This window comes from Pipra filicauda, unplaced genomic scaffold (genome assembly GCF_003945595.2).
Source record: "Pipra filicauda isolate LSUMZ 115617 unplaced genomic scaffold, ASM394559v2 scaffold145_size1923396_pilon, whole genome shotgun sequence".
In the NCBI taxonomy this organism is placed as follows: domain Eukaryota; kingdom Metazoa; phylum Chordata; class Aves; order Passeriformes; family Pipridae; genus Pipra; species Pipra filicauda.
Genome location: NW_024103940.1, coordinates 361950 through 425968, shown reverse-complemented (window position 1 = coordinate 425968; position 64019 = coordinate 361950). Strand labels below are relative to the sequence as shown.

Here is a 64019-nt window from a genome sequence, read left to right as displayed (position 1 = left end):
CGCCTTTAATTTGAAGACTTAAGGAGGGTGGCTAGTTAAAAATCAAGACAATAAAGTTTTTTCAGCCACTGGCCAGCCAATCTGGAAATGCTCCAAGAAGAGGAGCTACCCATGAGTGTGGTCCCTGCACAGCAAGGCTTCCTCAGGGCCCCAACACCCACGAGATGTATTTCAGTGGCACACATCCTGTCACCTGTGATGTGAACTTGAGTGACACAGGACAGAGCTGGGTGCTGTGCCGTGGGTTCAAAGATGTTTGCCGACCACAGGGATAGAGGACTGTCACCACCCCATTCCACCACAGGTCCTGAAGGCTGTTGGCCAAACCTCTGCTTGCACCTCTGTATATTTGGCCCCTGCCCTTTGCAGGCTCCACTCATTCCTCTGGGAGCATGAGTCTCCCAGCTCATTGCTCCAGCCTTTTTTCCAGTAATTGATGTCACCTACTCACTCCCAGTGTAGCCCTAGGCTCAATCACCCTCTTACCCTTTTCTCTCACCTCAACTCATTCACCTTGTCCAACCAGTCCCATTTTTCCCTTGCTCTCCCCATGCAATAATCAGCAGCTTCCACCATGCTTTCCCCTCATCTTATCTTTCATTAGACACTCAAATGGGCTTCTTCCTCCTTCTGGACACATTCTCTGTCACCAGAGCCTGACCTCCATCCCTTCACCTCCCAGCCACCTTCAAGGCACTGTTCCTCATATAAAGCGATCCCTTTCTCCAGCTCCTCCCTCAGGACGGGATGATGACTAAGACGCCAGGCAAGGGCTAATGCTTGCTATCTACAGCCTACACTGTGTACCCTCTATGTTGTCGTTGCATATATCTGCATAGTTGACATTAAGAAAGGATGACTTGGCTAAAGGAAAAGGTCCTGTGGAGATAGGATGGTCCCAGTTTGACTGGCAAATGGAACAGAAGAGAAGTAAGTTGTATGACCAGAACTTTGAAGGGCGCCACGGCCAGAAAAGAAATGTTGGCCTGGATTAAAGGTCATTTAAATATTAAAATGCATATACCTGTATATGCTAATAAGTTTAATGAAGTACATGCTACCACAGGAATGACTGTATTACGCAACTCTCCACTTAGATCATGCTATATGTAACACAGCAGGACCATAGCATAGACTGGAGGAGGGCAGACATTTCACCTGTTAGGAGAAAGACCCTGGAGACAGCCAACAGGCTATTCTGCTTTCCCTCCTCTCAACTGGGGATGCTGCCTTGATAAGCACAAATATTATTATTACCTAGATTAACACAATATTATTAGAGATCTTTTATGGCTACTGCATTTATCAGTGGCAATTCCTACTCTGTATTTTTGTTGCTTCAATAAACTGCACTATTCATGAATTTGTGGTTGTGGAAGTTCCTGTTGAACACGGCCAGACATATAATGACAAATTGGTTATAGTCAGAATAAGCCCAGCTGCACCCAGCCCCTCTGATCTCTGGGGACAAGATGGAATGCAAGAGGGTTTATTTTGTGCCACACTTCTTGCTCTTAACACTCAGGACCCTTCCCCTCTCTCCTGCACTTCACCTAGGAAGACTGACCAACCCTCACTATGCCCATGGGGACGTGAAAGCACATTCTCACACCTCACTTCATTAAATTTTAATAGCTAGAATTAAATTTTAGTGCTGTGACACATGATAGGTTTAATAATTTTGTCATAAATTTTGGAAGGGAAGCTTCTGTCCAGATGCAGTCTTGCACATCTTTAGGGCAGGTGGATGTTCATTGCATTCCAGTAAATCTATGAGGAGCATATGAGTACTTCCTTCAGTAATGTAATTCAATTCCGTTTATGCAGGTTTTCACAAGGTTAGCTAGCAAAGCCACAGCACTGAAAAAGGTTGTCTCTTCCCCTTCATTCATCAAATTTTCACATTTCTGCTGGGGTACAAGACTTTTTAAAATAAATTCTTAGAATGTTTTCATGATTATGTCATGATTATCTGCCTTTCTTCTTGGAAACAATGAATCATTATAGAAAAAATTAAGAGGAAAAAAAATAGCCTGAGGTAGACATCTGGTCTAGAATATTTCATCCCAAACCGTTAAAATTTTGCCAAGTCACAAAAAATGGGAACAATTGGGCAGCTTTAACAATGCATAAGGTTGCCCGACCCACCCATTGCTACACAGTGTAATACACAGGAGAAGTTTCCCAGGTGCTGGGCTGTGTGCCCCACACCACGTGCTTAGGAAGTATAAACCCATAATTTCTGTTAAAGGAAATTTTACTTGCGTTTCTTAATTACTTACTGCATCACATCTTCTAATTGGCCATTCTTGCTGTGTCTCTGTGTGGGAGAGAAGATGAATCTGTGCCCTAGAAACTTTTATGTCTTGTCTTTAACACAGGGAAACTATTTATACAAATTGATAGATAAGCATAGCCAACTGCACCAGAGGAAACTCCAGTGGTCAGTTACAGTGCCCCAGGTTACATTTGACTGAGCAAAAGGAGATCTCTCTTGCTGTTAGATAAACACTACACAGCTTTGGTCATGCATTTCCCACAAAAAACATGAGACAGAAAGACCTTGCCACTAAAGACAGGTTCCAGGAGTGGTAAGGAATAGAGAACAGCATCACAACAGTGATACAATTTAATACTCGGCTTTGGTTAGATACTAATGAACATTATTTAAGTGTGACTGAAAGATAAACACACACGTGGAACAAGCTTTCAATTTCAGAAGGAAAATTGAGGGCTATAGAAACTGTTCATTAGCATAAGTCCCTCCTGAAGTGGTCTATAACAAAAAGTCTGTACTGGAAGGTCAGGGAGTAAAGTGAAAGTCACCAAAACTCCATTTATATATCTGGGTGCGTGGTAGTGTTACAGAGCAATTCAAATTTAGTGGTAGAATGGCTAAGGCTTAGTAGGAGAGTAGGCCTAGAAAGCAACACTCCAAAGTAGTAAGTTAGCAACCTTGTTTGTGAGCATAATCAAAGGATTTAGTCAAGCATGTATATAATGATTTGTTACCTAGGATGTAGTAATTTGTTACCTAGGATGTAGTAAGGGTCTGTTAAACAGTTTCTAGGAGTAAGACAACCTAAGCAGATTTATGATTAGAGTAGATGATTATTAATTGTTATCAGTATGAAGTATGAGCTTGTTTGTAACTGTACCTGGTTTGCTGTGGAAACTGTAACTGTTTTGCTGTGGAAACTGCACGTAAACTTGTTTGTGTATAAAAGCTGAACTGAGAATGAGGGTCTTTGGAATCCTGACTTGGGACGCTAGTCCTCAGGTTCCCGGGCCCCGAATAAAGCACCGCATAAACCGGCACTCAGTTGGTTTGTGTTTTTGTTACGGGCAACAGTAGCAAGCTGCAGACTACTGTAACATTTTTCTTTGCCTGGGGATTACTCACCTAGTCAATAAGCTTGTATGTATGAATTTATTTGGGGTTTCTTTATTAAGATCCCAAAACTTACCGGAGGCTACATCTTGTGGCAGTCCTGTTCAGTAGTTACTACAAGAAGTGACCAAAGAAAGCACATTTTCTTCTTTGGTTACCACTGCTCTCCCGACAACCCCCAGCTTCCTCCCTCTGGCAAGTTCCACCAAGGACACCCAGGGGCTGAGGGGTGTTCGCCGGGTCTGGCCTCACTTCGTATTTGCAGTTTAACTAGCAAAAGACTAAGGCTGCTTGCCCTCCACATGCTATTATTCACTAAAGCAATAGTCAGTGGAAATATTTTCATAGTTTTCACAGGAACTTGTATCCCGTGTCAGCTCTACATTAAATCCATTCTGAATTTTGTGGTTACCTTTCCCTTTTGCAAATCTTTGTCAAGGTCTATTAAAAAAAATCTGCACAGTAACTAGTCGTATTTGCTGCGTATCTCTGTATTATAGGTATAACTGGAAGCTTATCCTGGGGGAGGTCAGGCTGGGCATTAGGAAAAGATTCTTCACCCAGAGAGTGGTTGGTCACTGGAACAGGCTCCCCAGGGAAGTGGTCATGGCACCAAGCCTCCCAGAGTTTAGTCACAGTTTAGTTTCAGGTAGTCCTGTGAGGAGCAGGGAATTGGTCTCGGTAATCCTCATGGGTCCCTTCCAACTCGATATATTCCTGGTGGGCGAACCACCGGCCCCCAGAATCGCCCCCCCCCGGCTCCTCCTCCTCCCGCCGCCGCGGGGGCGGTGCCGGGGCCGCGCTCCGGCACCACTTGCAGGGGGGCAGCGCGGCGGTGCTGTCCGCGATGGCCGCCGCCCGCCCCCGCCGGGGCAGCTGACATGGCCCGGGCCAGCGGCGCGCAGCAGATGCCGGCGGAGACTGCCGGGGAGCCGCCGGAGAGCTACCAGCTGCGGCAGGAGAACGAGCTCCAGGTGCTGGAGTCGATTTACGGGCAGGACTTCCAGGATCTGCGGCAGAGCCAGGCCTGGAAGGTAGTGAGCGGGGCCCGCAGGGCGCGGATGCTGCGGGGGGTGGAGCGGAGCGGGTCGCTGTGCGGAGCGGGACTGGGGACGCGGCTGGCGCTGCCCCGGTGGTACCGGTCCACGTCTTCCTTGAGGGGCGCGTCTCGCCTCCCCCCCAGCCCTGCAGCGGATCGCCCTTGCGATTAATCCTCAAGATAGAAGTGCTCGCACTATATGCAGTGCTGTGTTTATAAGTTGCATTTTAATGAATTGTCAGGCTTTAAAAAAATTACCTCTTAATTCATTGCTTAACCGGCTAATTACGTACCTGCTTAATAAATTATTCGCATCGGTATATATGATGATTTTGCGTGGTTATTATGTGCTGTGGTTTTCTCAAACTGTGGCTGTTTCCATGATAACTTCATACTTCAGCTTTCATTTTTATAGGTTTGGGGTTTTTTAGTTACAACTAGTTAGTGTTCAGGTCTAGTACTCGCTACTCTCTTGCATTTAACTTTCGTGTCCACAACATCTAATTGATATTTTTTTTCCAACTACGCTTTTGGCACTGTTTTCCTGTACCTGGAGATACTGGTTACGCTGTTCTGTTCTCAAAGTTCACTTCTACTGTTGTTTCTTTTTACGTTCTTTTGTGTTTAATTTCTACAAAATGTATCATAGCCTCCACTGTGGTTTTTTTCTGCCATAGATCTGAACTTAACATTTTTGCAGCAGCTTTGTAACTTTTTTCTTTTTTCATGGAGTTTGGTGAGAACACTCTTAATTATTTCTTGGGTTTTCAGAAGTATTGCAAACCTCACTCCTTATTAAAAGTCCCACCTGACGTCCTCTTGACTTGACCTGTTCTCTTCCTTGCTGGAAATGCAAATGGAAAATAGAGGGCATAGTTACCATGTGTTTCCTTATTTGTTTTTCCACGTAGTCTTGCTTCCCTATCAGTTTTTCGTGTTACTAAGGCCTGGGTTGTTTTGTTGGTTTTTTTGGTGTTTGTTTGGGTTCTTTTTGTTTTGTGGTGGGTTTTTTTTAAATTCTAATTGAAAAGAAAAGGGTTAGAATGTTTATATGGCCATATTTTACTTTACTCTGATTTCGAGTAGGTGATTTGAACAGGCTGGAGAGGGGGAAGACAATACTTGTTAGAATTCTGGTTTATGTCTAACCCAAAAATATAACTAGAAAAAAAAATACTGTCCATTTCTTTGGCCACATAAAGTGTATATCAGTGTGACATTATGGTCTGTTGCCGTGTCAGAAAATAATGATTGGTGTTAGTGATCCAAACCAGAAAGAAACAATATTGGTTTTATAATAAATTTAATATGTGAGATTCCATAAATAGCCTGTGTTTATTTAATTTTTTCTTCCTGCTGGTCTGCAGTAAGCACAATACAAGAGTTTTGTTGTAGAACCTCATTTTTGCTCCGTCTGAATAATCTTTCTAATAACTGTAACTACGTTTATCTGAAGAAGTTGCAAAAATATTCTGGATAAACTGTGGCAATCAGTGGCCCAGTTCACTGTCATTGAGTAATATCACTGCATTAACGTATTTTTTTAGTTATTTGGATGGTCTAACCCATATCCTACTGTAATATATGCTTAGAGTTGAATGTTTTCATTAAAACAAAACCTTTTCAATCTGAAGTTTTTGTTTTGCGTTTTAGGTGCGACAGCCTCCTGAAATTAATTTAGTTCTGCGTCCTCAGGGATTGACTGGTGCTAATGAAGTGTATGCCAAAGTTGACCTGTGGGTCAAGTGTCCACATACTTACCCTGATACGTGAGTGAACATTAAAATATAACCTCTTGTCTCTATTTTCCATAGTAAAGTGTAAGTTGAAAAAATATATAGTTTTAGTCTTCAGTGTTACTCTGGCTTTCTGCATGTCAGTATTGATTAAACGTGTGGTACTTTATAATATGCAGCTCTAAACTTTGGCACCTGAATTGGATGTAGTCTTTTGTGCAATGGAGAATAATAGGGTCAGTGCAAGACTGCAGCCCCAATTTGTAGCTTGCAAATACACGAACACATGTTCCTATGCTAGTATCTTAGTGCCCTTCTTATACTTCAGCTTGTGACTCTTTCAGCTGACACGAACTGAATCTCCTGTTTTAAAGCCATCTGCTGTCTTAGTTGTGTCTGCTGTCCTGTTTTCTGCTGGATTAGTCTTTTGGAAGAGTCCTCCATAGAGAATGTGGAAGGAGTTGCAGGTGACAGCTTCCCCCAGGATTTTGGGTTGGCAAGTGATTTCTGGGTTAAAAGTGTTGCTCTGTGCCCAGTTTTCTTCCGTCCGTATGCCACTGATAGTGTCCAAAGCATAACTCCCTTCAGTCCATCCATTTATGCTGTGGCATGTGTGGTGTACAAGGGAAGTGCTATTCCTTACTAAGTGATAGCTCAGTTATACCTATAACAAAGACATAACAGCTGAGATAGCATATCTACAGACACTTTGCTTGTTCACTTTATTTTAAATATTTTTTAAGTTTAGCTGATATTTATTTATTGCATATGTTTTTGGAGGTTTGTGTAAGCTGTATAGTGGTGATAAATAAATTTTAAACATGTGTTATGCTAGTAATATTTCAAAAGGCTTGTTAAGTAAATTACTAGTGAAGAGCTGAATTATAAGATTCTGCAGGGTTTCTTTGGTAGTTCTACTGTTAAGTGTAACCGACAGGTAATCTGCAGCCAGAAAATTTGATGGTAGAGAATATGAAACGGTATTTCTGGCTTTATGTTGTATATGTAATATTTATATTCTGTTTATTTGAGCATTGACTAATTGCCAAGTGACTACAAACAACATTTCTTTTCCCTCACACACTGTTTTTATCAATATTCTGTTGCTTTTTCCACTCAGTTTTTCTAATGAGGACTTTTATATGTTTGTTGCTGTCCTTCAGAGTTCCTGAAATACAATTAAAAAATTCAAAAGGCTTGTCAAATGAGAAAATAAATGAACTAAAATCCAGATTATCTGAACTGGCAAAACAGTGCCGTGGAGAGGTAAGAGCTTTTCACTTCCTTCCGGACCAAATAGTTCTAAAAATTTTTGGTATAATGTAGTGGAATACATCCACATTGGAAGTATAAGTTGCATTGCTCTTAAGGAAAGAGGGACTGTCCTTCTTAAGAATGTTTCTAATTAATGAAAGTTCAGACTGTGGATGCTCTTAAAATCCAGTGCCTATGTAAACAGTGCAAGCTTTATCCATGTTCAAAGGTTCATGTTATTAGGTTTAGAGGTTCTGAGTTATTTCACAGTATGAAAAGCAATACTAACTCTTAAGAGCTTTCTGCACTTTTCAGATTAATTTGAATATTGTAAGAGGCCATACCTATTTAAGCAAACAGCAATTCCCTGGGGAGTTTTTTGAATGGGATCTTGTTCATCTAGCGCTGAACTGAAGGGCTGGAGACCTTTCTTCTAACACGAACTCAACACTTGATTTCTGTGGCTGTAGCGCAATCACTCCGTGCCATTGTGCCTTTTTTTCTACTGTGTTTAGGAATAGCAATACTTGAGTTTCTCCTGAATTGGATAAAAAGAGAGAAACATGAAGCATAGAACTTTTATCTATTTTAAGAAATTTTGTAAGTCCTCAGATATGTTTAGTATTTAAAATACATTTCCATTCTTGTTGAGGCTGAAATGATTCAAAGAATTACTAGCAAGCAAAGAATTCTTGGTGAAAACAGTGTTTATGGTATGTTTCTTATTGCTGTTTGGAAATGTTGCAGGTGAACACATTTGAATAGCTCCATTTGACTTTTTAAAAGTGAGAAATACACAGCAGTGGATGTTATATGCTGAAATGGGATACTATTTTGCTTTCAATTTCCTAAGGCTGTCAACTTTAGAGGTTTGGCAAGGGCTGCCTGTCATTCAGTCTTGCCACATCAAGTCTTTTTTCCATTTGAATACTACTATTTTCATTGCCAATTTTTCTGGAGATACTTCAAAAAGAACTGTTTTAGCCAGGTACTGTTTTGTTCATTCTGTTCAATAACCAAAAATTTCCTCAAATTTTTCAGTATCTTTGGAAATTGCTGCTGTGTTGCTTTTTTGAGTGAGTGTCATTTGGCCATGTGATGTGCTTCTTTCAGGTGATGATATTTGAACTTGCCGACCATGTACAGTCATTTCTCAGTGAATATAATAAACCACCTTCCAAGTCTTTTCATGAAGAAATGCTAAAAAATCATCAAAAAGAACAAGAAAGATTAGCTCAGGAGGAATTGCGTAGGGCACAAGAAGTTAAGAGAAGAGAGGAGCAGGAGGTAAGAGAAGTCAAAGTATGAATAACCCTGTATTCTTAACATAATCATGATTTGAAAATCATTTTGCATAGCGGTGCATTTTAGTGCATTATTAATTTGTCAGACCTGTCAGTATGACTTGACCAATATGCATTATATGAACTATCTATTGCTCTAATTGTAATATTTTAATGATGTGCTTTTAACCCTGAGAAATCTTTATGCCTGAAACAAACCTAAATGTTGATTCCTGATGCTGTGAAAATTGCTTATCAAGAGGACCTTATACATTTGCTTACACTTGTGTATATAGTAAGTGCATTCCATCTTAAACTAGGAAGTATTAGCCATCCAGACAGGTAATCATACCTTCTTTCACCTGTTGGGTGACTGGAATGTTCACTATGACAGACATCTCTAGAGAGCAACAAATTTAATCTAAAGAGACCTGAGACCACCTACATCCTTCACTAGAAATGAGGTCTCACAGAGGATAGTAGTGTGGAGTCTCCATACGGTGAGGAACATGAATAGAATAGGTCTGGTTTTGTTTTAGTTTATCCCTCTGTCTTTTTTGTGTGTGAAACTTTATTGTTGGGTCTGGCAGAAGTCATTTGCCTATAATTCCATTCTCCTATATGCTGTTAACTTCCTTAGGAGAGCTATTTTGACTTCTCTTTTTTATTCTTGTGACATCCACAAATCCTCTTTAATACTTTTGAAAAATCATTATAGCTCTTTTTTTTAAGCCAGGGTAAGATTTTAACAGTTGCATTGCATGTATTGTTCCATCTCTTAACAACACCAAAATTCATTTCAGCAACGTGAAATCCTTAACGAGATTCAGAGAAGGGAGGAAGAGAAAAGAGAAGAAAGAAAAAAGAAGGAGATTGCCAAACAGGTATTCTTTCTAAGCAGGCGTGCAAAAAAACATTGCAATAAGTTCTTCCCAGAACTCTAATATATGATTGTAAAAATTTGAGAGACTTACATGACTAAATTTTCCTGGACATCTTTTCTCATCCAGTGCTCCTAATAGATCTAGGTTAAAATAGGTTCTTGAGGATACAGGTTTTATTTCTAGAATATACTAGCATCTTAAGTGCACCAAGATATTTTCAAACACACATAGAAAAAAGTTGATATGTTAATGTTTCCAGTTTCTTTAGATTCTTGCTCATGGGCAGTGCTGAAAGGTACTGAAATCTCAGCACTTTTTTCCTTGCCCTCACGTATACATTTATTATGAAAACATTACTTTAGTGATCTGGGTGCCTTCACAGAATAATAATTAAGTACTCACATATTTTGAAGATAGGAGTGGATTCTGTACTTATTTGGTGTCTGTCCTGATTTATAGGAACGTTTGGAAATAGCTGCTCTGACAAATCAAGAAAATTCTCACAGTAGAGACACTGCAGGATATAAAGTTGCTTCACGCTTAAATGGGAGCTGTTTGGAACATGGGGTGAACAGTAAACACCGACCAAATTCAACTGGACGCTCAAAGTATGTCAGTTTGCATGTAGATTTTTTAGATTTCAAAGTGAAATTTGAAGGCAAGGGAATAGTGTGTCATGTTCATCTGTTCATTTTGGTCTCTTCCTCCCCTGCCCTTTCATTTGACATGGTTTAACTAATTCATGTGCTCTGGATAACTTTGGACTTTTCCAATTTTTAAGGTCTGTATTCAACTCCTGGCTTTAAATACTGAGACCCAGTGCAGCATGAGGTTGCTGCTAAAATACTGGATTTCTAATCAGACACGTATTTTTGCACTAATCCATCTTTGAAATTAATGGATATTATCATTGGATGAAAAAGTCTCTGAAAGCTAATCCTCTTGCAGAATTAATATATTTAGGGACTAGGACATGTGGCAATACTCTCTTTTTGAGTTGGAGAAAAATGTTCTGTTCACATTGCAGACGAGAACGACAGCTTTCTGTTAGTAATAATGAAGAACCACCTGGAAATTATGAAGTTTTGAACTTCAGCACAAGTGGTGCTGGACAACTTACTGTCCATAAAGGAAAATGTCTAGGTAAGCAAAATTACAATTGTAGTTTGAAATACTGTTTTTGAGACTGCCTGTTTTGGGTTTTTTGGGTGGTTCCTGTTAATGAAACTTCCCTGTCCGACCATCCAGGAGGCACTCTGGCAGTCGCTCTAGCACCACCTGGGCTGGGACTGAAGTGCCTTTGCAGCTACACGCCATACACTCACACAGTCAGACCAGGTTTCCTTAACGGCTCCACCCCAGGTTTCCCATGGCAGAGTCTCAGATGTCCAGATCATCAGAATAATTTAATCATGGTGCAATAACTAAATAACAAGATTGACAGCTAGAGCCTGTGCCTCCAAGGGGGGATCCTGAACAAAGGAACCCCTGGCCTTTTATACCCTCACAGTCTAAGCGTGGGGAAGTCTGGGGGTCTCCTGCTGTCTCTGAGTGTGGGTCCATGGCTGGGCCACGGATCCCTGTGCCCTTTGTCATGCAAAGGTTGGCAGGTCACAGGCTCTTGCCTCAGGCTCAGGCTCCTGCCCCCCAGAGCTCAACCTGCAGCTCCACTGCAGCTGCACACCCAGCTACCTGCATTGAATGTATTCTTTAACAGTTTGCTTTGTTTGTTAACTTAAACAATATTAACAGGTACAAGCAGGAAGGATAGAGAGAGTGCTATAGTGGATTGTGATATGTCACAATAAGAATGGGAGAGAGTAATAGGAAAAGTTAATTTGTGGTAAATGTCTCATGTTTTTCTAGACTATTTTAAATAAAAACTTGCTTCTCCAGGTACAATTACATAACTGAGTAGCCGTAAAAAAATCAAACTACCCTCTCAACATTTTATATTCTTGACATAACTAAATTAATACTGAAAACTATTTGCCTTTAAATTTAAATAGCTAGCTTGTCAGATATACGTGGCTACCAAGCAAGAAGTTGCATCACATGTTAGCTTTCAGTAGCATGTGAAACTGCTGATAAGCACAGGGTTGGAAGGGCATACTTGCTCTCCTTCCATCGCTGCTGATAGCAATGGCATAAAAGCAGTGGGTTTAGCAAAAACAGTCACCCTTTCAGAGCTGAAAGGCCTCCATGAAGTGCTCACATGAATGGACCATCATATGTTTTCACTGTTTGTTTTCAACACAGCACTTCCGCAGTGGGGGGATGAACAGCCTGAAAGTCTCTGAAGCAAGGAGAATTTTATTATTTTGCAGTTCGAAGATGAACAATTACGTTACTGTGTGTAGAGTTTGGCATTTGCTAAGTAGAAAGGTTGTTCATTTATTAAAACTTGAAATTCTTTAAAATATGCAACAGTTTTTTTCCCATGTAGTACTGCTTTCATTTGACTACTGCTGCATAGCGTTCAATCTCATCAGACCTGATACTTGCCATACCTACTGTATAGATATGGATATTGTTTAGTTGTAAGTAGATTTATATTTCTGAACTTTGGAAAACAGGCTTACTGGTATTTATTTAGCATTTGCAGGAGCTCTTGTCAAGTCCTCAGAAACAAAAGAAGCCATGTTCCTCTTCTCTCTCTTTATGTACAGGCAGGGATGAACAACTTGGTAAATCAGTCTACAATGCCTTGGAAATTCGCAGTGGGGACTTTGTTTTAATATATGAGTGGGTTCTACACTGGCAAAAAAAGATGGGAAGATTTCTTACAACACAGGAAATAGAAAAGATTGAGAAGTCTAAGAAACAGGTAATGCCTATATTTTGCATTTGGCTTAATCAAGATTAAGTGAGGCTCAGTGCTTTTCTTGAGGCTGCTAGTCTATATTAAACTTGAGAGGGTGGTAATGAGCTTTAAAATGCTGATGTTTAGAGTATCTGCACAAAAGAAGATGAGTATATGGGGTATTCATATAAATGCAAGAAAGTGTGTTTGCAAGTATGCATAAATAAAATAATAAAATATTAAAATTCTGAAGAAAGAGGGAATCAAGCTTACCTGTCTGAAATTGATGCTGTACCTTCCCCTTGTGTACAATATTTCCTTTTTAGAAAAGAACGAGGATGTTATATATTTTGTACGTATTTTGTATATGTTATATATTTTAGTAGTGGTGTGTTCACAAGATATGACACAATGCATGTTATGTTGTGTTTCTCTACCAGCTTCAGGGTGCAGAAACAGAGTTCAGCTCACTGACGAAGCTAAGTCACCCAAACATAGTACATTATAAATGTATGAACCTTAAAGAACGGGACGATTCAATTGTGGTGGATATTTTAGTGGAGCACATAAGTGGTTGCAGCCTTTCTACATACTTACACAAAGAGACTCCAGTTCCAGTTGAGCAGTTGCGCCATTATGTGACCCAGATCTTGTCAGCTCTCGACTACTTGCACAGTAATTCAGTAGTGCACAAAGTTCTTTGTGCTTCCAGTGTCCTGGTAGATGCTGAAGGCAACATCAAGGTGACAGACTACAGCATTTCCAAGCGCTTAGCTGATATCTGCAAAGCAGATGTTTTTGAGCAAACCAAAGTTCGTTTTAGTGAGGATGGTCTTCCCAACAAACCTGGAAAAAAAGGCGATGTGTGGCGTCTGGGCTTGCTTCTGCTTTCACTCAGCCAGGGCCAAGTAACCAAGGAATTTCCAGTTGCTGTTCCTACCAATTTACCTGCTGACTTCCAAGACTTTCTGGGAAAGTATGTTTGTTGCATTCATGTATTTTTTGTTTGTTTGTTTGTTTTAAAGATTTGAACAGTTGTTTTAAAGAACAGCTAAGCCCTCCTGTGTTGCTAGTTGTAGATTTTAGAGATGAGGTGTGCTGTCTTATGGCTCAGGCTGCTAATTGGTTTTTGGGAGAGTGTCTGGTGCTCTCTTTTTCTCTGCTTTGCCACCGTGTGTCACCGTGAATAAGTCCTTTAGTCTGTCTTTGCTTCTTATTCCCATCTGAATGATACAGGTGATAATTTCTTAAATATAACGAGAAGTCTTTGAACGTTTACGCCTGATATAAAATAGTTCTATCCTTGGTTTCCTAATAGGTGTGTTTGCTTGGAAGATAAAGAAAGATGGACTCCTCAGCAGTTGTTACAACATAGTTTTATAAACGTTCCACGAATAAAAATACCTGTAGCTGAAGAAAATCTAGATGGTAAGGAACTTGGTTCTTCCCATATTCTGCTAAATAAGTGGTTACATGCCTGCAATAACAGAAAAATTGAGCTGTGCTACAGCTTCACAAGGCAGCACGAGTGTTTTACATGAACTAACTTGAAAGCTAGCGTGGTCTTTAACTTCTCTATCCATGACTAGCTGGGGTGGACTGACTAATGTTGTTTCTTCAGTAGAAGCAGCTTGTGCTTTAATGAAAACTGTAAATTCATCCATGTCCTGCGTGGCGTAAATGTAGACCTAACTTTGTCCTTGGAAGATGGTGTTCCAATGAGACTTCTTTGCTTGTCATGTTCTTAAAATCATTCCTTTGTCTAGCGTAATGTTAGTAATTAAAAACTGTATGAAGGTTTATGCTTGTACCAGATCTTAACTCTACACAGCATAGCACGTCTGTATTCTAGGTTTTAGTTGCACTTGAAGTTATTTAGTTTTTATCTCCTTCGTGGTACTTACTTGTCAGTCCCTCGTGCCTTATCCCCATATTACCACGGGTGGTAACTTTGTCTTCATTACAGATTCAGCAGGTGTAGATTGCATCGAGACAGTTATACCCAGCAGTCAGATATCCAGTGCTTCATTCTTCACAGAAACACAGAGACAATTTTCACGGTACTACAATGAGTTTGAAGAGCTAAAATTACTTGGCAAAGGGGCTTTTGGAGCAGTCATCAAGGTATGGTATAAAAATTATTTCCTCTAGAATCCTTTTTGGGGGTGTTTGTTTTCTCTGAAGCAAAACAATATATTCAGTGTTTGCATGGTTTTATTTATCTACCAATGTGCTCTCTGTGGTGTGGTTTTTATCTGGAATTGAATAGGCTGAAAAGTTTTGCAAGAAGTTTCTGGGAATCTGCGGAGAAGCCTGTCAGAATGGGGAAGCTTGCATTTGAATTGTAGTCATTTTCCAGGTGGAAGGAAGACTTCCTGTTTCATGAAATTATTCCACTTCTTGCTCTGCTTGGTAAGACCTTTGTAAGCATTTGACTTCAGATTAATTTAAATTTTGCAGGTAAGAAATAAGCTTGATGGTTGCTATTATGCTGTGAAACGTATTCGTGTAAACCCTACCAGCAAGCAATTTCGGAGGATTAAGGGAGAAGTAACGTTACTTTCCCGCTTGAACCATGAGAACATTGTGAGGTATTACAACGCTTGGATAGAGAAACATGGAAGTCCTGTTCCCGCTGTGTCATCATCTGAAACAACCGAAGAGAGAACAACACCCCCCAAAGCTGGTCTCTTCATCCTTACCACTGAGGAGACAAATGATGTGGAAACTAATGCTCCTCCTCCAGTTTTGACAAGTTCAGTTGAGTGGAGTACTTCATGTGAAAGATCCTCCAGCAGCAAATTCAATGGAGCTGATCAGGAGTCCAGTGATGACGATGATGACGGTGACGGCGTGTTCTCGCATTCATTTTTGTAAGTAGGCTTCAGTATTGGTACTGTCAGGGACATGAACAGAGTTCATTTTTCCAAGTTTGTGTCTTTTACCATTCTTGCATCTTTTGTCAGAAGTAGTTCACTGCATTTTTGTTCTGTCCCCTTGTTCAAAAACAGGGGACATTTGCCAGCAGTCAGGTAGCCAGCAAGAGGAAAATTTGTTGGTCTTTGAGGAAAATTTTGGTTTAGACTTCATGAAGTTTCTTATTATTTGTGCCAGAATGCATGACTGTTTACCTTCTGTTGGACTGTCTTGTCCAGCCTTGAGAGTAAGGGGTTTCTAATAAACAATAACAGAAATATTACAGATCTTGAAAAATACCAAACTTGCCCTTTCTTTTTTGTTTTGGTTTTTACTAATGTATTCCATACCTTCCTCCATGTATGGTGTGGCTCTTTCACAGTGACTTTTTTTTTTTTTTTGAAGCAAGTTTATCTCAGTTTTGCTTACTGCATATAGAAATTAAATTTTACTGATGCAAATATGTACCTTCCCTTTTAGAGACTGGGCTATCAAAGGAAGTGTTGCTTTGCAAGCAGGATACTTTTCTGGGTATTGTTTTCTTTTGCTTTTTTGTTTAAGGGATCTAGTTCTTCAGCAGAAGCTTAGATTTTCTTTTTTCCCCCACAAAAAATTTCCAGATTTCTTAGTAAATATTTCTTGGTATGCAGAACTTTTGGGGTTTTTTTCTATCTCTTTTTAAACAGGCCAACTACAGATTCTGAAAGTGAAATAATTTTTGATAATGAGGATGAAAACAGTAAAGGTCATTCCCCGGTAAGTATAAAGCAAGTAAAAGTTAAAAGATCATAAAATAGTCTTTGACAAACAAACAGGTCAGTTAGGAAGTTTTGTTTTACTTCTGATGTAAGTACAGAACCATATAAGGTGATGTTCCGTTAGAGTAGATATTGTGCCATTGTGAGCTGCATTCCATAGAAATCAGTCTGATGCAGCTAATCTGGATTCTGTTTCCTGTAGTCTTCGTTGAGCTAAATGTTAGGTTTTTTTAGTCATGAGCCAGGTTATTGCAAGTTTGACACTTCATTGTGTACATGACTTTGGATTACATGGCCTTACATCATCCAAATGTTGAAATTCTGTTCTGCTTTTAGATGCTATAAACCAATATGTCTGCTCATCCTATCCACTTTTTGAAAGTGGGCACAATACGTATTGCTAGCAGTCAAAAAGAGAGGGGAAGTCAGTGTAGCATCTAAGGTTTTAGTTGATTTTCAGATTTTGTGTCACAGCACTGTATCACTAGAAAGTTAATGCACAGTTTTCTACAGCATCTGGAATACGTCGTTGCCAATCCTGATGATCTGTAACATGCTCTTATTAAAGCTTCATCTTCTTCCTCTTTCTGTTTTAATGTACATTGGCATGAGAATGTTTTCAGTATAGAATTTAATGGCAAAAGAATGCACTGCTATATTATTAAACGTACATATTATTATATATATTATTATACATACGTATATATTGTATTTATACACACCATATCAAAGTTGTTAGTTGAGGGTGGGGGTTGCATTATTTATCAAGCAAGCTTTGTATCTTTTAGTTTCAAATTTTTTTTTTGTTTTTCTTTTTTTTTAACATGACATAGATTGAAATTTAGGTTTCATCTAGATCTTCTGGAATGCTTTGCCTCCAGTGTCCAGTGATGGCAAAATGTTACTCATTTTCACTTTGAAAATGAGAGTTTAGTCACACCTGGTTTTCTATTTTATTTAGAAGCAGTGGCATTACAAAAATGTCATTATATTATTTTGCTATTTTTCAAAGCTAGCCATAGAAGGTGAGTTCTCATCAATGTGTTCCAGCCATTAAAAGATAGTAGTATGCATAATAAAAAAGTCTGCACAGCTTCCTGTAGCTAACTGTTCTGTTGACTTTTATTGTGATAAAGAACGAAGAAGGCAATGAAAAGAATAGCCATGGAGGAGAAGACAGGACACCAGTCATTCAGACAGTGCATTACTTGTACATTCAGGTACAAACATGGTTGTGTTTTCAGATAAAAGGATACTGTTTATTTCAACCTGCAAAGACTAGTTGCTGGTTTTCACAAAAAAAGTAATGACCTTTAAAAACGCAAATGAGTAAGTTCAATGTTGTTTTTGCAATAGACTGGTTTTCTAAAGGCTGGTGGAAGGCACTGTGCAGTGCACATGGCTTGTTATGCCTTCCAGGGTTCTGTAGTCGTGCCTGGAGAAAGCAGTTTTGTAGCGCCATAGTGCATATTAGGATAATTGTTGTTGCTTGTGTACAAGTAAAAGCTGGCAATTCCTGACAACCAGCCAACAACCCAACCAGCCAACCTTTGAGACCATGACTTCCAAAGCACTACTTTTCCTCGTGCTTGTTGTTTGTTTAGAATATCCATTCCAATCTGGTAATGCTGTAGCTGGTGTTCCTCAGTTTGGTTATGGTGTTAATTCCCAATGTGGAGTTGAAATATACTGTGTCGAATTCCAGAGGGGAAGTTGTCTTTCACAGATATGAAAAATTCCTCATTCTTTTCAATGGCACAGTATTGTGTATGCACTTTATTTTAATACAAAACAGTAATCTGCAAAGCCATTGTGTGGCTCTAACAGTGGACACAAAATGAAATTCCCGCAGGTTTGCAACTAAAGGCTTTACTACTGCATCTCCTTTGTGTTAGGAGTTAGATCGTTTCTGGGAAAAGTCGATTATCATAGCTAACTGTTCTGTGGTGATGTGCAGTTTTTTATAATGCACTTAATGCTGGAGGTTGTCTAGAAGGAAGATACAATTAAATGGAATTAGATTTTAATAGGCTTGTTTGCATGCGTTGTGTATATTCATAATATAAAGAGTTAAGGTGCCAAGTAAAAAAAAAGCCAGAGATTCTTTTGAGTTTGGGTTAAACACACATTATGGCTTGGCTGTTTTCACCTTGTTAACATTTATGTTAGAGAATATGCTACTCTGCAAGCTTATACCATTGTTTGAGAAAATGGTGTAGGACCCAAAAGTGGATGTATGTTTTCTAGCTAAAAGACAGCTCTCAGGAAAATTCCAAACAGCTCCATGCTTTGGGGGTACTACTTGCTCCCGAACCATGGCAGTAATATGCTTACTGACACAAGTTTCTGATAGTCTGTTGTCTTGACAAAACTGTTCTTCCTTCCCTCTGTCCCCTATGTATGAAGATGGAATATTGTGAAAAGAGCACATTAAGGGACACTATTGACCAAGGGTTATATGAAGACACCAGTCGGCTTTGGAGGCTTTTCCGAGAAATTTTGGATGGGTTAGCTTACATCCATGAAAAGGTTAGTAAATATGACAGTTATGACATATCCATAATATCTGTGCTATACCTCTCTCTCCGTGGGTTTCTTAATATTCAGTTTGGGGCATTTATTAAGGTTTTTTTCTTTGCCCTTTCCATTATTAATCTGTTCTTGGGGTTTCAAGTATTTTATGTTTAAACTTGAATTTTATAATGAACCACTTCAGATTTTACCCATTCGTCATAAAGATTTTACCATCTTTTAAAAACAATTTGTTAGATAGCTGGTAGCACTGAAAATTGTTCCTAGCTTCTGGGCTACAGACTACAGTCTGTCTGCAAAATTATTCTTCAGTGACTTAGCAGTAGACTTCCCACTGTAATAAAAGTATATAATATGATTCTCCAGTCTATTATATAGAGTTTTATTTTTTATTATGTTGATTGTTTAATATTCTGTGGGTCTTTTTTTACTGTCCTGCTGTAACAGGGAATGATCCACAGAGACTTGAAACCTGTGAACATCTTTTTAGATTCAGATGATCATGTGAAAATTGGTGATTTTGGTTTAGCTACCGATCATCCAGCAAATGCAGTAAGTACAGCTTGAAGTGAATGAAAAAACTCCTTGAATATGATGATGTAATTACATGAAAGGTGACAATAAAACACAAAGTCCAATGAGCATGATGTTTTTATACTGTGAATGCCATAAACTTGTTTAAATTTCTAAGGTTCTAGAATTAAACCATGTACTGCCAACCAAAGTGGAAAGAAAAGCCAACAGAAGTGTTTCATGTACTATTTACAACATGTCTGTTTCACTGATTTCAGATGCTCTCTAAACAAGAAGAAAATCTCTCCGATGGTTCTGCTATGTCTGACCCATCAGGTTAGTTTACATTGCAGCTTTTTCTAAATTATTTTAAGCAAACATTTGTATTATGCAGTCTTGTATACTCTGTTAGAACTTCCTTTCGTTCTTTGAAATAATACTTTTTTTAATTGAGGCCAGGGACAGGACATATCAACCACCAACTCTTGGGTAGATATATTACATATAATCTGGCAGGTTTGCCCGTTATCTAAAAATTAATTTGCTTCCACTGCTGGCCTTCTGCCACAGATCAGTGCTTTCCTCTGGTGAGGTATATAGACATCCCGTATATCTGTTCCATCTGCACTTCTGTTCTCTTACCTATACAGGACAATTTCAAGACTTCGGGGTCTTTTGGTTGGGTTTGGGTTTCTTTTTTGACACTGTTGAGCCTGTTTAGAGGCTGAGTTATGTGTTTTGGGAAAACTTTAGTACATGGTATGTCTTAAGATGAGTGATGAGTGTAATGGAAATGAAATTTTGTTGTAACATTTATGTGCTGCCTTACTACAAATCTGTATAGCAATAGATAGGTTTATCTACTGTAGATTGACATGCAAAGTTTGACTGTCTTGTTTTGCCAACCGTTCTCAACTGGGTCTCTCTGAATAAGGACTGAGCTCCAACCTAGAAGAAAGAGGAGTTTTTTTTGATGTAGCGTTTCTTTCCCACTGGAAACTCGTACTCTCATCTTTTGCCATGTAGGTAATTTGACGGGGATGGTTGGCACCGCGCTGTATGTCAGCCCAGAGGTCCAGGGAAGCACTAAATCTACATACAATCAGGTATGATTTGAGAAGACTTAATAAAAAGGTAGCATGGAATCTAAGGTGTACCAGGTATGGTTTGGATCATTCCTCCTCAACAAAGGTGAATTCAATGTGAAACAGGGTGTGGTGAGATTGCTGTGATAATCAGGGAAATTAAATGTTCCTTCAAGAGGAAACCAAGGGTAGAAGGATGTGGGCAAGCCAGTTTTTCTGCCTGTGCTGTGATCATGACTGGATGCTAGGAACTTCAAGTTGAAAGCATGTAATCATGGAGGACCTTTATAACTGAATAGGATAGAAAGCTTACAGTCTTTAGTTAAGGTAAAATGTCATCATCAAAGGTATATATTGCTCTTCTGGATTTCTAGACTGTGATTTGGAAGGTGGGGGTGCATTGTTTTTCATCAAAGAAAATCCTGTTTATATGCGGAGACAAACTGAATTTTAAAGCAAGAATGTTTTCAAAGTGGAAGTCATAGAATCATAGAATGGTTTAGGTTGGAAGGGAGCCCAAAGATCATCCAGTTCCAACAACCTGCTATGGCCAGGGGCACTTTCCACTATACCAGGTTGCTCCAAGTCCCACCTAACCTCGCCTTGAACATTTTCAGTGATGAGGAATCCACAACTTCTCTGAGCAACCTGTTCCACCCTCACAGTAAAGAATTTTTTCCTAATATCCAATCTAAACCTACTCTCTTTTGGTTTAAAGCCATTCCCCCTTGGCCTATCACTAAATACCTTTTTACAAAGTCCCTCTCCAGCCTGCTTGTAACCCCCTTTGGGTACTAGAAGGCTGCAATGAGGTCTCCTCGGAGCCTTTTCTTCTCCAGGTCGAACAATCCCAATTCTCTCAGCCTTTCCTCATAGAAGAGGTGCTCCATCCCTTTAATCATCTTTCTGGCCCTCCTCTGGACTTGTTCCAGCAGGTCCATGTCCTCCTTATGTTGGAGGCCCTGGAGCTGGATGCAGTACTCCAAGTGGGATATCATGAGAGTGGAGTAGATGAGGAGAATCACCTCTCTCGACCTTCTGGGTCACACTGCTTTTGATGCAGCCCACGATGAGTTTGGATTTCTGGGCTGCAAGTGTGCACTGTCAGATCATGTTGAGCATCTTGTCAACCAACATCTCCAGATCCTTCTTAGGGCTGCTTCCAATCCATTCTCTGCCCAGCCTGTATTTGTACTTGGGTTTGCCCCAACCCAGGTGCAGGACCTTGTACTTGGCCTTGTTGAATTGCATGAGATTCACACAGGCCCAGATCTCAAGCCTGTCCAGGTCCCTCTGGATGACATCCTTTCCCCCCAGCATAATAAATAATAAAAAAACACAAAAAGATGCACAAAAACCCCCACCGTTCTCTCCAGTTGTAACACAGCATGAGATTTAACGTAAACATTTTTTTTCCCTCTGCTATTCTTTGGAGAATTCATTGTAATGTGTAAGTTTTTCTTTTTTTTTTTCTTCCTTAGAAAGTGGACCTGTTCAGTCTGGGTATAATATTCTTTGAAATGTCTTACCATCCTATGAATACTGCATCAGAAAGGATCTTTGTTCTTGGTCAGCTAAGGCTGGTAAGTACACAGATATGAAACGTACTAATTCTATGCATCAAATAGTTTGAGAGAACTAAAAGCATGCAAAACATAACAAAAAATGTTTCCATATGGAGTGCTTAAAAACAAAGTTTGCAAAACATACAATGAAAAGTGAAGAATAAAATTCAGGCTGGCACTGACCCACAGCAATAGTGGACCAAGGGTTTGACTTGATCTCAGAGGTCCCTTCCAACCCGGCTGATTCTATGATTCTGTGATTCCTTTAATGTGCTGGATTCTAATGGTATTGCCATCAGTCACTGTTCCATCTGTGAAACTAATGTTTATAGTAGAGAATATTAGAGGTGTAAATGTCAGATAAAGGCATCACAGCTTTAGTATACATAGGTTTAGGCCTGATGGGTCTTTGTCAGGAATCAGTTGGTATTTTAGTCAGTAAATGCTTGTGATTATGAGTTGTATTTTCATTATACAAAACAACATTAAGGCATTCTTTTCCTTTTAGCTATACAAACTAACTTTGCAACGTGGGGGTTTACTTGTTTATTTGGGGTTTTTTTTTGTTTTTCCATGGGCAATGAAAATGCTTCGTTTCTCTGTATAAATATGTAGAACTTAAAAATAAGACTAATCTGAGCAAGGTGGACTGCTTGTTGTAATTCGTGTGTGAATTTTGTTTTTGTTAGCCCACTATTGTATTTCCCAAGGATTTTGATGAAGTCAAGCATGCAAAGCAGGTAATTTTGAAGATACTTTAACTATTAGGTATTCCCTGTCAGGAAACATTAGTTATGTTTTTTTCTTCCTAATTGCCCATTTAATTCCCCACTTAGTATGCTCTGCCAAGTTCTTACATGACATTAGAACAAAGTAAGGAAAGAAAATCTCAAAAGAATATTCTGAGTTGACATGGAAATATATTTACCCACAAAATTCCCTGAGCACAGTCATAAAGAAATTTAGCATTCACTGGCACACCTTTTAAGCTCTGAGAGACAATTTTGACTTTTTATGCTCAGAGAAATGACAGCTTTAAATTGTTTAACTTTTAACCTAATCTGTTTGAAAGAAATCTCTGTCACATAACAGAAAAAGATGTGCAAGCTCAATTGGCTGCTCCGAGCTTGAAAGAGCTGCCAAGAGCTGTTCTGGATGCCTCCATGGCAGAGTGTTGAAATAATAAGTGTAATCTTTTTTGGACCATCTAGATAGCTTTCCCCTTGTGCTGGTCTACTCTTTTGTTGACCATTAGTATTAATTTTTTGTCTGTTATGCTTGTAGAATAGCAATCTGCATGTTACTAGCACCATAAAAATGTTTCCATCTTGTACATTTTACAGAAATATGCCAGGAAGATTCCCCCTTCTTTAATATTTGTATCTCTCAAATCTTTGTTTTCATGCACACAATTCTGCTTTTTCATAACTTTGTAGAAAAAGAGATTCCAGAGCTAGCACACCATGGAACAACAAAGGATAAGGATATTACATATTTTGTCAATCCAGAAGGCACATTTCTAATAATTTTTGTAGTTTAGTAAATTTATTCAGATGATAATAGAAGATACTTAGAATTTAATAAGCAAATAATATGCACCCCAGAGGTTCAGATTCTGCTTTTTTTTTGTCCCTTGTAAAGTCTCAATTTTTTTATTAAAGTGATGTGACTAAGATTTGTTGTAAACACTTTAATTTACAAAATCTTTCTAATCTATAACATTTTGATATAATTTGTAGAGATCAGTTATTACATGGCTCCTGAACCATGATCCTGCAGCACGACCAACAGCTGTGGAGCTGTTAAAAAGTGAACATCTTCCACCACCACAAATGGAAGAGTCTGAACTCCATGAAGTACTCCACCATACCTTAGCAAACGTGGATGGCAAGGCCTACCGGACCATGATGAGTCAGATATTTTCACAGCGTATCTCTCCAGCAATAGACTATACCTATGACAGTGATACACTGAAGGTTTGTAGGTGTTTGGGGGATGCATGGGTTTGGCTTTTTTCCCTGTGTTGAATTTTAAAAGAATGTGTTTATATGGATAAACTCTAACCTGTTTGAAAGAATTGCATTATCTCTTAAGATTAACCTTCACCTTGGTTCCCATTTAAAACTATGATCTGTACTGTGTGGGTTTGATTAGCCACTTTGCCTTTGAGCCTTTCTTCGGTGAAGAAACCAGCAGTGTTTATAGCAACTAAAGCTTTAGTCCAGATGATTACTTTCTTTACTCAGAATTTCTGTTAAACTAGTGGTACTTCCATCTGATTGCCAACAGAAAGTGTTACCTCTGACTGTTTTCTTCCCTTTCTAATCAAAGTGATTCTTCTTGGTTTAACTACTGTTAAATATTTCTGAATCTAAGGAAATACAAGGTAACACAGTACAATAATGCTTTGCATAGCTCTAGTTATTTTTTATTCTTGTAAGCATTGCAATTTATTGTAGTGGGACAAGGTAGCAGAATGTTTATTGCCTATATTACCTGGAATGATTGCCTGCACAGAGTGTTCATCGCATGTGAATTATATATGTACTTTTTATTTGTGATGGTTTCAGGGTAGTTTTTCTGTTTGGGCAGCCAAGATACAGCAGCATGTATGTGAGATTGTCAGCCGGATATTTAAAAGACACGGTGGGTGTGTTTACAAAAGTCATTCATTTCATTTTTTGTGATTGAGTGGATTTCGGAGAATGGAATGGTTTTACTGCTGTAAGAGGAGTCAGAAAGTATGTTCAGTAGCTGCACATCATTTGAAGTTTTTATAATACTTTTTATTGTTATTTTGTCATGCCAGTAATAGCTACTTATATCAGATCTGAATGATTCACATTTTCTACAAAAAGAACAGTGAAAATCTTAATTATGTTTTTGAATGTACGTGGTTGTTCTGATAAGTCAGTATGAGCTTTTAAGGTAAGGAGAGTTATGCAAAATCTAGATCTGAATATAAGGGTAGTTCTAGAGTGAAAGACCAAGCATCCATGTAGTACCATAACCTCTCTCTGAACATTACCAGAATGGGAAAGGCATAAGAAAGAATGTGGAAACAGCAAGCATATAATGGTATTTTCAGTAATACTACTCTTGGCAATGCCTTGCTGTTCAGGAACTTCCTGAGCCAAAGCTGATGCTATGATGTTTAGTAGTCTTCTGTTTTAATTTCCAGGAATCTGTCCAGTCATTAGCAATAGTATTTGCTTAAATTTAGTTTTTGAAAGGAAGAAAATTTATGCAGACACTGTCACACTTGCAATGTTATAAACTGTGTTGGTTTATAGGTGTTCATGATACTATTTTATATGAATATAGAGACTTATAAAATATAAACTGTGAGATTTCTTAATATATCATAAACTCATTAAACATGATAAAAATTTGGCAATACAGAAGAACAGGAAATTAAGAAATGTGAAGACAAGAAATAAGTTGCTCTCTCCCCTCCACCTCTTTAAAGCTTGACAGACTTTGGAAAGTTTGTCAACATTTTAGAAACTGAAATGTTTTCATTCTTTTGGGAAAAAAGGGGGGATACATATATATTGTTTTTTCTATTAGATTGTATCTACCATCTGTAATGGTTAGAATAATTTCTTTCTATATGGGGCTTTTTCTTTCTAATTTAAAAGTTTATGTTGAAATCTAATTGAAGACATGAGTTAAACTTCTATGAGAATCACTAGGGAATTTAAAACAGGAAAATATGTTTCAGTGATGACAGATATTATTGGTAGTAAGGTTTCAATGAAGATGAGATTCATACAGATAGATGGTTGCAAAACATAGCCAGAAAAAAGAAGTATTTGAGGTTTTAAAATGATATATAAACACTTCTAGTATGTTTTTAAGACAGCATTTGTTCTATATGGAAGTGCCTCTAGACCAAAGCAAGTACCACTGGTAACTGCAGAGATTCTCATCTGTTTCGTATGCATGCCTTTGTGAAAGGTGGTGTTTAAAGAGGAATGGCAAGGTGAGGATTCAGCTGGGCTGTGGAATTGGCAGTCTCCTCTTTTACTCTGTGGGCTGCCTGCTGAGTCTAAGAAATATGCGAGATAGAACATCTAAGTTTGTTTTGTGCTTTTGTTTAAATGTGGAAGAGGGGAGTCTATTAAATACCCTTAATGTAATTTTTAAAATGCATGGATTTACATTATCACGCCCTGCAAGGTTGTTCATGAACTTGTAAAAAGCAGATGTTACTTCTGAAATGAGAGAATAGTATTTTCTGATTTTTATGCAGGAGCCATCAAGCTTCATACTCCGCTGCTAATGCCCAGAAATAGGAAACTATATGAACATAATGAAGCTTCATATTTCATGGATCACAGTGGGATGCTGGTAATGCTTCCTTACGACCTCAGGGTAAGTAGTGTGATCTCTGTAGGCAAAGCTTGGTTTGAAGTGTGCTACGATGTTTGCAGATTGCTTTGATTCACTAGTTACAAATTTGGTTTAGGCTTATGCTTCTTCTGACTGCTGAAGTAGTGTACCTTTCTGTGTCTGTTCCTCTACTCCTGTTTTTTACTCCTAGTCTTTACTCCAGTCATCAGCTGGAGCCCTGATGACATATTGAAGAAATAGACTTTTTTCTTTTTTTTTTTTTTTTTTTTTTACACATAGGTGAAAATAATGTTTTTATTTAAAACTTGCAGCAAGGATGATTAGATTAATATTACTTGGTTATGGCAAGTATTTAAGGCATTATATTACACATATGAGAGTACAAGTGTAACTGCACGGTAGTAGTTCGTCTCCAGGTACAGAGCCCAGTCAGATTGACTGTTTTGTTTCAACAATTTTCATGTATTTTGTTTTTCAGATTCCTTTTGCAAGATTTGTAGCTAGAAATAACATATCAAACTTGAAAAGGTAAGAGACATAGAGGTGATGTTTTGCACGGATACCATGCTTTGACAGTGACTCCTGAAGAGGTTGATTCATTCTTCAATGTTTTCTTTAGATACTGTATAGAGCGAGTTTTCAGACCTCGGAAGTTAGACCGCTGTCATCCCAAAGAACTCCTAGAATGTGCATTTGACATCGTCACATCTACCGGAAATAGCTTTTTGCCTATAGCAGAAACAATTTATGCCATTTCAGAAATCATTCAAGAGTTTTCAGTGCTACAGGTAGATTGTCTGATCAGCCCTTTTGCTCTCTTTCCATCCTAAAAATTTAATCTAAGTAGATATTCAGTCTAATGTATTTCAAAAGGATACTTCGTTTAACCTTCACAGGTACACTTTCACTTTTTATCGATAGTCAATTATAGAACACTGTCATTTAAATAAAAAATATGTTTTGTAGGTAAACTTAAAATGAAGCATGGGTTTATGTGCAAAAGAAGTAATAATTGAATCCTTTGCAGTGCCATTTAAATAATGTCTTTTTGCTGTCACGCAAGTGATGATTGTAGAATGGGACAAGACTTGCCATTCTTTAGTTATAAACGGAAGGTAAGGTAGTGAAAGAAGAGTTTTGAAGTTAGTTTTGAACTATTACTAAACGTTTAGGAAGCCTCTTTGTTTTGTGTGGGGTTTGGTTTTTTTAAGCAAAACACAATGCAGTAAAACTTGCCTTTTTCATTTCTTTCTTCTTTTTATTTTATACTTTGTTAGGAAAGAAATTACAGTATTTATTTGAACCACACGGCCTTACTGAAAGCTATACTTTTGCACTGTGGGATACCAGAGGACAAACTCAGTCAAGTCTACATCATTCTATATGATGCTGTGGTAATGCATTAGTTATTAATCTAATTTCTGTAATCACCACTGTAGAGTATCCTATTTTGTGGAGCTGTCTAAAAGCCCATTGTCAGCATAGCCAGGGGTATCCTGTTGTTGATACATAAAAAGGCTGACTATCTTTGGGCTGTAAACACAGAATAATTACTTTCTGTTACTTCTGGGTTGGGATGGTTTAAGATGATTTTTTTAATGTATATTTATGAGAGAATTATTCACCTGTATAATCAAGAACTGGAAGGCCAGTCAATATAAACTTTAAAACTTATCTTAATATCAGGTTGGTCTTTTCTAATTTATAAGCAGAGAATATAGATGAAATTCATTTGAATAGGTACATAATGCATAAAATCCAATAAAATGCCATTTGAATCTGTTCTTCCTGTAGACTGAAAAGCTAACTAAAAGGGAGGTGGAAGCCAAATTCTGTAATCTTTCTCTCACGTCAAATAGTGTAAGTAATTTTAATTCAATGTTAATTTCTCTTTTATTTGCCATAAGTCAGTAATATTTTATTGTCTTTGTAATTTAATCAATGAGAGTAAGAAAAATAACCTGTTACTTGTGCTGTTCAAAATAGTCTCTTTCCAAGTAGTCTGACCTGGTTCTCTGTTTTCTCTGGAAGTCAGTATCACAACTGTTCAGGTTTCTTCTTTAAACATATTTTTCAGTTGTGGAAACTAATACCATCCTGTACGGTGGTATTTACTAAAACAAACCGAGACAAACTTTAAAAAAAATTCTGCGGATGTTGATGAATGTGCATAAAGAGTTGAAGTTAACTTCTGGACACTCTGAGACTTGTGTCTGTCTATTCCTTTCCTCAACTCACTACGTAAAAACAGGTTTCTAAGCAAAACAAACAAAAAAGGCAGATATTTTATTCTCACAAATATAAAGTCAAGTATTTTTTTTTTTTTTTAGATGTGACCTATTATGAGCACTGTCTGTGTTCCTACATGTGTTTATAATTTTATTTTTCCATTTTAGCTTTCTCGACTCTACAAATTCATTGAGCAGAAGGGAGAAGCAAGTAATGTATTTCCATTTTTAAACACAATGATAAAACAAAAGCCAGGTGTCACTCAGCTCTTGAAACATGGCATGAAGGATTTAGAGGAAATCATTGGTCTGTTAAAGCATCTGGGAATAAAACTTCAGGTTTGTAAAATACATTAATGGATTTACAGGCTGCTGGGCCTTGTAATTTGCCAGGAAACAAAGTAATGATATTTTAGAACAGAAAAAGCACATCAAAGTGTCTTTTGATGGCCTGTGATAATATTTACCTCTTCCAGTCAGAAGTCTGTGGCTTATCTTCTATAAAATGACAGACTTCTTTTTCCCCAACCAAGACTGAAGGCATTATTTAGAGCATAAAGGAGGGGTTTTATTAAATTTTAAAACAAACTGTAAATATTTTAAAAATACAGAAATCTGATGACTACTAAAGACCTCCACCTTCCTTGAGGCTTGCTATTTGGGTTTTGTGCTGTAGGTTTCTTGGGATACTTTAAGATTAAAGCATCATTTCCTTGTTTTTCATAGTATTTTAAATTTCTGGAGATAAGGAGTGTTTCCATATGTCTTCCTTATGCGAAAACAGTGTTTTCAATTCATGCTGCTAACAGGAAATTAATTATGTATGTGCACATACTCATTTTTATTTTACAGATTTCTATAAATCTGGGACTCGTTTACAAAATACAGCAGCACAATGGTATTATCTTTCAGTTTGTAGCATACATCAAAAGAAGACAAAGAACCGTGCCTGAAATTCTTGCTGCAGGGGGCAGATATGATCATCTGGTAAGTGCTCATATCTTTTAACAAATTTAGATTTATTTTTTTTTAACCCATGAAAAAATGGAAAGCCTGTTTGTCATTTTGCCAAGATAACTATTTGGTCTTCCATTTTGTTTTTGTCTTGTTTTGAGATTCCACAATTTAGAGGGCCACAGATGGTAGGACCAGTTCCTTCAGCTGTTGGAGTCAGCATAGCTATAGACAAAATAACTGCTGCTGTTTCCAGTGTAGAGGATTCTGTAAGTCTTTTTTCTGGGAAGTGGGGGATTTGTTTGTTGACTTCTGACAGTCGTTAACTTAATTGTAGCTACAGATGGGCAAAAAATAAGACGTTCAGATGTGTTATAAAATAATACCATACTGAAATAGAAGGCAGACATCAAGATGACCTGTTTTCTTTTGTTTCTCTTCGTAAAATTATTTAGTAAAATGAAAGTTAGGGGAAGAAGGGATCTTCAGGCTTACAACGTTTTATTTTCAATTTAAATGTCCCATTTTTCTTAGCCTGTGTATTCTTTCAGATGGAAGAGTACAACTGTAGATATTTAGTGTTACTTTTCCCCTACTTCTTCTACCTGTATAAAAATATGGAAGGTGGAGATGGAAGGAAACTTTAAGAATATGGACTACTTTGTACAGTGTCAAACAACTTCACTTGGTTGTGGAATGTGTATTTTATTAATTTTTCTTTATAATGAACATTGCTAAGCCAAGTGGGAAGGAGAGAACAGAATAGGCTGGAATACTTTGCAAGCTGAGGCTGTGAAGATGCTTTGTGTCAAAGATTAAGCTTCAGTGACTTTTAAACATGCTTAGGTAGATTGTAGCTCTAAAAAGAGGTGAATCTAACCCCCTTTTTGTTGTTGGTTTTTTGGGGGAGTTTTTTGTTTTAGTTTGATGCATTTTGACAAACATTGATGTATTTATCCTTCTTTGTTACTTTAACTGCCTTATGAAGGGGAAAAGGTGGTCTTGTAACTAATATTGTCTCCTTGTTTTTACTTTCCCTTCAGGTTTCTGTCAGTTCATGTGACCTGCTGGTTGTAAGTGTTGGTCAGATGTCAATGGGTAGAGCTATCAATATTGTTCAGAAACTCTGGACTGCAGGAATTCCAGCCGAAATAATGTATGACTGGTCCCAGGTAGAATTTCTATCTCCATGTGTTAACTAACCGTATTTTTGTTCTCTAAGATAAGTGCAACCAGAGATCATACTTTTTCAAGTTTGTTTCTGGTTTTCTGGAGTTATGGACTCATAGTACTGAACATGTAGGGTGCTATTCAGCTACAGTGATGTTAAGTCTCACTAGCCTTGCAGCATTCTTCCCGAGGATTTAAAAGCTCAGTGAAGGATCCCTCAATTAATAAATTTAATATTTAATAAAGGGCACATCAAGAACAGAATGGTAGCATTAACTTTTAAATATCCAGATGGCTGAAGACTTATCAGATACAGAGGGAATACCAATGTAATTCTACTGTTAGAAAAACGGTTCTTAAGGAGATGTGTGGTTGGAGGAAGAGAGAGTGGCAAGCTGAGTTGTTGTGCTCTTTTATCTCCAGTTGAAACAAAGCAGTGATTTAGGCAGTACTACCTCAGTGGAGTAGTGAGCTACACCACAACACTGAAGTCCCTTTTAATAGCAGTGACAGTTACCTTGAGGACTGTGAGTCTGGTTCACCTCTTTAAGTATGCCGGTTGGTGACTAACAAAAGAAACACTGTGCAGTTGCCCATCTTGAGTCATGTGCTGCAGAGCAGGCAGTTTTGAGCTCACTTAATTGCCTGACTTTTTTCTAATCTTTTGCCATAACATTTACAACAGTTTCAGTCCCTCAGAATTGGAAAAAATCCAGATTATATGCTTTTCCTATGATCTGCTGGGAGGTGTTTTGGGGGCTTTTGGGGGGTTTTTTTGGTGATTCATAAGGAATGAAGATTTGGGTATTTCTTGCCTCTGTCTAATGCTGTCCTGTAACCCAGTGCTGAGTAAGTCAGTATAGCAAGCCCTTCAATAAGCTCTGCACTGAGGATGTTGTTAAGTCAGCCTTGGTTTTACAGGAAACCCAGCTGGCTTCAGCTTTTGTGACAGACTACCAGTTATGCAGGACTGACTGAGCTATTACTGAAAGCTGCAGACAGCGGGTTGGTAACTGTTGATTGATGTTACACTGCACATTTTTACAGTTATGTAGACCCTGCACTTCTAGATAGAGCTAGCCCTTCCATGTGAGAACTAGGACTGCAGGGCCTAGGCTTTCTCTTTGTCTAAATGTAGACTTAGATTTCAATTTTTAAGGAGCATTAGGTGAATAAATATATATGCATAATGAAGTTTTCTCTCTCAGAAGCTTATATAAGCAGTGTAACTTGTATATCAAGTTATTTTAAAGATAGGAGACTTTGATTACTTAAATGGTCATTTTATAATCTGTCAAATTTCTTTCCCATTCCCCTTCTCCTGTTCAAATTTTAGTCCCAGGAAGAACTGCAGGAGTATTGCAGATGCTCTGGGATTACATATGTAGCTCTTGTGTCAGATAAAGAAGGAAGTCATGTGAAGGTAAGTGTAGGACCAGACGATGCTTGATGGTGTTTCAGATTTATAAACTGTTGTTATTTGGGGTTTCTATGATTGTTATTATTAATATAATATTAATTATACTTAAGTAGGTGAAGTTGAGGTAAATACAGTTTCAGTTGTTAAGTAGTAGAATGTTCTTCTAAAGAGTACTGCATTTTATCCCTTCATAACACTGTTATTCACCGACCTACTTTCTTCTAAGAAAGTCCAAAAGATTAGTACAAACATTGGTTGACTTTATTATTGGTGGTTTTATATGGAACGAGGTTTCCTGTGTCTCTGATTTTTTTTTAATCTACAAAATGAGTTAGTTAACTTAATGATCTTTCCAGTTGGCAGCTTTTCATGTTGCAAAATAAATACAACTAAAATATAAATCTAAGAATGTAGTTCAGACAGGCAGTCAGAATCACACTGCTTACCTCTGTAAGCTTAGGTTAAGATGCAAAGAATGGACTGTGTCACAACATGAATTACCACCTTCTGTACTCTGCAGCCTGTGGTTCTGCTACCTTTTTTTGAAGTTAAAAGTTTTAAAATATTCTGTATCATTAGAAAAAACATCTTTTTTTTTGGAATAAAGATTAATTCTTTGAAAAAATAGTAACCATTTGACAGCATCTGGTACGGACATTTTACCAAGCCAATGTGCCTTACTAAAATATTTTTCACTTGTTATTCATTCTCTTTGTTATTGTAACAGAGATAACAAATAACTGCATTAATTGTATGAATGAGTAGATCTTGATGATGAGAATGTGATATATCAAAGTCTTCCACAAGACTATTACAGAGCGTTCTTTTAAATATGGCTTTATTGAAGCAAAACCAAGAAAGAATATGCTAATGAAGGGGGAATGGTGTTGTTAGTGATTAATCTCTTGCCAGTAAAGATTGTGCAGATTCCTAAGTTTTGAATGGTTTGGTTTAACTCTTGCAAACTGAAAGGCGGCCTTATTCTAACATAATTGCTTAATTAAAAATAAGCTATTAATAATATGGTATTTACATCTATAAACCCTTCTGTTAAAAATTTAATTATCACATATTAAGTATAAGTAGCCAAGCTAGTTTAAGCTTTGGGAATACAGAAAAAATTAGTTGGTTGGGGAAAAAAAAGTCTAATCAAAGATTTAATGGGCAGCGATTGATTGGCAATGATGATACCTTCCTACCTTTCACTGTTTCACCTTTTATGGATGATTGATCCAGTTTGGTTTTGATTAAACTTGATAAGTTTATTCATATAACATTTTAAGAATCAACAATCTTAAGAACCACTGAACTACATCGTAGGTGAAATCCTTTGAGAAAGACAGACAGACGGAGAAAAGGATTTTAGAATCTGACTTAGTAGATCACCTGATCCAGAAGCTGAAAACAAAAACCGGTGACGAAAGATGTAGTAGGTAAGTAGCATAACATATGGGAAATGCTGAACTCAAGCAGTAGTTTGTACAGGTCGTTGATGTCTCCTGCTACCCATGTTTCACTCTCCTTTTTCTGGCCTCAGCCAGTCTAGGCATTTAACTTCATGACTAACCTGATTCTCAGGTGTTTTGTAATGGATCTATCAGAAGCTGTGAAAGAAAATCATTCTTTCTAAAAGTTACCTTATTTTTAGACCCTGAAAAGAGAATAGAAAAACCTTTGTTTAGTACTACTAAACAGAGAAATGCAGTAACTATGATTGTAATAACAGTGGCAGATTTGTCTTTAATGATTCTTGAATGTGGAAAGTAAATGAATTCAAACTTATTATTGAAAGCTTCTTTGAATATGCATGCTCTGAAGTATAAATGCTACTTTGATACCTTAGTATTCTATCACAGAAACCTGTAAGAAGTAGATTAAATTAATAATTCAGAGAGAATATTATCATAATATATTTTTGTATTAAGATCTAAATCACTCTTGCATGATAGGGAGCTCATCTTTTTGTATCCATAGGAAGCATTTCTTCTACACTTGATTTTTTGATGTAATTTTGTATGATTTCCTGTCAGTTCAAAATAAGAATTTAATCTGCAGATATGTGCTAGGAAGTGTCCATAAACTAATTCATCTGTTGGAATTAAATAAGTATGAATGATAATCTGAAAGTATTGTCCTATTACAGTATTTCTTTATTATTGTAAATTTGTTTCCTTACCTGTCTTTGTTTATTTTTAGAGAAACCTCAGATAATCTTCCAGTACTAAATCAAAAGGGATTGTTTACTAATATTTCAGGTATTTAATATCTAGTTTAAAAACATACAAGTTCTTTTTCTTTCTGCTCAAAAACTATTTTATAAGAAAATATTGCTGGAACAATTAATTTTAAAAATATTACCAAAGTCAGAGTAAGAAGATATTTTATAGCAGAGTTTCTGGTTAGAGACACTGCCTCTTAATCTCAAATGTTGTTCGAAGTGATTTAAAACTGAATTTTTCTCCACACTAGCAAAATAAGTGCTTAAACCAGTGAACAGAATATTCTCCATACAAGCATTCATTGATGCAGTGATCCAGGAGGGGGGGGAAAGCCAAACCCACAAACTTTTCCTAGCTGAGGAGAAATTAGATGTCATCCTGATAAAAAGTAACTTGACTTGTGATTGTTAAGGTGTTGAGTCCCATGTACATTGCCCTACTAAAAAAATCTAAAAATAACACTTTTTTTCAAATGAAAATACCTTTACATTTCTAGCTATGGATTTGCACTCCTTAATTTGATAATACAACTTTGTATATAAAGAATAATATTAAGTATCTATTGTGTGGATAAAGTCTGGTATTCTTGATAGTTACTTTACTATCAAGAATAGTGGGTGGTGGTGGTTGTTTTTGAAGAAATATTTCACACACACACTTGCTTAACAGCGAGGGAGAGAGGTGGCCGTGTTTAACTTGGGGTTTTGTGTGTGTGTAATTACCAGAAGTGGCAATTTGAATTTCAAAATAAGATATTTCAAATTTTAATTATTGAGGGGAGTTCGGGTTTCTTGTTTGTTTTGTCATTGATTCTGCAGTGGGACTGAGCATTAAATAGCTGCCTCGTTCTTGTAATAGCTTTTCTTTTTTTGATGTTCGGTATGTTGCATTCCTTTGTGAAACTCTGCAAGCCATTTGGAACCTTTCATTAGTTTCAGGGAAAACTGATGTAAAATACCAAAATTCTTAGTCTTAACAACCAGTCCTTCAAAGTCATAAGTGAGCATTTGAGAATTTACATGCACATCTCACTGTCCTGTAAGACTTTGGAGGTTTTCAGCAGCTTTTCAAACCCTGAATATGCAGATTTTATCTTATTAATATTTGTGAATTTTCAGTTTCTTACTACTTCTTATATAAAGTAAGTTTTAGTTTATAATCTGTGTTTGCATTTTAGGTGTATTTGAATCACATGGAACTCTCGTAGTGCCTAACGTTAGTGTTATAGCTCCTGAAAAATTATCTGCCAGTGCCAGGCGTCGTCAAGAAATTCAGGTACAGAGACATCAAATAAATATTAAGAAGTGTTCCTTAAAAGTTAAGGAATGGTAGAATTCATATTTCCACTACTACCTAACTTACACGAATTTATCCTATTTGTTTATTATTCATAAAATAAACTAGGAACAACACAAAAGGTTGAAGGCAAAGACCACCTTTTTTAATGTTTTGGATGTTTGGGATTATCTGTGATATTGTGGCTCAGCCATTCTTGTGTGTACGCATTATAAATCTTATTTTACTTAGAACCGTGGTTCTGGAACTTCCCTTTTTTTTTCTTTTTTGTCTTCCCCTCCCCATCCCTAAATGCTGAAGTGTGTTAAAGGTTCTTGTGGTTTAACTCCAGCCAGCAAAATCAAGCCTCACGCAGCCACTTGCTCACTCCCCCACCAGCAGGATCAGGGAGAGAATTGGAAGGATAAAAACTAGAAAATTCACGAATTGAAATAAAAACATTTTAATAGGGAAAGCAAATCTGGACACACAAGCAAAGCAGAACAAGGAATTCATTCACCACTTCCATGGGCAGGCAGGTGTTCAGCCATCCCCAGGAGAGCAGGGCTCCTTCACGTGTAACAGTTACTTGGGAAGACAAACACCATCATTCCAAAGGTCCCCCCTGTTCCTTCTTCCCCCCACTTCATGTACTGAGCATGGTGTTATATCGTGTGGGTCACCTGTCCTGGCTGTGTCTCCTCCCAACCTCCCAGGCACCCCCAGCCCCCTTGCCAATGTGGCAGTACAAAAAGCAGAAAAGGTCTTGGTTCTGTGTAAGCCCTGCTCAGCAATAACAAAAACATCTCTGTATTATCAACGCTGTGTTCAGCACAAATCCAAAACATAGCCCCATGCTAGCCACTGTGAAGAAAGTTAACTCTACCCCAGCCAAAACCAGCACAAATGTGCCAGTTCATCATACTTCTAATTTGCAGTATGTTTGTAACAGATACTCTGTGTATTTTATTCCATTCTGTTGCCTTAAAACTAAAGGCCTAAGAAAAAACTGCAGCTTTAAAAAAACCAAAAATCCCCAAACCAACCAACCAAACACAAAATCAAAACCCCCAACGCTGCCTAAAACATGACATTATAGTAATGTAGAAGAGATTTGGTGATGCTAGAAACAAATGTCAGAATTTTCTCCTTTAGGATTATTAATTTCAAGATATTTAGAGTATATGGTAAACCAGAACTGTAATTTTCTCCCCCAACTTGGATGTGCAACAAAAAAATCTCCCCTATAAATAGTACTTGAAACCCAAATAAACAACTGATTGTTACTCTCTGAGCTTTGAGCTAAACAGACTTACTGTTTTAGGTTTTGAATATGTAAAAGCAACTTTTCCAAGGTATGAAAGACAACATAATGCAAGGCTCTGACTACATTTGTAAAGTACTACCTTTGCAGGATCACTAGCTTCCTCTGGAAAAGTGTTACAAGGCATGACCCGTTTTTTGGTTTGACTTTTAAAATCAGTCCTTCTTCAACTAGAGATGATTCACTGTATCCAGTCACAGGTTCTCACATTCCTCTGAAAAGTTATCCAACACCCAGAAACACAAAGGCAGTTTTCACTAGGTATGTGAGCTTCCACGTTGTAACATGCAGTTGGTTCTGTCAGCTTTAGCACCATGCCACTATTGTCAAGTGTTTACAATTGCTGCAAGAGTGGCTCAGCCCCAGTCTCCTTCCTCTCTGCTCATCAAGCATTATTGTGACATTGTTACTGGAAATTATATTAAGCATGAATTTTAATTTAAATATTATACAGTTCTACATCTTCTGTTAGAAGCAGCCTCTCCTGTTCTCATCTGTGAAATAGAAAATCAGCACTTAAAACCCATCGTCACACAAGCAGTGTATTTTAATTTTGCCAATCTTTTGTTCCCAGGTGCAAACAAGACTTCAGACATTCATTTCTAGCCTGCAACAGAAAACAAGTGAGATTGACATTTTAGCTGTAAGTATTTGGCAGAAGCCTGAATTATTCCAAAGTTTTAATTGAAATGGATGATGCAGTTCCTGTCTGGAACAAACTACTGCCAATCGCCTCACTTTAGAGATATCAAACTTCTGGTTAAATAAGACCCATGGCCTGTTTCTTTAATACTTTTCAAGTATTAAAGGGATGTATGGGACAGTTGCATAGAACAAAATTTAACAAGTATTAAGTTGTAAGCTCTTAAGCTGTAATTACACTAACTACTGTGGTATATTTAATAACTTGTTCCTGCTAGATTTGCACTTCCATTTAAATCGACATAGCTCCTGTCTATATATAGTTTTTTGACTTCACTAACAGTGTCACAAAGGCCTTTAAAATGGTATATGCTTTGCAGGAAGCATACTGCCTATTTGCTGGCACCTATCTAGAACTTTCCATAATGGACACTGTGTTTAAAATTATTGTAAATTCCTAGTTCCATCAGCATGAGTGCTTCTTTGGAAATCAAAAAGTCTGGCTCACTTGGCAAACTCATTGAACAGAGAACTGTTAAGTACTGATTTCTTGGTATTTTTACAGGTAGATCTGCCAAAAGCAACTGTGATACACTTCTTATCATTAGAGGTAAGCAATTAAGTAATGTTGTTAAAACTCTAATTATAAACAATAGATGATAAATTCTGTTCCTAATGAAGTGGAATGTAAAATTCACCCATTGTAGTTTTTTTCTTTCAAGGAGGTTGAATTAGGTTTTAAAACTTGAAAGGACTTTTTTACCCAAGGAGCTTGACTGAGACTAGAAAAACCTTTTTGTCAAATATCCAAGTTACACAAGACAGCATTAGGAAGTCCTAATCCAAAGCTCTGGGGTTTTTTTCCCAAAGAATAGTTAACTGAAATTAAGTCTTAACTGCAGTTTTTCAGAAACCAGTAAGCATTAATGGCTATTTCAGCAAAGGTGTTTCTTGAAGCTGTTAATGAAGGAGGACCCAAAATACAGAAGCAGTTGTTTCAAGTACAGTAGTTGAAACATCTCAGTGAAGCCAAGATAAAAAGCGAATGTATAAATAATATATAGGCACCTTTTAACAACTTGGAAACTGCTCAGTGGTGGATAAGGGGGGATGACAACAACAAAGGCAAAGCTTTCTTCTTTCCTCCAATGACAGCACTCACTATGTTTAAAGTCAGAAGCTCTTACTAGGGAGATGGATGCCTCCCCAACCCCTGGAAAAAAAACCAACTCAAGAATGGCATCCTGGAAGTGCATTTAGTATTTTCAGACCTTTCATTTGCTGCTCTGAAGCAGTCCTTGTCCAGTAATCAAAACCCAGTGAAACATTTCAAGACATTTTCAAAATATTTAGTTCATCCAGTCTGCCCAAATCATGGAGATAGTTTATCAGCTTTCAGTTAAAAAAAAATAATTAAATATATATGCACACTATTAGATTGCATCATTCACTTTTGATCACCGTTACATCGCAGTTATTATATTCTGTCCAGCACTGCAAAATTGATAGAGCCGTTTTCATTGCTTATGCCTTTTTAGCACTAAAATTTGTTAAGAAACTGATCCCTAAATTCTTAATAAAGTTGCAGGTGTTGTTGGTATTCATATCTTTGAAAGCTGTTTAATTAAGGAGCATTGACATGACACAATATTGAGAAGACTGCATGCTATCCGGTGAAGTTCCTTCACAAGAGAATGTAAGACAAGTTCCTTGTCAATTTTTTTTCTTAGCTTGATGGAGATAGACAAGCCTTTGATGCTACTGTGAGACAGCTGATGTCACGATGGCCCAAACAGAGATGTTCATACTTACAAGCAATTTGTGATGAAATTTACAGTATCAAAATGGAAAAGAGGTAAATTTGTTAAGCTCTTAGGACAGGTACATAAACCACCTTATTTCTGCATTCAGACTGCTCCTACTTTGTCCTCCTTTTTCCACTCTCCCTGAGGCAAAAATAAATACTCAGTATAGTTCCTTGAAAAGTATGGGAAGAGTTTAGTGGTCATCTAACCCTCACTTACCGGTAAATTCTTCATTTTTATAAGCCCTTTCAAGAAACTCTAAAATGTATTGCTACTTCTATCACACTTGCTGCTGTGTTAATAAAACTTAATAGCAAACAACTACATGCAGTCAGATATATTGCTATACATAGTAGATATACTTCTTTGTAAATATAGTGTATGTATATGATGGTATACATATATGCATGTATATATATATATACACATACACACATATTTACTGCTACATAATAAACCCTCTTTTCTGATGAAGCAGACTCAGCTTGCCTTTTAAAACTCATGACCACATTTAATTCCTCCTACTTTGAAATACAATAGCAGTTAGGCACAGCTAAGAGTGCCCAGCTTCAAGCAAACATGTACAGTAAAGCCCATTTCTGTTTTCTAAGCATAAAAGCATATATGTCCAACTCATAGTCTCCTTGTTGGATTCTGGCAAGGCTGAAACCCAGATAGTCCAGATAATCTGGACACATCCAGTACATCCAGTTTTAAACCTCAAATTGTCAACTGTTGTATGTACTGGTACAGTTAAGTGAGTGAGACCTGGGTATTTATGCATTTTCTTAAACCTATGTTTCACTTGAATGTACTACTTAACCTTTAAATAAGACTAAAACCTGACTTTGGTTCCTTTTTCTTAGATGCACCAAAATCCTTCATGTTTGCTAACATTTACTATGGCAACTAAAGAGCAAGTGAAGCATTTTTTTTTTTCTCCCTGGGGCTTGCAGGGCTGGGAGCAACAGAACGCAATTATTACATACAAATAATGTTGGGTATGAATGTAATGCAGTCCCTGAAGTCTTACTTTTCCATCTGATGCCTGAGCACTGCTTAGTCATAAGCCTTCAGATCACTGAATGAAAACTGAACAGGCTAGATCAGTTGAAAAAGGATGAAGGGGAAAATTGCAGTGACAGCCTAACAAAGACTCACTGATTTTTTTCTACTCAATCTTTGCTGTTACCTTATTGCGATGATTTGTCACAGGAATTGTAACTTTTGAACTTGCAGTTTCAAAGTTTTAAAATTTTCTTTTTTTCCTTTCCTCTGCAGGGTTCCTGCACTTATCCTGTACAGTTACCGAGATGAATACAAGGTTTTGTTTTAGTACTTAAGGCATCTTTTATGGGATGCTCTTAAAAATGGACAACAGTGTTTTGTCAAAAGGAATTTCAAAAAGCTGTAGTAATGCAAGATGGGCAACTAGTGCCTTTTTCTGTGTCCAAATTGAATTTCATTTATATTTTCCTGGTTCTGGCCAGGACAGGGATAATTTTTGCTGTAGGGGGGAGGAGGTGTGGCCAGGACCCAGAGATTATTCTGTAGGGGGAAGGGGGTCTCTTCCAGGTCAGCATAGCGTGGCAGAGGGAGCAGTCAGGCATTGTTTCCGTGGGAATCGTTTGCCTCTTTCTTATATCCTCTGTCATTAGTATTGTTGCTGTTCCTGTTTGTTTTCATATCTCATTGCTGTTTCCAGTAAATTATTCTTAGTTCAGCCTGTGATCTTTACCTTTTGTGCCCCCAATTCTCCTCTCCAGCCTGCCAGAGGGGAAGGGGAAGCAAGCAGCACATGGTTTCAGTGGAAGCACTAAACTGGAGAACACCATTCCTAAAGCACAGCAGCCTTATTGGAGAATACCATTCCTAAACCATGACAAATGTAAAACTGTAATATGTCAAAATGTGGAAATAAATGTTTTATAGGCAATTAAGGAGTGAGTCTGACTATAGCCACAGCTATGTATTACCATGTAATTCTTGCCCCTTATGCTACAAAAATCAGCTGTACAGGTGTAAAACTAATATTTTAAAATAGTTTCAGACTGCCTTTTATGCAACAGTAGTACTGCAATGAGAAACCTCAGTTCAAGAACTAGGGAGAATAAATTGCCTTCAACTATGACAAACTGTTTTAAACTTTTTTGAAGAATTTTTATGTAATAAAAGGTTTAGCTACTGAGCCTTCTTGAAATATGCATTACAAGCTATTGGGGTGTGATTTGTTGTTTGTTTTTTTTTTTAAACCTACTGTTTTAATTTATATATAAAATATGGCAGATTTCAGGCTGAGAGCTGTTACAAGCCTGGCTGCCTATGCTTGTCCTGTCTGTACTTCTGCATTTAAATCAAGCTTCTGTGAGACGAAGACCTGACAGAAGCAAGCACTTGTTTCAGACCTGCAGGATCTAAACCTAAGAGTAATCTGCATGTGCTTGAGGCATAACCAAAGTTTTGACCTAGCTTTCCTTACCTGGGTTGTCAGATTAAGTTTGAAGTCAGTAATGATGGGAATATTATAATTATCTTCTTGAAGCAAGTAGCACAACTCCATCAGGAAGAATGAAGCTGAGAATCTGAAGATGAATTACAGCAGCCATAGTTAACTATGCATTGTATTTCACATCAAAGTGAATATGCAAAATGAATATGCAGAAATGTTAGAGATTTCTGGAAATATACTGGTGTTTACCATCCCTCCCCACCTGCTACCTTCTGTTTAAACAGCTTACCCCTCTTTCCTTTTCTAACTCAAATGACTGCCATTAGCACTGCAGGCTCATTGTATTAAGAAATATCTACTTACTAATTTCTGCTCTGCTCTTTTAGTAAAGAGGAGTGCAGAGTTAAAATATAAAGAGGTAACTTTAAAGACAAACCCAAGAACTTCTGAGAACTGTGAAAGTTGTAACAGCAACACCCAAAGCAGCATCAACAGAATCAATCCTAAAGGCACGGATAACTGTACCATTACTAGTAATTCACCAAGACAAGTCATTACAACCAAATCCGTTTTTCATTATGTTTAATAGGAACAATTACGTATTTTTACATCTGCTCATATGAAGGAAGGAAAATTCAGATCCCCAAATATATTGAAGGATGAAGTTTAAAAAAAAATAAAAGTTTAGATGACATGAGCATTTTTAAGCCATGTCTGAAGGGAACACGATGCAAAGTCCTACCCTCCCCCCACCCAGGGACAGCACAGGTGGATCGGCATGGAGTGAAGGCACAGCTGCCTGGCTCTACAAGAGCTCGAGCACTGTGCTGGCTGCCTTAAGGATATCCACACTGCATCATGTAGACATGTCCCTCAGATTAAGACACACAAACAGGAAAGCAGCTGTTCCTGATAATACGTTGGCACCTGCTTTCCCTGTTATTACTGAGGCTCATGTATAAAACTAGGCATCTGTCACTGGGGCTCCTCCTCCAGTCTTATTTTGTTTATGGTATGGTGCATTTCTCTTCACCCTGTGTTACCCCCCAAACAGGTTTTACAAACAGCAGCAGTGTAAGTACAAAACTTCTGAGTCTAAAACTATTTTAGTATAACACTGTACATACTCCTGCCACACCACAATCCAAAGAAAGCACCTCTGCTGTCAGGTTAAACAAAAGTACTGATCATATCCCAGTATCCTGCTGGAAGGAAAGCCAAAGACAAGTGGTAACTCAAAAAGAAATGGACTTTGCTTTGAGTGAGGGTAAAGTCTGTTATGGTGATGGTAGGACACTGTTCCATCACTGTGTTGCTTTACTTTTCTTGGTTTTGCTTTTCTTGTCTTTTTTCTTCAAGCCATCCATGTTAGCCCTCAGCAGATTTGAATATGCCTGAAACAACAATTGGAACCATTTAAAAAAACCCAAATATTTAAATGACAATATGTGAGAAGTAGCATTTGACATACTACTAAGGGATAGTTATCTGCATTTTCTCAGAATAACGCTCTTACACCCTGCACTGCGAACATACTGTTTCTAAACCAATGCACAAAGTCAGATAAAATAAAAGACTATTTTTTAAACAAATGCAGATGGATGAGTAGTCTAAGGTTAATCTATATAGCAGTTCAGCACAGAATCAACCTATTCACAGCTGTGCAGTGCTTCCAGCTGACCATTAACAATACCTACAGAAAGGGAAGATAAAAGGCATACAAAACTTACCATCTGGAATTTATTTACTTCCTTTGAGCTCACCTAAAAAAGTAATACTGAAGGTTAACCAAGAAAACTCTGGCTTGCATTACAAACCAAGTATCGCTACATGTTTATCCACCAGATAGCATATAGTCTTTCTAGCAGCAGTTGGGTCCACTCATTACATTCAGTGGCCAATAGGCTGGACTGATATAAGACTTCGCTCATTTAGAAAGCTGAAAATGCTACTTGATTAACAAAATCCTCTAGAGGCCATTCATCCCTAATCCATGTGTTTTCAAATGGGAAGAATGTGAAGGAACATTCAGAGGAAGGTTTGATTAACTTGTAGGGCCATAAAAGCACTGCAGCCCAGATTCGCTCAACCATTTCTCAAAGTAACATTTTTCCTTTTCACATCACAGAGGAGAGCTAAGGTCAGCTAAATCCTTTCCCAATCCCTCATTCAAAGTAAACACACATCAGGTTTTCAACTTCTAGTTAACGGTTTCTGAAATTTTACTTAAAATACAGAGCATTAAATCAAAGATCCATAAGGCCACTAATCTTTTTAACTCAAAGTTGTCACTTACCACTGTGCTAATTTTCTTCTTTCCATCAGTTGCCCTTAGAAGACACTTATTGTCTGCTGGTTCAAAACTTTCTACGTGGCCTTTGCGTGGGACTGGTTTTGTTCGGCCATCATCTGTATTGAAAGAGAATGTTTATCTGTATTTCGCTACAATCAAGAGATGCCTTCTGACATTAGATGTTAAAAACATGCTCATGATCTGTAAAACACCTTGGAATTCAAGGCCATCTGAACTGACAAACTGTTCACAGACCTCTTACTCTGTAACCCCAGAAGGATCTGTTCCATGAGCTACATCTGCCAGAAAAAATAAAGTAAATCCTCACCCTGACATGCCATATGAACCACCTGCTCCAGCAGCAGTGTGCTTTAAGTGCATGTCATCCTGCTACCTCCCACACAGGGCCTCTCAAGTAGTGCCAGCTAGCCAGGAACCAGAGGAACATGAACAGACCAAAGCAACACTGGAATTCTCCTTGTATAGAAATGTAGTGCTTTTCAATTATTGTTTGGCAATCAGAAAGTCCCATATCTCCTGCACTCTGAAATACAGCCTTACTCAAAGTTTATTAATACTACTAATGGCAGTACCATCAGTACACCAGCTGACTGGTTTGTCCCTATGACTGCTCTTGTTTCCAGACACCCTGGATTACAACTATATCTTTTAAAATACCTGCTGACAACACTCAATCAGGTGTAGGGGAACACCTCCTTAGTCCAGTACCAGATTCAAAACTTACATTTCTTCAGCGTTATGAAAACACTCCCGGAAGTTCTGCACTTTTGGAACAGCCTGGTAAGCTCCGTCAGAAACTGCAAGAGAAAACAGACCCCACCGTGATTGGGGAGCACCACACAACGGCGAGCCCCTCTCCCCGCGCAGCCCCTGCCTCGCCCCAGGCTCTCCATGCCGCAGGAGCCAGCGCCGAGGGAAGGCGAGCTCCCGGCTTTCCCCACGCCGGAGCTGCAGGACACAAGGCCGCAGCCAGGGGCGGCCCGGCCTGGTCCGCGGCTCTGACTCCGGACACGGGATCTGAGCTCCCCGCACCTCCCGCGGCCCCGGCGCTCCTGCCCTCCGCCCCGCCCGAGTCAATGGGCACAGCGACGCTCGCCCTGCTCCGCTCCGCTCCCCTCCCCCGCAGCGGCTCCCCCGCCGCCGGGGCCGCCGCTGGGCTTTGCGGGCCCCTCTTCCTCCTTCCCACCCTCCTCCTCTCCCTCGGTGCCCCCGCGGCGGCACAGGGAGCTCGCCCCGCGCTCCCGGCGCCGCCCGGCCCGGCACCTGCTCGCTCTCCAGCAGCACCATCCTGCCCGCGCCGGAACCAACGCGCGCGCAGGCGCAGGGCAGCGGCAGCGCCACGTCAGCGGGGCGGGGGGGGCGCTCACGGGGCGGCACCGCCTCTGGCACCGCCTCTGGCACCGCCTCTGGCACCGCCTCTGGCACCGCCTCTGGCACCGCCTCTGGCACCGCCGGGCGCGGCTGCAGCCGCACGTGCCGCGGCCTCCGCCCGGGCACTGGAAAGCGGCCGGGACCCCCAGGGAAGTGCCGAAGCGGCCTGTGCCAAGCGCTCTGCTGAGCGCGGCTGGCGCTGAAGGGTGGGATTTGAGACTAAACGAGCCAGATCCCTGGACTTGTACAAGAAACCTGCGTCTGGCAGGGGCGAGAGGGCGCTTCGCATCCCTAACACTTGAAGCTCCTGAGGGACGGGTTCTGGGAAAGGGGAGTTTTCAGTCAGGCCCGGGTTAGTCGACGCGGAGCACACGGAAATAGCGTGTGATCTACTGCCTTTTTGTGTTTCTCACTAGGAAAATAGATTTCTTTTTCCTCCGTGGACCTAACAAAAGTGAAAGATTGTGCCTTGCATACAGATGAAAGGGGAAAGCTGCTCTCGGGTTCATAGGTGCTTGAGCCCCTGAGGAATTCATCCTGTTCATTTATGAGCTCTGGTCTGTGGTCTTGTTCTAGACAGAACTAAAATACCTTCTTGCGTTATCATTCTCATGGTGGGAGTGTTGTTTAATATACAAAACAACACTAGATAATCAGAGCCTAGTCTTTTTTTAGAGTTCACAATTATTCTCTGTCCTTTTGCAGGGTAAGCGGGAGGCAGTAGAGGGTGCTGTGATTGCACACACAGAAATGAAACTGCCTGAAGAACAAGGAAACAAATACCCAAGAAGCAGGTCATCACAACATGGCCATGGTTTACCAAAATCTATCAGGTTATTGAGGTAACTCCATTATGTTGGAGTCGAAGGGAGTGTAGGGATCCAACACTACCTTTCCCTTACTGTGGATGGTATTGTCCTCCTGATGTTTTTGCACTTGTGTTACTTGCAGTTGAGGAGGAAAGACTTCAGCAAAATAAATTCCATTGTTTCTCATAGCATTAAAAATCTCATAAAAAACTACGGAATGTATGTCAAGTCTTCTGAAAACGGGCCTTCTAAGGGGACACTGTCAGTGCTGTGGTTGGAAGTACTGATACACCAAAGCCTTGTAGAATTGTAGAAAGTGATGGTCCCTGCCCCTACCAGCTTACAGTCAGTTGCCACAACAAGTGAAGATGGGTGGATTCTTGGAGTCATTGCTTACACGTACTTCCTCTAACCCTGCCTCACTGCAGGAGCAGTCATGACAAACTCACTGCAAGAGGTTATTTTGTCAGGAATCAGAGTAGGGTCGTGTTTTCAAGAAAGCTCTGAACATAGACAATGTAAGAGCGTTGCAGATTTTTACAGGCAACTTGTGAAAGAAGAGCAGAAATGGAAAAACTAAAACAATTGCAACATACTCCCTCTTGGAAACTACCATGGTCACAGACACTGGAAGGCAGAAGTACATTTCCACTCATGCTTGCCAAAAGAGACGATGGGTGGTCTCATAGCTGAAACACAGGGACTACAACTCTCACCTGAATTCTGACTCGAATTCACCATGAGTTGCCATTAACTGGTCTCCTAACTTCCCTGTGCCACAACTCTTCTTTCATAAAGGTGGGGAAACATATGTAGTTATTATCTAAATCTTTTACATAACAAAAAGCATCAGTGCCTGTGGGATGAGCACCACAGAGGGTTTTTTTCCCTTTTGCACAAAACTCTCACCTCTCTATTAGGTGCTACTTCATTTGCCAAAGTGTCCCTTCAGGACATCATGGCTGTAGTTGTGCCCGCCTTGATGTAGCTGGGGTGTCAGTAGCAGCGTAGCTACTGCATCAGAGACTGTACAAGGATGCATGGCATTTACCTATCCAGGTAGATTCCTTGCAGGAACCCATGACACCAAATGTCTGCTTCTGTTTTATGCTGGAAGAAGGGACAAAGGGGAAACCACTGTGAAGAACTCCAGAGAGTTGCATAAAGTTTACATTTTTCAAATCTGTTGTTTTATCAGCAATTTTTTTGAAAATGTATTTGTCTCACTGCTAATAAAAGAAGTGGCTCCACTGAACTGCTGAATTTCTTTCCACAAGAAAGAAGGAGGATTTTATTTTTTTTTTTGCATGCATGTGTGTGTGTTAGTTTATCTTCCAGATCTTGAAGCTGTTTTTCAAGCCAGAATGTCACAATTTAATTGGAGGAGAAGCCTTAATCACAACTTGCAAACAAGGTGAAAATGGAACATTTTTAACGACTCCTTTCCAAAAAATAAATGGAACAGGGGAATGCTGACATTGCTTTACTTTTGCCAAAGGCTGCCAACACTCGGAGGGAATAAGCTATTCAGCTGGCGAAAAAGTGCTGAACAAACACTGAAGGAGCTAAAGGGATACTCCCAACCATGATATACTCACTTTTCACTCTATCTCCTGCCCCAGTCTAATGGCTTTCCCCTCACTCCCTGCCCTCAGGAAAAAAAAGGGGGTAAAAAAGGAAAAAAAAGAACAGAAAAGACAGGTTGGATTAAAACAGTAGCAAGAGGAATTGGTGGATCCTGAGAGTTGGCAGGGGTATTAGTATTTTGTAACCTGATCTGTCATGTGACCAGGGCTAGGCAATAAAAATAAGTCTCCTACCAGCCCTCCTGTTTGCTCGACTTTATTATATGGTGTCAGTGGAGAACTAGTTTCTTTTTTTTTTTTTTTGGCAAAAATTTAGCAAATGAAGCCACCTGAATCATTAAATCCTGAAGGAAATCTGGCAGAGAACTGGAGGAGGTTGTTGCTGCGCTTCCAAGTTTTCCTGGAAGCAAGCATGTACTGAAGAGAAAACGAGAGGGTGAAACCTTCTCCTCTTCTAAATGTGGTGGGAGGGGCAGGAAGCAGAAAAACAAAACTATTAGAAGTAAATTAAATTCTTGATCAACCTTAGTGGAGGTTGGCAAAGATCTATTTGAATTAGCCAGCAAAGATTACTTCTCGTTATGGACTACCACACACACATTCAGCTGCCGCACACCACAGTGAGCAGAAATGTAATAACATACTGTAAATTACAGTTTGCTCACCACAGTGCTCAAGATGAGTTAATAACAGATAATGGCCCACAATTCACAAGTGGATCATTCTGGTAATTCTCTTTGATCTGTAAGTTCAAGCATACCACGTCAAAGTATAGCTATGTGCAGGAAAAAGTCAGTGTTAGAGCAAAACCCCAGTAACAGCCTCCCCCCCTTACAAGTCTATCATTAGCTCTGTAAAAGCAGAGATGCACACCTCACTGCCTTACTGGCCTCACCAGATCTGAGATTAATGGGCAAAGGAAAAGCCTTCCAGAGCCAACGTTTAACAGCAGCTGGTTGGGCAGAAAGGCTGTTAACCCTGGAATAGCTATCAAAACACCCTCTGTGCCAGAGAAATAAAGAAAAGTTTTAACAAGAGGCATGAACAGTTATTCTTTTTTCTAGCATTAGGTGGATTTTCAACAAAGTGATTACTGGGTTACATTTGTAGAGGTGAATGTCAGTCCTGAGACTGGGTCTTAACCTTTTTTATAAGTGGCCCTTGTAAAAAGAAACAAAGGGCATACAAAGGGATGATGATCAGAGACCTGTTGAAGAACATAGATACAGAGGCACAGAGCAGTATTGCTTGCCTGATCAGCTGGTAAGAAAAAGAGAGACATTCTGAATACCTTATAAATTCCAACAGAGAACTAAAGGCATTTTAGAAAGATCTTTCTGAGACCATGATATGCCACCGGAAAGCTGCTGAGCTCCTCGTGAGAAGGCCAACTTCCAAAGAGCTCTCCTCAAGAAACAGGAGGTGTTCTATCTCATGTTAGGAGCAAGTTCATGTACTCTGAGCTCTTTCCCAAATATTTCTGTTCATCTTAGTGAATCTGTCCTATTTTATTTAATATCATATTATATTTACACAAAATGAGTTTCGAAGATAGGTTAAGTAAACCCTTGAGTTCAACAGGCACTGACTTTCATTGTGTAATAGCAATGTTAATAGTGACTTATATTTTGTGAGGAAGACTAGAAAATAGGTATGGGTAAATTTCTTAAAACTCTAATGCACCATATTACTATTGTAGTGCAAACTGAAGCCTATCTGGGTGAGACAAAAAGATTGTTTGTTGGAAAAGGGCTTCATGGTTTTGAAGTACCATCCATATTTTAGAAAGCTTCCCTGTCAAGGAAGACAAGGGATGTATACTTACCATATTGTTATGTGTCTCGCATATGCTCAAAATGGTTTTGTAACGAGCCCCCATCCCACAGAAAAATGGGGGGGAAATAGGCCAAAAGAAAAGCAGCCCAGATGTGGAGTTGGTCATCTGTACAAGTGATGGCATCATCTGTGCTCACTAGGGAAAGCCTGCAATGGCAGATATGTACTGAATCCATGAATAAAGTTGTAGTGCACAACACACTTCTGGAAACAGTGAAATTGAAGAGCCAATTCACTTAACACCCAGAGCATAAGAAAGGGCCTAGGGACAAGAAGCAACATGTCACCGTATGTGTTTAGTTTTGAAGGACAGCAAAAGACAGTCTCACAGACTCCCAAACCAGTGCAAAATACTGCAGGAAAACAGGTTAAAAAAAAAAAAAAAAAGATATATGCAGTTTGAACATCCACACTGTGTTTTGAAGGTACCTTGCTCTCAGTAACTTTCATGTGTGAGTAGAGCAAGTGGAGTGTAAGAACAGCGTGTTCTGAAGAAGTGCACCTGTAAGGTAACACAGCTGAGCTGTCCTGTCTTGTCCCTGCTGCTGCCCTCCTCTAGCAGCCTCTCTGGTGGCAGCTGCCTGCTGTGACTGCTGCTGGGAAGTGACACTGCACTGCACACACAGACGTGAACTAGATAGAGACTGCATGGCCAAGAGCACGGCACCGTGGTTTTGTGATTTGAGCTCTCTGTGTGGTTTCAGTGGATCTTTGTAAGTCATCTGTGAACTCCAGTGGTGCAGGATCAGGCCTATACAATACGATGCACCTTCTGGGTGCTCTAGAAATTATATTTACCAAACCTCACACCTCATCTCTCCAGCAGGAAGAGGGTATATAGTCATCACTTCATTCTGTATGGCTGATTTCTAAGTAGGCACAGAATGTCTGGTTAAGAGCTGTGCAAGGCATCAGGGACGTAATTAAGCTGGAGCTCAAGAGTAATGAGGTGACAGAGATTGAGTTGAGCATCATTTCTTGCACATCGATGTGCCCTACTTTCAAAAAGACAGAAATGCAGTTATGAAGAATTTCCACTAGACATTACCAGTGAGGTTACAGGATTTTTTTTTAACTGTGTAAGTCTTTAAGGGACAGAATGAAGAATATCACACCATATTAAAAACAAAACAAAACAAAACAAATGTCAATGGGAATTCTAGGTCAACAGAACGTCACCAGGGAGGACAACATTGTCCTTGATATTAGAAATCAGCTGGGGATGTGTAATTAAAAAAAGAGCCACAAGGTCTTTGCTATCCTCTGTTTGCAGTCCCGTCAGAAAGACAGAAACACAAGCAGCATATATTCTCTTAATACAGAGGGGTGGTGTTGTCTCAGGAAAAAAGGGGTCACCTACCACCTCACCAGCACTGTTTCCTGCCTCTGTTGAGGGTGCCCAGCAAAGCAAGACCTGGCTGAACTTCTGAGATTTAAGGATCACAGCACAAGCTGCAGTGCCTGTAAAACAATAGTTTCTTCTCGCTCGGGTAAGGATGTGTGATACAAGATCTGCACATCTCAACAAAGAGACAGTCAAGTCAGTTACCAAATGAGTGAAGTGACAGATATTGGCTTAGACATTATTGCTCTCACTTCTAGAAGCTCTAATTTTGGAAAAACAGAGACAGTTTTGACTGTTACCAGCAGATATTTTCAGTATGACTCCCTTCTCATTAGAGCTACCAAGGGTACCTGCTTATTCAAGCTTATTCAAGCTTTACTTGCACTTCATGTGCTTCTCTAGCGCTCCTCCAAATGTCCAGACACTTTCTAGGAACAGGTTGGTGTGGGGAGGCCACTTTGCACAGCCAGCAGCTGCCCTGGGTTCGCTGGGTCAGCGGCTGGAGGAAGCGGTTTCCTGTTTTGCTGGTGCTCAATGCCACTTAACAATAGGGGGAAAGAAAAAACTGCAGGATCTAAGCATTGCAAAACTGTTTTCTACATGAGCTGTCTGCCTGCCTCCCCACTCTGGTCCGGATGCCCCTACCTCACACACCCACCCTTGCTGGTGGATGGCAGCAGAGGAGAGGAGGCGAGGCACTCGAGGCTGAGGTAATGAGGGCTGGAAGGTACAAACAGCCTGGACTCATGTCAGTGAGTCTGAAACAGCAGGCTGAATATTGCTAGTTTGTATCCTTCCTCCTGCCTCCTATGCGAGAGAAAAGGAGAAACATGTGCAGACCTTCTGGAGCATCAGTGTCAGCAAGAGTCACTCGTGCCTTCTTACAACACCTAAAACGTCTTGTCCATCATATTATATGGTTTTCAACACCATCCTGAGATAACCAATTCCAGCAGTGGTCAGTTCATTAGGGCAGGAACAGCATTGGCCATGATTTCTCACTCTGCTGTTCTGAAATGAGTCCTTCTCCTCTAATGGTTTGCTCAGTGCCAAATCCTTAAACCTCTCTTATCAGCTCACAGAGTGCTCTTTCTCTCCTACTTGCCTCCTACTGCCTACACACTCAGGCAGCATCCCTTGCTGACATGACAGAGTTTGGTTCTTATAATGCCTGTACATGTCCAAATCCTACCTAACTTACTGGCTTTGTTTTTCAAAAGCTTCTTCTGAGATTAAGGGTTGCCGAGGGTACCTCTGTAAAGCAGATGAAACTAAGAATTGTAGCTGCGACGGGAGCCACTCAGAAACAGGAAACGCAGGTACCCAGACTGTAATCTGAATTTGTTGTTATCCCGGTCCCTTTATTTCTGCCCCCCTCTCTGTTTTTGAATATATGTTGTCTTCAAAAGTACACAGAGCAGCAGACAGGAGCCCCAGGCAGATTGGAAGTCACAGGCTCTTTGTTAGCGCTCAGGCTATAGAAATCCCAGGTGAGTCACTCCTGCTTGCAGTAGCAGGTAACCCAGACATTGCCAATCAAACTCACGGAGCCTTAAATGCAATCCTGCCAAAGAAATTATCAGAAGCAATGCAGGTATTACAAACACAGTTCCTTTGTTATTGCCTGTAGCCTTAAAAACCTGTGACAACTGAATCCTACAGCTTTCAAAGTTCAGGAGTGGCATTGTTTGAAGATACAGCAGGCAAGTATTGCACTAAGTTTACAAAACAGTGTGCCAGAAACCTCCTAATTGAAGGATTTATTTTGTTAAAGTTTTTGTTTGTTTATTTTTAAAGGAAAGCCTCATCTAAGAACCCCACTTGTTGGTTTTGGTTTGGGTTTTTTTCAGACAAGTTGTGATTGGGGTATAGTGCCAGTAAAAAGCAGGAAAATTTCCAGGACTTAAACTGCCAAGCACACAGTGAGTTTTACATAGAGCTCAGTCAGTGAGACAGAGTAATGTAGGGCATCTATCATGTTTTATCCTTATAATCACCCAGCATTGTTTTATCATCATCTGAACATAGCAGGAGAGCTAAAACCCCATTGAACTACATTGGAGGAAGAGTGCTTTAGGTCTTTGTGAAGAACATCACAAAAAGAATATGTTCAAGACCAAAAAAGCCCCCACAAGTCCTAGCATAAAACTGGCTTCATCTATGCTAAAGGTTTACCTAACATTATTTTGCAATCAAGATATGATGTTTTCTCACCTTCGTCTTTATTTTACGCAGACAAGACTGAAGAGTATCCTTGATGCAGGTTACTCAGAAGGCATCTATCATCTGTCACATGTGTTTATATATCCATGCCTACTATGTGCAGTCTGGGAAAATCCCATAGTGCTCTTGAGGGAGGATAAAGAACACAGGGATGAGCAGTAGCGTGACACCAGCTACCCATGGAGCAGCAGGGTCTTGAATGTTGTGTTGCACTCAGTGCTGTTAGGACAAGTTAATTATCTTAGAGGAAGATAATCAACAGAGGAAACAACATCATTATTCAGCAAGACATCAAATGCTATCTCAGGTGCCTGTTACTCCAGCTCGACCACTTCAGCTGTTAAAGGTGTATTAGTCATCTGACCACACTGAACATCAGTCTTTCACTCCTCATTACACACCCAGATACAAGCTACAGTATAGGCTTGCTCTATCCTATAATTACATTATATGGCTGGGCTATAACATCTATTATGTCTAGAGGTCAGACTCAGAAACAAATTAATTAATTGCACTTTCTCCACTTCTAGGTTAAGATAAGGTTTTGTTGCTACTTTTCAGTAAAAAACTGCTTTTTCTATAACTAACATGGTTTCCTATAATAAACTGCTTGTCAGCAAGAAACTCTTCATACTGAGGCAAGCAACAGGCATTTTATTATCACAGGGCACCTGATTATCAGTATTATAAAGTTATCTTTTGGCAGAGAAGTCTTGGCAGCAAACAGCCTCTTCAATCTGAGATTAGCAGTTCTGCACCAGGCCAGTGCCAAAGTGACAGCTCAGCCTCTCAGTTCGTGCTATGGCAGAGTGCTGCCTGGGGAGATGCATCCCTCTACACAAGTTGAGTGCTTTTCTGTTCAGCTTGGCAACAAGGGTAGCACTCGATGTCTTTCAGAGGCATACAAATTGAAATGATGGATTTAAATTGGATTACATGATTTGTCAGATGGCAAATGTTGGGGTGGTCTTTGGACTGTTTGAACACAAGAGTATGGAGAAAGCTAGTATTTTGGCAGCTCTTTAAAAAAGGTTTTCTCTGCCCTGCAGAGGACAGGGCTCCAAAACTGATTCCCCAAATTCTCACACCTTGGGGATCAATAGTGTGACCCTCCTAGGGACCAGGACTGCAGCATGGCAGGAGAATGCACCTTGGGACAGGTCTTGTGTTCATAGATGCTCTGATTCAACAGTGTGGGTTCAGAGAGGCACCAAAGAAACAACCTTGCTCTGGCTGAAGAAGATGCTCATTCTCCTGAGAATGATTTTGCCTTTTGTTTTTCTCTTTTCCCACATACACTTTTTGGGGGAGTTGTTTCAGTTCCTCTTTCCTTTCATTTTTTTCACTTTTGTTCCCCTCTCTCTCATCTCTTTCCTCCCCAGTGGTGACTCCTCTGTCACCACTTGCCATTCTTCACTACCCCCTGCCATGTACGTGGCTGTCACCCAGGATGGTTTTCAATGAGCAAGGCAGTGACCTCACTAACATGAGGACTGCCCCGCCAGTGCTTCTGGTGCAAGCTATGGCACTAATGTCAGAGCTGGAGTAGCCGTGGCATGATCAAGCTTGGAAGGTGAATCTTTTTGCTATTTAAGGCAGGACAGTTCTTACATCGCAGCGCTGTGAGAAGGAACAGCATTGCCAAAGGGAGAGCTGTCATGCTGCTTATGGTGCACACTGGTGTTTTGGTGCAGGGGTCCAGGTTGCTGTAGGAGTTAGAAATGTTTATATGAACCAATAGCTTCCTACCCAAAGTGCTCATAGTTTAAGGGACTTTCATAAGCTAAGCATGATCAAAATCTCTAGTGAAAGTTGCCATGCATTCAAAGAGCAAGTTGGGGAAGTCCCTTCCTCTGCAGAATGAAAGTCCTATCTCTGGGTGAGGAAGAAAACAGGTATCACTTTCTCTCCTTTTCTTCACTGTTTTGCTTCTGGTCCTAAGCTATGAAAAAAACCCAGGATTTCAGGGAACGTTCAATCTGCAGCTTGTTCTCAGCTGATCCTGTTGCAGGGAGCAAGTTCCTGGCTGATTCACGAGCAGTAAAAATAAACACAATCTGGGGAAGGCAGGGAGGAGGGAGGGAGACTGGTGGTTACATAGGAAAAAGTAGGAGCTACAGCAGCTGGTGTTTTCTTTGCTGGTTCTTTTCAGAGGATTTAGGCAGGTTGGAGATGTAAGTGATTAATGGAGAATGATAACACCTCACCCCCCTCCTCCTCCTGGAAAGAACATGAGTCTTTATGCATATCACTGGTCTTTCAGCTTTAACCTTTCCGAGATTTACACACTCCATCCACTCCGATGCAGTGCTGTGGAGCTGACAGCACATCTGGGTGTATTAACTGTATGCTCTGCGGTTCTTACAAATGCTTAGGGTTTGTTCTCAGTGTTTGGAAATGCTGCACTCAAAGCCCTGAGACTTCCCCCATGGAGCTGACCAGACTGAAGACAATGAACTGCCACACAAACTCAAGACTGTTTTTGTTGGTTTTTTTTTCTAGCCTCTTCTCTGTGTGGAATAAAGGACACAGCTCTGAATTGCTGGACCCCAGTAAAACGTGCCTCCACAATGGCTCCCAAAACACATTTGGGAAGAATGTACAAGTAGCAGAAGTCCTTTTCTGTCCCTCTCCACAAGTATGTCAACTGCTTTGCCAAGCACATCTAGGGATCCCGCCCTCGGCTCTGCTCAGGGCTGATCACATCAGAGCATGCTTCTGTTCTCTGCTGCATGGGTAAGAGGTCTGCTCTCCTCTTGCCTTTCTTGCACTGGAGAAAGCGTTCAGCAGAAAGGTGCAAAGACGGGCAAAGGTGCAGGCATAACTTCTGCCATTGATGAAAAGGAGTTGCAACAGAGGTTTTGTGTTATAACATTAAGGAGGAGGTTCCCATCAGGAACAGCGTAAGACAAAAGTTAAGGAGCTCTTATTTGTCTTAAGCAGGGCTAATGGAGGCATAAAATTAATAATAATAGTGTGCTAATGAAATTTACTGAAGATGAGATAACACATCAACAGAGAGGATGAGTAGAATGCCTGGAAAAAATCTGATGACTTTGGAAATTACAGAATCCACAGCATGAAAGGTCATACACTGTGGCAGCGGGAGCTCCTGCTGTAAAGACAAGGACACAGTATTTGTAAGAAACAGTGGTGAATAAAGACCAAAACCATTTCATTCTTTACAAGATAACTAAGCCACCAGTGGGACACAGCCATGGAAGAGGTAAACACAGTCAGGGGATGTATTAGACAAGATACTTTAGCTGATTAGAAAAGCCTTACTGCCATTGTGTAAGTATCAAAACATCATCTAGAGCAACCTATACAGCCCTTCACAACCATATTTACAAAAAAAAATTCCACAACAACTGATGATCAGGGACATGAAAACTGTAAAAGAAACTGATTTAAAAGCAACAAAACAACAGGAATGGATGAGCGGGGACAGGAGCCTTTAAATATTTCACAGGAGAAAACAACAGGGAGAGAAAACTGATTATTTAAAGTAAACCATGACCTTAACAGAAGAAGAAGATGGTATAAAATAATGACCAAGGGAACAAGCTTATATGAAAAGTCTCCATTATATTTAATAAGGGCGAAATAGAGTGAGGATGGAACTTCACAAATTACTAACATTCTGTGATGTGGAAGGCCCAGTCAGACCCTTTCCATCCAAAGTCCTGGCATGGACTTTGCAGATGCATATGCATTAAGAACAGCATGGGTGTTTACTCATAGGGTGATTTAATCTGTAATGATCAGGACAAGACACTGAGGTACTGGGGATGAGAACTGGAACCTATCATATCTTGGTCCCTCGTTGAAATTCAGACCAGCCTGAGTGTGACTGAATGAGAATCTGTTGGTTGGTATCTCCTTTGGTAAATGAGCTGCTGTGCAACTTCTAATGGGCAGCTTTCTATGTCACAAAATCACCACTGTCAAAAACGGTGATAGTGGTAAGTTTTGCAGGCAATATTTCTAGCGATGCCAAAGATTGCCTGGATAGGGAGAGCAAACGAGCCAGTAGCTGTGTGCAGTGCAGTGGAGGGGGTGGGTGGAAATCACGCCAGCTGACGCTACCTGCCCTGAGTTCGGAGAAGGATCTGGGTCTCTATGACTGCCTGCAAAACACTTGTTAATTTGACTTCCCCGGTGAAAGCACAAAGACCAAAGTGAATGGTAGTGCCCTCTTACTGTCCCACAGCTGGTGGTGTCTGCCATGCTCTGCCAGTGGGGCATATGCATTTACACACACTTCCCATTCCTTAATTTATGAGACCATGAGCTATGTGCTTGCAAGGCAGCCATGTGCCCCTCTCTTGCATCTCCTCAGAGCACATTCACCACCACGTATTCTTCTTGTGGTGCAGGCTGGGATGAGAGGAGAGGAGGCCTGGTAAAGGCTGAGCTAATCTCAACATACCGTAGTCTCCTTCAGTTTTAAGATCCAAGACAGGCTTTTGCCAAGACAAGTGCTGGCACATCCTGCAGCAGGAGGGAGGGGGGAGTACAAGGAAGATGAGGGAGCAGGATAGAGAGGGAGACCAAGAGAGACAACTGATTATCTTTTTTTCTACTATGCTGGTCTTGTGAGATAGGGGAAATTTATAATGCATGTACATACTCCAAGTTTTTCAAGGGCTGTCTTTAGCTGTATATCATATTTCCAGGGGTCAAATGTTTATACATTTTGTCTACAAGAGTAAAAATGTGTATTTTTAGTAGGAAGTGAGCCAGAGTGCAGTACATTAAATAAAAGGCAAGTTGCTTCACTTCTGCTGTGAGGTTAGCTAAGTGGTGTAGGCTTTGTGCCCCATCTTGACCAGAACTAGTTTATCAGTCAGACCACACCACCTTGACTGCATTGCATTCTTCCTTCCGAACAAAACCACGCCATCTTGAACAACACCTGAGGACACCTGTTTAGTAAGCTTATACCGGTTTTGAGAATTCATACATCTTTGATATGTAAATACTTTCCTGGACTCAATCAGCCCACATCACTTGTTTAACCCACAAGACACTGCAGTTGCAAGCAGCACATCACATATTTACAACAACATGCATGTAAGTGATGTTGTAGCCACACTGATGAACTTTGTCCAGACAGGAACTCTGTAGGTCTTGAACACAACCAAACTGACTGACTATCTATAAAAAGCAATATACCTTTTCTAAATAAGTTTTCTAATTAAGTTTAACAAAAACAGATGCCATATTCTGCACCTGGGACAGGGCAACCTGGGATGTACGTACAGAGTTGGGGACAAGGCACTGGAGAGCAGTGCTGTGGAAAGGTTGATGGCAAGTTGAACGTGAGTCAGCAGTGCCCTGGCAGCCAGGAGGGCCAACTGTGTCCTGGAGGGCATCAGGCAAAGCATCACCAGCTAATCGAGGAAGGAGATTGTCCCACTCTGCTCTGAGGCCCCACCTTGAGTACTGTGCTGTTTTGGGCACCACATTATAAGGAAGATATATATAAAGCTATTAGAGAACATCCAAAGGAGGGCTGCCAAGATGGTTAAGAGTCTAGAGTGGAAGACATACAAGGAGCGGTTGAAGCCACTTGTCTTGTTCATCCAGGTTGAAACTGAGGGGAGACTGCAGTTTACAACTTCCTCACAGGGAGAAGCAGAGGAGCAGGCACTGATCTCTTCTCTCTAGTGACCAGAGACAGGATCCAAGGGAATGGCCTGAAGCCGAGTCAGGGGAGGTGTAGGTTGGATATTACAAAAAGGTTATTCACGCAGAGGATAGAACAGGCACTAGAACAGGCTCCCCAGGGAAGTGGTCACAGCACCAAGCCTGACAGAGTTCAAGAAGCGTTTGGACAACACTGTTCCTTCTCAGGAATCATTCCACCATTGCTACATAGGGTGAGGAAGGATCACTGCTTGGAAAGACAGACATTGCTTATGACTCACCTTTATTGAGCAAGTTTTAGGGAACAAGGTAGGGTTTCTAAGGCCTTGAGCAACATGGTCTAGTGGGAGGTGTCCCTGCTTATGGCTTTGGGGTTGGGACTAGATGATCTTTAAGGTCCCTTCCAACCCTTAACATTCTATGATTCTTCTGCTAAAGCCAGAAGTTCTGTGAACAGCCTACAGGGAAAATGAATACACATCTCTCACAGAGTAAACTAACTGTTTCTCGATGGTCCTGCTTTAGTTGCTGCCCACAAAGGCAATTTTTTGGTTTTTTTAACAGCCTGTCTCAGAATTCAGTGGGGACCTGCTTCTCGTGGGATGAGGAGCCCTGCTGCCCTTCAAGCTGCTCAGTCATCCTGCAGGCTGCTCATTATTGTCAAGCATGCAGCAGTCTCAACAAGTCTTGTAACATTGCCCATGCCAGATCAGCTTGGTCTCTTCCCCTGAGTTGCCTAGTGTTAGATGCTCATTTTCCACACTCAGCCAGTTCAAGCTTTTCTGACTCAGAACTGCAGTACTTGGGGTCTTTTTGTGGCTGCTCTTAAGACAGACTCACAGGGTCTGTCCCAGCTTAGCCTCAAGTATCTTTCTGGGTAACCTACTGCATACTACATAAACATGGGCACTTGCCAAAGTATCAATTCAGCAAGGAGCAGGCTGAGGTGTGGGCTGTTAGATACAGAGGGTTTGCAATAGCTGACAACATGCTTGGCACAGCACAAGGCATTAAGACAAAGCCCAACCTCAGCATGAAACCATACCTAACTCCCACGTGTGTTTGTGTAAGGCAGGCAGCTCTTGAGGACAGTGTCATGCTTTTATGTGTGTTTAAATAGTGCCTAGCACAACAGAGTCCTAATCCAAACCGGAGCTCTTAAGTATCACAGTAATGCAAATTAAATAACACTAATAATATGCTTTCCCTCTGTGCTCAGCAGGTCAGGCACGAGGGAAGGCCCCTTGTTGTCTTGTTGGGAAGGACCTTCACATCAAGCTGAGACACATCTTCAGACTAACTTCAGTCAGCGAGTTACTGCCCATTAGCCAAGCTGCCCTGCCAGACACACAATCGCACCTCCTCCTAAGAGGTGAAATGTGTTAGTCTATCCCCAAGAGAAAAGTTAATGTCATTCATCTTGTGTTTGCCCCAGCTAAAAGCACATGTTTGTACAATTACCAGGGTTCAGCCAACACTGGTATTTTAGCAAGCCACGGCAACTTGGCTGTGTCAGAGTCTATAGGACCATTTTTTAGAAAACAGATAAAATGGAGTTGGTAGAGAAAAGTTTTCTGCAGACATTTGCTGAATGTGTACTTTTTAAAATAGTCCGTGCCAGTTGTTGTCACAAAACTTAATGAAAATTCTAGAACTTCTAGCAAATTATTTCTGACCCCAAAAGAAAACACGTTTCAGTCATTTCCATCTATTCTGTAATCCCACATTATTAGTTGGCCCATTTCCCGCAAGCAGAGTGCTATACAGCAGGTAATCCTACAGACACAGCTTGTTACAGACTTCACCTCCTGCCATGAAACTGCATTGTAATGAATGATGGCTGAGGATCTGGTCATGACTGAGCATTTCATCTCTTCTAGTTATAGAAAGCAAGGAAGAACTATTAAAATAATTAAACATACACATCTACATCATTAATCAATAACAAAATTTTCCAAAAAAAAATTCACACAACTTGGCTGACAGTAGAAAACCACTTTCACAAATAATATAATTGTCAGAAAAATGTAATTAGACACATTATCCCCAAGTAATATAGAAAATAATATGTATAGAACAAAGGTGCAGCATTCAAACAATTGCATCCAACAGACGTCTTCAGTTAGCTGCTCATATACAGGGGATATCGTTTGAGAAGAGGTTCCAGACACTACACAAGATCAGCACTGTGCCTTTTAGCACGGCAAAGTTTTAAATAGGTTTAAGAAGGGAAGCAAGATTGTAATTTTGCTTATCAGTAACAGCTTTTTTGAAGGCAAATGTTGAGAAAGATGAGCGATATTAGGATGAGATTAAAAGTATGGCTTTTGATAGGACATTTGTTGATTAGTTTTGTAGGTAAATGCACTGGATTAATGGCCTCTTTCATATTGTAACAGTATCCTCAGTGGGATTTGCTTCCTCGGCTGCTCTCGGTCCCCTCCCCCAGCAGTGTGACATGAGAAATGCAGTGTTTTTAATGACTGGAGCGGGAGAGATCTTGTTATTGTGGCTGCATCACCCCTCCAGGACACAGTTCAGTAGAAGTTTGTCATGTGGCTGAGCAGAAACGATGAATGCAGGTTTTATGAAGTTCATTCCCCAAATACAAAGGAACAGGGGAAAAAAACCCACCACATTCATGGCTACAGGCTGTGAGAGTACACAGTTCACAGCCGGAGCTCTGCATTGATCACTGTCAAGCTGCTGGACTGAAATGCACCTGTGAGCTCTCCCCCACTCCCTGAGCAGCAAGCCTTTACCTGCACTCCCACCTGCATTCACAGCATCTCCCCCCTTACGCATCTCCCTTCTCACCCCTCTTCTTTCCTAGCTGGAGTCATTCAGTACTTTAGTGTCCCTCTGATACCTAGCTTGTCTAGGGAGAACTAAATCACTCCTCTGCTTAGAGGCATGTGGATATTCACTAGTTAATACCCACACACACTTGTTTCTTTACAGCCCTGCTGCCCTTGCCTGCCCTACCTCGGGTATTGCTTCATTTCCTGTTTGCTCCCAGCAGTTGCCTCCTTTGCTTTAACTCCAGGCCATTATGCAGACTAATATCAAACAGGTGGAAGAGGTAAACATTAAAAAAAAAGACTGAACAACCCAACGTGTCCTTCCTCTCCTCAATGGGCATGATGATATTGTCAGGAAATGGGTAACAGCTGCAGGTGCTAGAAAATTAACTACATGTATAGGAATGCCTGGAGTTTGTGTGTTGAAAACACACAGGCAAATAACTTTTACTGTGAATAGGTTATTCTAAATGGGTAAGCACTAATGCAAGGTCTCCTTGAGAAAACACCCTGTGCACACTTCTGCTGTAACAGCAGTCATCTTGCACTAAGTGAGCCCCCTGGAATCATAGAATGGTTTGGGTTGGAAGGGACCTTAAACATCATCTAGTTCCAACCCCTCTGCCATGGGCAGGGACACTTTCCACTAGACTATGTTGCTCGGGGCTCATCTGTATCCAACCTGGCCTTGAATACTTCCAAGGCTGGGGCATCCACACCTGCTCCAGGCAACCTGTTCCAGTGTCTTACCACCCTCACAGTAAAGAATTTCTTCTTTATATTTAATCTAAACCTTCTCTATTTCAGCTTAAAGACAATCCCTCTTGTCCTGTCATTAAATGCCCTTGTAAAAAGTCCCCGTCCAGCTCTCTTGTAGCCCCCTTTAGGTACTGGAAAGCCTCAATAAGGCCTCCCCAGAGCTTTCTCTTCTCCAGGCTGAACAATCCCAACTTTCTCAGCCTTTCCTCCTAGGAGAGGTGGTCCAGCCCCCTGATCATCTTCTTCTCCATCCTCTGGACTTGCTCCAACAGATTTATGTCCTTCATATGCTGAGGACCCCAGAGCTGGATGCAGTATTCCAGGTGAGAGAAATTAGGGTCTGGGGCAGCCAGTCTAGCTTTCAGCAACATCACAGTGCAGCCCTCCAGGACACACCACCACAGGGTCAAAACCTGAATTGGGAACTGCCACACCCTCACCTCCCTGGCTGCCACCTTATCCTGACCTCTCCTCAGTGTGTTTCACTCTGCAGGATTTGGGAGCTTGGTTGCAGGAAGCAGGTGGCAGTTCTGGCAAAAAGCATATGTCCTCCTGCTGTGGCATGTCCATAGGCAATCTGTGTGTACCTATGTCTGCACACACTGGTCCGATCTGACCATCTGAGGTTCGTGAATGCATCAAATGCTGGGCTTTATAGGTTAGGCACTTGGTTTAACATTTTCCTACGTGTACGGGGTCATTCAGTTTGTTGGCATCTATGTGAACAATAATTTAAGGTGCTGTTTTCCCTAGGAGGAAGGTAGACAAGGCAGGACGATATCAGGAGTTGCTCCCTTGGCTTTACTTGTTCACTCAAGTCTTTCTTGAGCGCATTTCACCAGCTTTCTTTGGGAAATCAGTATCATTATTAGCTGTCAATAACTCACTCCATTTACTGCTCTTGGCTGCTCAGGAGCACACAGCAGACTCTGGGCTGGGTAAGGTTACTGTGTGATAACAGCAATTCTTAAGTCAAATAGTGTAATGAGGCTCTCTCTAAACAGTGACAAGTTTTGGATTTCCCATAGAAACATGTGATTGTGCCTGTGTCTTTGCCTGCTGTGTTGCGGACTCTCCCCCTCTTCTCCTCCGCAGGTCTGGTTCCCCAGCCCCAGCCCCAGCGGTGGTGGAGCTGAGTGGCTGTGGGCACTTGATGCTGATTAAATTCTGCTGACTGAGGAAGATGTCAAATTCTACCCAAAGCAGAGAGCCGCCAAGGAAAAGCTGCTTTTCTTTGCTTTTGACAGCTGGAGCCATGAATTTAAGCAGAGGTCTCACCTTCAGGCAAGTCAACAGCTGGGCAGGGAGCAGTCTTTCTTAAAGAGAGAGTACACCGTATTTTGCTGGTGTTCAGTGTTGCCAGGAGGCGGACAAGTTGAAGTGCAAGAGAACATTTATGTAAAAACCCAGGTGCAGCTGGGGTTTTTGTTGTTATATTTTTTTTTCTTTTACTAGAGAATGACCAAGTAACAAACAAGAAAGAGGAAATGAAAACACAGTCTTAATTCCCACCCTTGGTGTTTCTCGTCTTCCATTTCCCCTGCGGTACATACAAGGAGAAGATGCAGCCCATGTCTGTACAGGAAGTCCCCGAACACAAGGTCCTTTCGCTAAGAAGACCATGCACTGCGTCACATCTATTTTTATACTTGTGTGCCGGCCATGCTTCAGGAATCAGTCACTCTGTTGACCAGTAGTGGGGTCCATAAGACTCTTCCCTGT

General features: G+C 40.0%; 2 protein-coding genes and 1 long non-coding RNA gene across 4 annotated transcripts; 2 read left to right on the top strand and 1 right to left on the bottom strand.

Annotated features, from left to right (window-relative positions):
- The first annotated feature begins 4223 nt into the window (after positions 1–4223).
- On the top strand, positions 4224–41368 carry EIF2AK4 (eukaryotic translation initiation factor 2 alpha kinase 4). Of its 2 annotated transcripts, XM_039378738.1 has the most exons (40): positions 4224–4425; positions 6084–6199; positions 7330–7432; positions 8534–8707; positions 9507–9587; positions 10047–10195; positions 10615–10730; positions 12257–12414; positions 12831–13366; positions 13709–13818; positions 14357–14514; positions 14851–15263; positions 15993–16062; positions 17201–17284; positions 18471–18593; positions 19044–19148; positions 19388–19445; positions 20136–20215; positions 21676–21777; positions 22449–22499; positions 23499–23735; positions 24330–24405; positions 26015–26136; positions 26594–26643; positions 26735–26903; positions 27393–27509; positions 27910–27975; positions 28512–28682; positions 29196–29330; positions 29459–29566; positions 30341–30469; positions 31804–31890; positions 33208–33320; positions 34084–34142; positions 35284–35381; positions 37280–37348; positions 37913–37957; positions 39078–39202; positions 40434–40476; positions 40919–41368. In XM_039378738.1, exons 1-40 carry the CDS (start codon positions 4273–4275, stop codon positions 40970–40972), a joined length of 5013 nt encoding a protein of 1670 aa, XP_039234672.1. In that variant the 5' UTR covers positions 4224–4272; the 3' UTR covers positions 40973–41368. The 2 variants fall into 2 exon arrangements, with proteins under 2 accessions (XP_039234672.1, XP_027572655.2); XM_027716854.2 differs by having other exon boundaries at positions 40434–41368.
- A 787-nt stretch (positions 41369–42155) lies between these two features.
- On the bottom strand, positions 42156–45248 carry SRP14 (signal recognition particle 14). Its single transcript, XM_027716867.2, has 5 exons — positions 45179–45248; positions 44640–44712; positions 43898–44010; positions 43332–43364; positions 42156–42995 (listed from the first exon to the last, which is right to left on the bottom strand). The coding sequence occupies exons 1-5, from the start codon at positions 45200–45202 to the stop codon at positions 42906–42908; spliced, it is 333 nt and encodes a 110-aa protein (XP_027572668.1). The 5' UTR covers positions 45203–45248; the 3' UTR covers positions 42156–42905.
- Positions 45249–45342: 94 nt separating this feature from the next.
- On the top strand, positions 45343–47350 carry LOC120322715. The gene is made up of 2 exons (XR_005562567.1): positions 45343–45492; positions 45992–47350. It is a non-coding gene; the product is annotated as an uncharacterized LOC120322715 (long non-coding RNA).
- Positions 47351–64019: the final 16669 nt, after the last annotated feature.

Excerpts from the sequence above, each read along its gene's own strand:
- EIF2AK4 (XM_039378738.1), top strand. The coding sequence starts at position 4,273 with ATGGCCCGGGCCAGCGGCGCGCAGCAGATGCCGGCGGAGACTGCCGGG. Across the intron at positions 10,196-10,614 it reads AATTCAACTGGACGCTCAAA|ACGAGAACGACAGCTTTCTG; the intron begins GTATGTCAGTTT and ends TTCACATTGCAG. Across the intron at positions 37,349-37,912 it reads GTGAGATTGACATTTTAGCT|GTAGATCTGCCAAAAGCAAC; the intron begins GTAAGTATTTGG and ends GTATTTTTACAG.
- SRP14 (XM_027716867.2), bottom strand. The coding sequence starts at position 45,202 with ATGGTGCTGCTGGAGAGCGAGCAG. Across the intron at positions 44,713-45,178 it reads TGCTGCTGGAGAGCGAGCAG|TTTCTGACGGAGCTTACCAG; the intron begins GTGCCGGGCCGG and ends TTTCTCTTGCAG. Across the intron at positions 42,996-43,331 it reads AAGTAAATAAATTCCAGATG|GCATATTCAAATCTGCTGAG; the intron begins GTAAGTTTTGTA and ends TTGTTGTTTCAG.